The sequence below is a fragment of the Onychostruthus taczanowskii genome, unplaced genomic scaffold, assembly GCF_017590055.1.
Source record: "Onychostruthus taczanowskii isolate IOZ18803 unplaced genomic scaffold, ASM1759005v1 scaffold9, whole genome shotgun sequence".
NCBI lineage: Eukaryota > Metazoa > Chordata > Aves > Passeriformes > Passeridae > Onychostruthus > Onychostruthus taczanowskii.
The window spans coordinates 12,984,634-13,056,722 of NW_024506993.1; the positions used below are offsets into that span (position 1 = coordinate 12,984,634).

The 72,089-nt window shown below is 42.6% G+C and overlaps 1 protein-coding gene across 1 annotated transcript; it reads left to right on the forward strand.

Annotated features, from left to right (window-relative positions):
* The first annotated feature begins 33,296 nt into the window (after positions 1-33,296).
* Positions 33,297-48,409, forward strand: WNT5A (Wnt family member 5A). The gene is made up of 5 exons (XM_041425808.1): positions 33,297-34,335; positions 37,475-37,608; positions 38,754-39,019; positions 43,727-44,019; positions 45,584-48,409. Exons 1-5 carry the CDS (start codon positions 34,330-34,332, stop codon positions 46,040-46,042), a joined length of 1,158 nt encoding a protein of 385 aa, XP_041281742.1. The 5' UTR covers positions 33,297-34,329; the 3' UTR covers positions 46,043-48,409.
* Positions 48,410-72,089: the final 23,680 nt, after the last annotated feature.

The following is a 72,089-nucleotide window of genomic DNA, read 5'->3' on the forward strand; positions in this document are numbered from 1 at the left end:
ATGCATTTGCTGTGCTGTAATTGCATGTCTGGTGCACTTTCAGTTACCTGTTCATCTGCTAATCTGCTGAAGAGAACAGAAATATTGAACAAAATGAAACATTTCCAGTGAGCCATTGTATTTCAAGCACATGCTAACAAAAAGAAAACTAACCTGGGTGTACTGTGAATTTGGGTTTGTGCTCCTGACAAAGTGGATGCTGCTGGTAGGACAGGAGTAACCTCTCTCCTGGGAAGTGACTTCCAGGTATTTGTGTTTAGGATGTACAGAATGTTCAGCTTCCCTGGGCAGTGGCCTCTGTTCAGAGCTGTGAGGGACACGTTCACTGTGTTAGTGACAACAGCAGTTATGAATTATTGAAAGTTAACACACCAGCCAGGCATTTCAGGGCAGTAACCCGTGACAAGAAGAGGCACATTTCCCTAAATTAATATATTTTCATTCAGAGAGTTATTAACTTAGCCAGCATTAAATGTAGTCCTCTTTGAATCTTATGGCCACCTCCTACTTTATTCCTGTCAGTTTTCATCTCCTACAAAATCACAAATCCAGGGTTCAAAAGGATAATAGTTTGGTTAATTCACTGTGTAGTTTTCTGAAAGAAATACAAGAGGAATTTTATAGAATTAGTGCAAAATAGCTCAAGGTCAGTGGCTCTAATATTCACATAATAATTAAATACTCTCTTCTTTTTAATTTTCTTTCTTTTTAAAATTTTATTTTATTTTATTTTTCCTTTTATCATTTCCAATATTCACATAATAATTAAATATTCTCTTATTTTTAATTTTCTTTCTTTTTTAAAATTTTATTTTATTTTATTTTTCCTTTTCTCATTTCTTTGCTTTTCTTCTTTCCTTTATATTTTTTCTTCTTTTTCCTTTATTTAATTTTTTTTCTTTTTTTATCCTTTTTTTTTTTTAAGATGTTTGAAAGGTGTTTGTCTCTAATACAGCATCATCACCTCTTTTCATGCTGATTTCATTGTCAGACAAGGCAGATGACACTGCTGGCCACTGCGATTTGCTGCACACCAGCTTTGCAGAATATAATGGAGTGGGATAGCATTCTTTTTGATGTGGTTAATCTCTGTTGTACTTGTGCCTCTCCTGAAAACTGCACAGTGTCAGAGAGTCTTTTGTAGCCAATGGTGACAGGAAGATCAACAGAGAGAGGTTGCTCCATTAACCTCTGAAGTAATGAAGTTGCATTGCAGGCAGTCAACACTCACATTGGCAATTTATTATCATTTAAGAGGAAGTGAAACTACTTCAAGCCACTCTGGTGTCCACATTTTGATAAATACCCAGAGTGCTAATGTTCTAATGCTAACAATCAGCCTTGAAGGGACCTCTAATGGCATAGGTTGCTGTGGCTGTGTCTTCTTGCTCTTGCAGAATGACCTTCACAGAATCAGCACCAAGGGAACAGGCCAAGTCTATTTGCTGCCATACTGAACATGCAGGTGTGGTTTTGCTGGTAGTGCCACCTCTATCTGTCCATGGAAAGGCTGAAAGTAGATAAATTATTTGATAACAAATTTGTGTGAACCTTCAAGGGTACTGAATTCAGATCTCCAGATTTGCTTTTATTTCATTCTTGTTTCCCAGGCGATGTACATTGTTAAGGGGATTACTTTCCATCTTAGAAACGGACATAACCAAAATCTTGTGAACGTTTAAACCTTACATTTGTTAAAATCTTGCAGGATTGTCTGACCTTATAAGATTTTCATGACCTATAGTCAAATCCTGTGAGAACAGCTTTCTGAGGAAGCAATAACACTAGTCTCCCCCACCTCAGCAGTAAAACAGGCTTGTAAAAGAAAACATTGCAAAGCTGGCATGACCATACCCCCATTCTTCCCGAGTTCTGCTCCTAGGCATGGTCTTTGGCACATATTTTTTCCTGCTAAGGGCAGTGTAATTTACATGTCTGGCTTTCCATAAGTAGTGAAAACACTTTTTATATATAAAAATCCAGGTGGTTTCATAGCCATATCATACATTCCTTTTCTCCCAGGGTGACATAAGTAGTTATTTATCCATGGTATTTGAGAGACACAGAATCAAGGTGGTCAGCTAAGTGCAGTATGTTTCTGCTAGTTCCTTGCAGGATTTCTGATATATTTGTGTTTGTGCTGTGAGCTCAGTTTCGGCTACAGATGGGGCTCTGAGTGTTTGCTTCCTGGAACTACTTGATGTATCTCCACTGAAATAATTTGGAAGACTCTGGATGGATCCTTTTAGTGTCTGGGAAGATAAAGTAATCAGTAAAGCACAAGGAATGTTACCTGCATTGTGTGAAAGAACACTGTTTATGAAGAGAATACTCAGCTGTGGCCTCGTGCCCACGGTGTGTGATCACTGTTTCCTTGCCTCTCCTGTCAATAGCCTGAACTATCCTCTCTCCCTCTGACCTGCTGCAAAGCAGATCCCCTGCCTTGCTTGCTTCCTCCTGCCTCTGCCTGGGGAAGGTGGCTGCAGCTCCGTGTTGGGCTCTCCCCTGTGGAGCAATGATTCTTCCCTGCACTCCTTATCCAACGAGCTCTGCTGAGGGCCAGAGCAGTGGCTGCAGGGTTTGGAAAAGCGCCCTGTGCTCGGCTGCTTGCCAGAGCTTGGGACAGACCTGGTGCCAGGACGAGGACCACAGGCATCTCCCACATGTGCCACAAAGCTGCATCCAGCAGTGCAGCCTGCAAAGCTTCATGGGTTTTTCTCCCGCTCCCTCTCTCCCCCTGCCATGATACATTTTTCTCTGTACTGAGACAACAGGTGTCTCAAAATTGTCTCTTTTGTTTTTAGGCAGACAGGTTTGGGAAGGGCCCCCTGCCAGGTTCAAGCACAAGATCTCTTTGGAGCAGCTGACTCGACACACAATTGTTGGCTTTTTCAGCTGCTCGGGCCTGGGAGCTCTGCCCTGGCTGCCACAGGGGTGGGCCTGGAGAGGAACCCACACTGCTGCTGGGGCAGCACATCTGGGGAGCACAGCAAGGGTTGTGGACCCCAGGAGCATTGCAGGAAAAGGTTTGGGATACTGGGGGAGCAGGATGTGGAACCTCTGCCAGCTGTGCTGCCGGTACTGCTGCTAAACTCACACCCCTGTGTGCCCCGGACACCGTCTGAGGTCCTCCAGGGACACATTGCAGAGGGATGGGAGAAGCTGTCAGGAATTCCAGAGCAATGCTAAAGCCAAGGAAACATGGACAATGCTCTGGGTCAGTACTGTTACAGCACCCTCTATTCTCTCAACCCCTTCCTTCCTTGTCCTTCCCAGCACTCACAAAACACACGGAAGGCACCATGTTTGGGAGAGAGAAGAGAGACAGAGTCTGTGCTGTTAGGAATTGCAGAAAGATGCTCTTGGTACCATTATCAGATTTTTAGGTATGAAGATGTTTTCATTTAACACAGAATTTGTTTATATGTAGTATCTGTTTTCAGAAAGGTGGGATAAGATTAGGAAATTCTGAATTATAAATTGTAAATCTACAATTTGTTATTAGTTTGCATCTGAATTTTTTATCTGATTTAAATATGTAGCTCACTGTTCTTAGGTTCCCTTCTATATTTAGTCAAAGTGAACTGCTGAATAATATGAAATATATTATTTTATTGGCACTGAATCACAAATGAGTCAGTGAACTTTTTTGCACTTACAACTAAAATTGGATTCTAACTTCCAAAAATTTATGACAATTGCTCCTTCTTGTGGCTTGAATGTTGACATATAATTAATTTAGGATTTCTTCTTGAGATTTCCTGTCTAGGTTTGTACCTGTCACAAAAATACCCTTGGAAGTTTATCTAACAGCTGGAACACCACGAGAGTCGATTGAAATTTAGCAGAGATTTACTGGGGCCAACAGGAAGTGCTCAAAGCAGGATGGCATAAATATGCAGAAAGAGCTCTTTTATTTCAGCTGTTTTAAAGGGTCCCAGTGCAGGCTGATGGTGGTGTAATGCTGAAAAATGCTGACACTGTGTCAGCCAGCAGCACCAGCACAGCAAAGGATTCCACAAGCATGGCTTGGCACTTTGTTGAATTATGCACAGAATAGAGCTGTGTCTGTTGCCTTCCCTCCATCCCAGCTGCCCTGCAGGTTTCAGCTCATTCTTTTGAGAAACCAGATATATTTAATGGGAATTTCCCACAAAATGGTTTTGAAATCTATTTTGTTGTTCTGCAGGACTAAAGGAATTCTGAAAATGCAAAATCTAGGTTGCAGTGACTTGAGGGACTGGGCAGATGTAATTACCTTTAGATAAATGTAAAATGAACCATATGGAAGAAAAGCAACCCCAAACTCAAAGATTGCATAGTAATTATCAGGATATAATATTAGCAATTACTCTTCAGGATGGAGAAGTTGGAATTCTTGTGCACAGTCTTCTAAAAGCTTACCTTTATTTGCAGCAGTCATAAAAAAGGAAAACAATGTAATAAATAGTTGGGGGGAAAATAAGTTATTTAAAAGCCATTTTTAACCCCTGTTCCTGTTCAAGGCTTGTCCACGTCTTTGCTATTTTACCCATTTCTGATAAGCTACTGAGAAAGAACAGAGAACACAACAAAGGCTAAAAAACAAAAGCAAAAATCAAAAAAAACAACCAACCAAAAAAACCCCTCCAAAAACAACAAAAAAAGGAGATTTAAAATCGTTTCTATGTAAAGAGAAGCTATTGAAATATAAATACTCAATTTGGGAAAGAAATAGAAATACGATAAATCTGTAACATCATTAGTAATCCAAATGGTGTGAAGATGAATGGAGTGGTAAATTTTCCTGCAGTATGGACACTCAGTGCAGTGGGCTGGCATTGGTTCTGGATAGAGCACAAGCAATGCTGACTCGGGTATCATGGAACTGTTGGCCAGGCTTGACATGCCAGCTGCAGAGACCACGAGGAGAAATGAAACTGGAACTGTGCTGAGTGGTTTGTGGATGGTATTGGCCTCCTGAGGATCATTAAATGCCCTGTTCTGGGTTTAGCAGGAGCCCTGAGCTCCCAGGGCCACGTGCCTTGCAGGGAGCCTGGAGGGTTCATTCCCTTTCCTTCTGCACAGGGACACTGGAAGGTGTCAACTGTTCTGACCCACACTTTGAAATGTGGAAAACAGATGAATTAGAAAGTATTGCTGGAACAAACTGCATTTTCTACAATGAGCCAACAAAATATTTTCTGATCATTACTGTGGTAATGCCTGATGATGGAAGGTGCATACTTTGGGGAATTAAAATTAAGATTTCTTTTAATGAAATTAAAGATCCCCAAATATTCTATTGGAAAAAAAAAAAAAAAAAACCAAAAAAACCTGCAGAGGAGACAGGTGACCCTCTTCTTCCTCTGCTCCTTTTTCACATTCCCTGTTTGTGAACTTGTGACTTGAATGAGAAATTACTGGGGTTTTTTGGTTTGGGGTTTTTTTTTTTTTGATTTTTGCATGATTAACCATTGAGCTCCACTGAAAAGGTACTCCTGGCTTAAACAATAACTTTTAATGATGAAAGAATTGATAAATTACAGTTGGTGTATATTCTAAAAAAATTTTTTTAAAAATAATAAAAGGCTTGTTCAAAAGAATGAGTAGGTTAGATCAATTAATACAAAGTTAGCTTGAGTTGATCTCTGGAAATGTTTGTAAAAACAAGATTTCTTCATTAAAAAATGCGGTGAAACTGCATTCTTTGACTTAATCCTCACATTTTTTAATACAACATGCTGCATTCAGATATGAAATAATGATCCAGTTGTGGTTTTTTGCTGAATTTCCCACATCTTTTTTTGTCCAAATCCAATGTTCTTTATACAGCACAGGCCACTGTGTCACATTTACAGACTGCAAAAATATGAATGTAGAGATGTACCTGAAAGTGGTAACCTATATATTATATCTTTAAGTTCATGTAGAAAATGAGGCAAGATATGCAAGTGTGAGAAAAGAAAAATCCATAAAATTAGAATTAAATTGGTTAGATAATTTTGTTTGCATTTATAGTGTTTAATGAGAAATTAGGATATGTTGTCAAATATGGTTTTACCTTCTTGAATTAGAGAGTTGGTAAAAACAAAGTTTCTGGAAAGTAGCCCTCAAACTATCTTGTCTTTCATGTAGTTGTTTCAGTGGGAAATATTTTTTTTTTGTAAGTACCTGTTTAGTTGTTGCTGTCCCTGAAATTATTGCAGAAAGGAACAATTTTTGTACTGCCATCACTATTCTTATTTTCCAAGTTGTTTCCATTAATTAAGTTCCACTCTGGGCTTTACGTTTTCCTTGGTTGACATAATTGTGCATGCACATCAAGAGATCTTCTGGGTTTGTTTTGCTGTTTCTAATTAGCAAATTACTGTCCTCAAAACTGCTTTTTGTGAACTACTCTTGTCATGTTTTATCTTGTCCTGCAAGAACTGCAGGGAATTAGAGGGTGGTGGTGTCACACCAATTCCAGCTGTTGTCCAGTACCACCTCTCAGCAGGGAGTTGGGCAGAGGTTGGTGACAGGGCAGAAGGAGTTCTGCTGCAGAGAATGGAATTCAAAAAGTGGGGAGAAATCAAGTTTAAGCAAGCAGAAAAATAGAGAAATCAGACAAAGTCTGGAATGGGAGATTGAGAGGAGAAAGAAAATGGGCACAGAGAAATTGGTGTTCTCTAGAAAAAAATACTACTCAGTGTAAATTGTAGTTAGCAGTGAATTGTAGTGATTATTCTTGCTCATTAATTTCCTTGTCTTGTTTTGCTAAACAGTTTAATTGCAATGTATCAATTTTTTTTAATAATAGTATCAAGTAGAAAATCTCAGCATTGAAATTTTATATGATTTCATAATGAAGTTCATGTTTTTAGTTGTACGTGTTTACCTGTCATTTGACACTTGCAAGGATGGTTTGAGTATCTTTGGAAATCTTGCAGTCTAAGCCTCTGACCTCTCCAACTCTTACACACATATATGTTTTTGAGTGTACAGTGATTATAAAGGTGGTGTTTGAAGATTGGGTGGGAGCAAATTTTTGCTTACTGCTATTTTATCATTTCCCTTTATGTGATACTCATTATCATTGGAATGCTGATAAATGTGGGTCCTCAGTCTGCATGGAATTATATATGTATGCCTTTAGTTGAATGAAAGCCACTAAGGTCCCCTTCAGGATGGACTCTTAAGCCTTCTCTTAATATTAAGTGCATTTTAAGTCTCACATAGAGTATAATTTAAAAATTAAAGCATATGTTTGTATGTTTAACAGAGCTGGCCCCTATGTCTTCCCTATCATGCACTGAGAAATGCGTGGGCAGAGCCATAATTGTGTAGAAGCTCATAATATTGGGGCCTAAATTATAAAAATTATTGCATAATTAGACCACACAAGTTAGATTTCAAAATGCTGCGTGTTACTTGGATGGGTATTTAAAAAATAAGTAGCTGTGGAGCATGTATGGTCCTGTTCCCAGTGCCACACACAGTCATTGTAATGCTTTAGCAGTTTGAAGGAGTTTAAATGGTTCCAGCATTGGTCTTCAAACAGACCAAACCTACTAACACTTGCCTTAGTTGTATCTCTTTCTTCTTAACATTAAAAGATGCAACTGTAACATCAGGCACCGTTTTTATAAGCAGTTTCGTATAATGAGCTATGTAAAATTAAAAAAATATATTTAGGATCATTTGGAGGGGAAGAAGGTGAGAGTATATCTCATGTACTGTAAAACAGACTTTTTGTGTATAATAGTGTTATACTTTGTGTTATACTTTGACATAATGATTTCTTTTATGTTGTTATTATTAATACAATAAGCATACCTCATAATGCCTTCTACAGCACAATCAGTATTTGGATATACCTGATAAGACAACTTCAGTGAGTACTGGGTTATTAACTAGCAGAACAAACTAAGGAAATGGTATGGTAATGGTTTATCTAAATTATGAAGTATAGGTGGGACATACAGCTGTTGGTACAAATATTCAGATCCATAGAGCAATACCCTGAAGCTCTTTATTTTCAGCTTTAGAAGATGAGAAATATGAGGTGATTGGGAAAGCAGGCACAAGCCATGCATCTTTATTTAATTTCTTGTTATTGCTTGGTTAAAGGAAAAAATAACCCCAGCAAACTTCCAATAACCTACTGGAGTCGTGTGCCTGAAGGACGCCATGCTTATGTCCAGCATTTCTAAGAAGACTTTTCAGGCCTGGCCAAGGATCCACCTTTTTCCTGAAGGCAGAAATAGGCACACACGTAAAACACCTCAAAACTGCACTCAGCCCTCACCACTTCTCTCCTGCCCAACTCCATCCAGCCTTTGGGTGCATCAAAAGCAGTTGTACAGCCCTTGCGTTCCTCCTCACTGGCTGAGATGCTTTTGGATTAAACTTCCTCACCACAACCACCAAATTTATTAATATTTACTCTGGTACAACATCTAGTAACCAATATGCTTCTAACAACAGTGTGGTAGCAGCCACAGTAACTAGAGTTATCCAAGCACAACAGCCAGCCAATTTTAGCTACTAAATATTGACTGACTCTGGTAGGATGCATGAGGTAAAACCCAAATCATACTCTCTACAACCAGACAAATATGTATGAGATTTTAAGAATTTCCTTCTCGTCACAAATTATCAGCAAATCTCAAAAGATGGCAGAAAAAAACCCCACCACCTACAAATTCTAGAAATTTTCCTTATCCAAAGAAAAGCCACAGCTCTGACCTTGCTTGGCTCAGGCAAACTCTTAAGAACAGAAAAGAAGTGCTCCTTCATTGCTGGTGGCCAAAGAAAGAATGTGCTTTGCCCCTGACATAATTTTCATCCCTCCAAAAGGAGTGGCAGTCATTTCTGCGGGTCAGCAGAGGCTGGAGCTCAGCTGTGCTGCCAGAGCAGGGAGCTGGGGGCACCCAAAGGGCGACCACGCCTGAGCAAAACCCCTGGAGAAAACAGGGGACAGCACCAGGGAAATGCCTGTGCTGCAGACACAAAGAACAAGATTGCCAAACCCTCCCTCCTTCAGCTGTGACCTGCTTTTATCCCTCTCTGCACATTTCACCTCTTACATAAACTTTGTCTCATCTGGGGAGGAGGGCAGGGGCAGCACTAACAGGCTCCAGGGAGAGACAAATGTTTCAGATGCACGAGTGTTCAGCCAACTCATCCTTTGCTCCCTATCTACAGACTGGTAGCTCTTGGCAGAGATGAATCTGCAGGGACTCATAAAACCTGGGACCACAACACAGTTTGGAGAGGCAAACAGAGCCCTCAGAGCTGAGGGACCACAAGCATCCTCATCAATGTGCAACAGAAACCTTGCAGTGTTCCCTGAAAGTGTGGTCCACAAGGAGATGGGAAGGGGGATTTTGCATATTAGGGATTAGAACTTAAATCTACCACTCATTATGTCTTTGCATTAATTTAATTAATCTTTCTTGTCCATTGCACAACCCAATTTTTAAAATCTGAATTAAATGTATATTTTATCTTCAAGAAATGGAATAAATAACAACAGTGGGGAGTCGTTATTTAAATAAGTGGATGCTCATAAGTGAAACTTATCCAAGCTGAGATTTTATTGGGTTTGTTTTTTTTCTGGTTTCATTTTGCAGTGAATTTCTAGCAACAAAGATTTCTCTCTCCAGTGAAAATTTTCTCTTTTAAGAGAAAACAGTATCTTGAGTTTTCCTGTCTTTTTTTTTTTCCCCTTGATTAAACAAAACATGCAGCAAGTTGCAATTAAATTTCAGTTAACAAAGTGCAAAAATACACCCACCCTCCATCTGCCAAAAATAAATAGTCTGAAAAGTAATTTCACATCCCTGACAATGACGACTGCGTTTATGACATATTTCTGGTGCCATATTCCACTCTCCTATCGCTGCCAGCTTGCATCCAGTATTTAGAAATAAACCAGAAACACATTGAACTTGCTGAACTAGATGTTGCCACACTGCAGCTCTAATGGGCTTAGTGACCACAACCTACAGGGGCCAGAATGTGTCAACAGCAAAAGGGCCAACCTCAATCACTGTCTGTGCTTTTACAAAGTTGTTACATGTTTAATTCTTTGCAGCTTAGTTCTCCTGCTGTTTTGGCTGCTCCAAACCAAGGCTCATATATTGCAGCAGCCCTCTCTACCTCGTATAATGCCACAAAGGTCCCAGCAGGAGACCTTTCAGTGGAGCAGACAAGCCACAGGCGAGGGCAAACAGGGCATCACAACTTCCTAATAAGATGACTTATTAGACTGGGGGCTTGACACAGCGTTTATTTAACCACTTCTTTTCCCAGGCGCCAGGCACGGGCGCTGTGTGCGCGCTCGGGGCTCCGCCAGCGCTGCGCGGGTTGGCCGCGGAGCGCGCTCCGAGCGCGTCCCCGGGCAGGGCGCGGGGCCGGGGACAGCTCTGTCCCCCGCCGGTGCAGAAATTGGCTCTCGTTTGCCACCGCAGGGTCGCTGCTCGGTCGCAGGGCCGGCTCCGGGCCGGCAGAGCGCGGGTTAAGCGCGGCCGTGCCGGCGTTTCCTGCCCGCACTTGCCGTGGCCCGAGGCGGTGCCGCCGCCGGAGCCGGGCGAGCCGCGCCGGGCCAGGTGGCGGGCAGGCACACCGTGTTATTAGGCAGCACCGAGCGCGAAACCTTGATCTTCAAAAAAACCCAAAAAAAAGGGCCCCTAATTAATCCCGCGCAGGAGAATAAATGGCATTCCACATCAGCCAGGATGGAAAAGGCACCTTCCAATTTCGTCGAGTGATCCCTGCTATCGATCGCTTTCAGGATCACGATGGGAGCGTCGCTGTTTGAGGCACTTAAACCCAAGAATTCTTCTTTTCTTGTCGCTTCAATTCGATTTAAATAACAATAACAACAAAAAGTAACAATGATCTCAATGTGCTCTATCTTTAGGAAGTCATAAATGTCTTGACAAAGAGCCCGGTGCCCAGCGCTGCTGAATCCCGGCCGCCTCCCTGTGCGGCTGCGGGGTCTCGTGGAATCGATGGAAGCTCTTCCATCATCTTCACTCCAGCTCAGCCCATTAAGATTGTTAAGATCCTTAACAATCCCTCTTTTTAATTCAGTGTCCAAGTGACAGATTGAATGATATTGAGTTTTCTCATATTTCTGAAGAGCTTTGATTTGGAATGGACTTGTTTTATGAAAAGAAAAGGGTTCTAAGAAGAAATAGCTGTCTTTTAACTCATATAGCACTTGTCTAATATTGATTTATAAACATTCCCAGTAGAGAAGGCATCCTTGTCCAAATAGTCTCAAGGTTCATAAACTTCATCTAATTTTATGATATAATTGTACAGTAGTTTTCAAGGACTCTTACTGTCTAGAGGGCTTGAATCCATTTGATTTTATTCATCCCAATGGTATCTGCTTTTATCCCTAACTAAGATTAACAATTCTGGCATTATAGCAATATGGAAAGTTCATCACATTCGTGCAGTGATTCTACCACCAGCTGCAGATCCTTCTGAAGTTTACTGTGTAATGAATTTAAAACATAAATAGCAACAAATGGGATAAATAATTTCTTTGCCAGAATTGAAGCAAAGTTAATTCTGTCTTTATAAATAACTTTTTATGCTGGTGGTTTTTTGTGAACCTTTCAATATTCAATTAAATCACACAGTTTCTGGATCTTTCTTTTGAATATGTTTTACTCATGTATTTATCATTTTTAAAGTTTTTTGTAAGTAGCTGTAAATCACTGAAAAACTAAAGAGAAAAATGGTTTTAGTTTTACAATGTAGCTAAGAAGATATTTTCTAACATCTCACAAACAGACCTCAGGGCTGCTTATTCAATATCAAGAGTTATCATTGCTAGGGATATTTCACATTATTATAAAAGAGGGCTTTGGTATTGGGATGTTGTGAACTAGGTCTGAGCTCTTTATTTTCTGAAAGGAGTAGAGCAGGACACCTTTGGCTGAGGTGAACCTGAATGTTGTCAGACAGCTGCAGATCTCCCAGGTAACATTTCCTCAAGTGGAATTTTTAAGAATGACTAAAATTTGTTCTCCTCCAAGCAGGGTGTTTACTTTCTGCGCCCAATGTTCTCCAGATAATGTGCAGTGCTGCACTTACCTTTAGAAAAGAAACTTCCTTGAGCATTACTTCAGCCCGTGGGCTTTATTGATTTGAGATGCAAAAAAATTGTATGGCAAAACTTTGGTTATTATAACTAGATCTAAACAAGAAAGACTAACATCAGTTTTGACAACAAACAAAACCAGTTTTTGTTCTATCGGTTATGTTTAAGAGATTCCAATTTCAAACCAAACACAACTTGTGGTTATTCTGTCAGATATTTATATAGCCACTGGGGCGCCATAGTTATGCACCGCATACATCATTGTATTTTTAAAATGTACTTAATGAACATTTTTTCTTTTCTGGTAACTACTTCATTGCCTTAAATGAATGCATTCCAATAGAATTTGTAACAAATGAGCACTTTGTGTTTGCATTAATGCCAAACACGTTTAACAAATTTTTAACAAGGAACACTGGCAAAAAGCCAAACTCCTAGAGGGACACTGAAGGAATGCTATAAATTTAAACTAGATTTTACCTTTTCACTCTGCTCAACAAGTGTCTTAGGTGTCTTTGGCATCTCAGGATTGAAAATTCTCTGTGTAGGTTGGGTACAAATTTATGCCTTAATTATTTTTCTTCTTGGCCCTCCTCACTAGAGATGTCCATGTCGATATAACAGGCTTTAACAGGTTTCTGTATTCTTTAGAAAGTGAGAGGTGGGTTTTCTTTCTTTCTTTCCTCAAGAGTTAGGCCAGGAGGAAGTAGCAAAAGCAGCATTTATTGTTGGGCTGTAATGACAGGGAGGTTCAAACAGCACATATCGTGTCATTGTCACATCCTGTGTTAAGGGACCTCTGCAGTGGCAAGCACTGCAGCAGAACTGTGCTACCCAATTTTGTTGCTTGTGCTGAGTTGCAAATATCTGGGCTGTGATCGTGTTTGCAACTGCACTTCAGGGGCAGGGGGAAGCAGCCCACAGGGCTCCCGCTGGCCCCAGCTCTGAGCTCACACAGAAGCCACGAACAGATTTTTGGCTGAATCAAACTTCTGGGGGGTTTTTCAGTTGTTAAGTTATGCCCACATGGTACATGTCAGTACAGACCTTGGGAATCACCTACTCTGTAATACATGTTCGTATTAAAAGTGTTACAAGTAGCTCCACAAACCACATGCTTGCTCTTTACTTGTAACTTAATATATTAATTTAATTTTTACTGTGTTATTTCAGTTTTAATCAAATGCAGGAACTGAAAAATAATAATACTTAGCACTCATCCAAGACTTTTAAGGCACATTACAAACATTAAGCCTTGCAAATTCCTGTGAGGAGCCTGATGTTATGCCTGCTGTAGCAAAGAGCAAGTTAAGTGCAGAAAAATGATATGACTTTTTCCATAGTCCCACAACAGACTGGTGTCAGGCATAGAATTTAGCGTGAATTTAGTTTAGAATTTAGTTAATAGAGCCATTCTTTTCATGGTTTTGCACAAAGGTAAAAACTGAGAATGCTTTTTTTTACTCCCTCCTATAATTTACATGATGTTGTTGCAAGAGGCATAGGCAAATTCCAGGACATCACTAGAGAAAGACTTTATGAGTTATAGCCTTATTCCAGTCTAGTTACTTGTTTCCAGAAAATGAAATAATTTCCCATCATTTGTTGGTACTCTGATTGCAGTAATGATGAATGAGTCTGGAGAAGGAAACTGAGGAATTCATCCTGACAGCTTTTTCAAGGATGTCACATTATAGTGCAGAGGCCTTGTCGTAGATCAGGGAACAGAAATAGCCCTCACAGGTTTTCATTAATGATATCCTTCGCTACTAACATTTGGTCAGATACCAGTTCCCTGCAATAAAGTGTCTATTCCCTTTCTTACTCACTAATTACCATATCAGTTGTTGGCCTTTTATGTAGGTACCATGTGTAACAGGTTAGGAGAGGGCAATTTAAGCCTATGTGAATGGGTATCTGTTTTTGTATCTGGGTGCTTGTTGCAAACATTTGGAAAGCATATGGAGCATAATGGACATTAACCCAGATGTCAAAAATAGCCTGCATTTTACTACTGTTATTAAACAGTTTCCCCTTTAACCCCTTTGTGTTTACCCACCCTCTCCAGCTTGTTTCTGCAAATCACTGCTGAGAGGAAAGGATTGGAGGTAAAAAGTACTAATCAGGCAGGTGTCTTTATCCAAAGGAAAAACAATCTGAACAAATATTTGTGGGCTACTACACTTTTATATCTTCACATCCTTCTGCTGTTTTCATTGACTGGTATCTAATGGACTGACAGAGGTGCCAAACTCATAAGACATTAATTTCAGCTGGAGCACTGCTGAATTCAGGCCCAATGCATGTTACCAAACTTTATTTCTGTTTTAGAGGTTCAGTGACTTTTACCAAGTGCTGCATTGAAGAAACAAATATAAATTTAATTTACTCAACCTCAGTTGGTATTTGACAGCAATATCCTTTTATAAATTTATTTGACTTACTTGAGAAATACTTTGCATTTCCTACCTGTGGCGAACAAGTTTTTGTTACACTTCCAATACATATATGGTTTCCTGATGAATGGGTGGGTTGATTAAGTGGGTGAGTTTATTTGGGGGCTTTCATTCTGTAGTAAAACCCCAATGAAAATCTGAGGACTGGGCTGGAGAGGGAGTGCATTTTGTGCTTTGCTGCTGTTCCTCAGATTGGACATTTTATTCTGGGTTCTTATTTTTTCTGAGCATAAAAGTGTTAATTGCAAAGGAACTTCAGCTTGCAAAATAGGAACTACATTGAAGATTTGCTGTGATTACATTTTAGTTTAAAAACCCTAGGCGTTATTGTGCTGCAGTTTCTGGAATGTGCTCTCCTCATTAATTTATAGGTGTGCTTCCTCTGCCCCAGTATCTCTTTGAATGATGATTAAGAAACTCTCAGCACACAAAAGAATGGGAGCTATGCACAGTTCACCAACGTAATGCATGCGCTGACTTACAGTTTTCATAAGAAGTTTGCAACGATTTTATGTGCCAGAACTAGTAACATGATCTACTTTAGGAACTCCCTGGCTTTCCAGCTCTGCAGAAGTCATTTTTAGACTGTTCAGGGGCCAGATCCAAAACTTGTTAAAATCGGTGGGAACCTTTCCATATTTCAGTGGGCTTTGGATTAGTCCCTGAGTGTTCTGACCAGAAGAATTGTACCAACTGCTCACTGCAAAAGTAAAATTCATCTACATTTGTATGATATAAACTGTTATGTGTGCTTTCCAGCAAGATGTGAAATTGAAAATAGGTATTTAAAATACTATGATAATTTATTCTGTAAACAGTGTTTCACTTTACTCACAGAATAATTTATCTGATAAATATTAGGTTCTGAAATTTTAAAGGGGAATTTTAGTCAAGTAGTTCTATTAAAAAAAAAAACAAACACTTTCCAGCTGTATACAAAACCCTAAGCATCGTATGGCAAATTCTTTTTAATAAAATTGGATGTTTTGGAAACTTTTAAGGTTACATAAATGGAAGGGCAATAATGGAGAATCCCATACATACTGCATTTCAAATTTTCTAGGAACAAAGTCAGTGGATAAATGAACAACTTCCCTCTAAAGGAATCATTTGATTCCTCCCACTCATCTGATATACAGATAATGTGAATGAGAGCAATTCACTGCTCTCTGTTCAATCACACCATGCTGTATGCTTGCAGCACAGCTAAAGCAACAACAGAAATCACTGAGGCCTCTCTCTGTAGTCCCAGTCAGACAGAGACTCATCCAAAGTTGGTGGAAGGCAGGAAGATTCTTCCCACTGGCTGAGCTGTGCTGACACCAGCTCCCTCTTGCAGTCCCCTGGGTTTCAGCAGTGCCAGCCAAGCCAGGCAGAGCACCTGTGATTGGTGAGTGTGTGGCTGAAAACCTCCCTAAGACATTGCTAACTTCTGCAAATCTGAGCTTCTTGTGTCCATAAAACCTTTCTCCACTGTTCTGCAAATTAAAGTAGACTTAAAGTGCTTAAAATATGACAGGAAAACCGTGCTTCAGTTTTGGAAGGCTGGTAGAGGTACTACACATTCCCACCTGCCACAGAAATGGGTGGAAATAAACCAATGATTCCCTTGGTTCCCACAGAAAAATATTTAATTTTATTAATAGCATTTCCCTTTCAAAATTACTGTGCTTATGGACAAAATCATAAAGCTCACTGTTTACAGAATCACAAGCACAACAGAATTTGACAACTTTTAAATTTAGGAATGTAAAATATTTCCCATGTAGGGGGAAACATGTCATACAAATTAGCAATAAAACTAATTGCCACCCTATGAACATAAGTGTGTTCAAATTGAATTGAAATGCCTTACTTAATCCTCAGGCCCTAGAAAAGCATTATCTCCACCCATATGTATGAGAATCTTGATTAGATGAGAACTAAAATGATCTGGATGCTTCAGTCATGTTGTTAATTGGAATATTTTTTTCCCTTGTTACAGTTGTCAGAGGAACTAGTGAAAAAGGAAGAAAAAACTGTAGCACTGGAAGGTAACAATGATAATCTATTGCATTGGATCTCCAAACATGACCATGATATCCTGGAGAAGATCACAGATGCAGAAAATGAATGCTAAGGTTGATATCTAATGAAATGCTGCATTAATGAGCATTTTCTCCATTATTTCTTGTAGTCTATTGTGAAATTAGATACTTTGGAAAGTAATGAAGGAGACTCAAGCAGAAATTATAAGAGCTTCATTTCTGTCTTTAATGGGTCTTGTGAGTTACTCTGTTTTTACAAAGAAACCATCTGTTCAGAATACAGTTGTTTCATGAAGTTCAGTTAAACAGGTTACTTAGCAAATTTTTGGTAAATTAATATTGATTTTAATAGGTAATTCAGATTCCCTAGATGTGGCATCTGCATTTGCTGATTTGACCTAGTCTATTCTAAAGTATCACTTCTATTGCACTAGATTATCAAAGAGGTATTAGTAAAATGCTATATAAGGGTGTTGGCATTAACTTTACCCCCAGTTAGATACAGGCTTTTCCAAAAAATAAAAACAAGCCTTTACCCTCCTCTGTTTTCTCTACTGATAAAATAATATAAATTAAAAACAAACCAAAACCAAATATTGATACTATAACCGGTATTAAGCTCTGGGCCAGGTTGGAAATGAAATCAATTTTTGGTACTAATAACTGATGACAAAGCTGTTTTATGAAAATATGGTGTGTGTCTCTGACAATGCATAGGACATCTAATTTGAACATAAATATATGATTATATACAAGATGTATCTATTCATGGATGGTAAAAGCTTGAGGTGTATATAAATACATATGTGTGTGTATATATATGAACATGTACACAAGGATGTATCAACCTTTTACCATCCAAATGCATACATTGTTTTCAACAATAAAAGCTGGGACTCTTAAAGAAACAAACAAAAACAAAAATAAAGATAAGATTGCTGTGAATACAGTATATGCACTAGGTCTCCTGTAAACGTGGAACTGTTTGTTATTGTTCTCTGCATTGAAAAACAGTCTCCAACACAGACCCCAATGAATCTTAGATGTTAAAGAAAATACCAATGAACAAACAGCACTTGAAGGCTGTTTGTGTCAACAAAATGTGTCTAGTAAAATAAATTTAAAGCACATGCAAGGAAAAATAAAAATGTGAAGTCGTTCCATTCAGCGAGAGACTCTTAACTGACAGTCAGATCTCTACCACTTCTCAAGGAGAGGTTCCTTCTGACTCCACAAACATTTTCAGTCAGTCTGGAAAACATGTGCAAATGTTTGGCTGTTTTGTTGAGGCATCTTTTTGTCCATGGAAGAAATGCTTCCATGATGATGGCAGTGGAAATAGAATATCTGCATTTTTAAAGGACAAACAATAAATTTAAGCATGGGTGGCCTTAATCCTTAGTAGTTTTTCTTTGCTGCTGTTAAAAAAAAAAAAAAAAGAAAAAAAGAAAAAAAAAAGAAAAAAAAAAGAAATTTAAATGGATACTCCTAAAGTCTTGCACTGAATTTAGAAAAATTATTTTTTGAACCTGTGGTGCGATTAACCCTAAACATCCTACATGAGCCATACATAGTAATCCCCTTAAAATTATTGTCTAGAAATGATCTTTTATTTATTTGTACCATGATTCTCGGTGCAATCAAGGAGCAATTTATTTGAGCAGGAGTCCTGCTGGATGTGACTGTCTTCAGTAAATAGAATAAAATGTATAGAGTTAGCATAGCGTAGATAATCCTAATTTCATTCATGTTTAAAAAGTTTGTCCTTTAACTACCAACGGCATTTTAGATCTTTGTTTTTGAAACAGCAAAGCTTTTGGGAGTATATTTAGCACATATGACAAATGTTGCACTTGGAAACTCAGACAACAAAACAGGTTTCTCATGACAAATTTGTTGTCGCAGTAGGGGACAATCGTCTGTGTCTCTTACAATCAGGTCTTTACCTTAACTCTGCAACCGAATACTTGAAGTAGGATATAAACTAGGGGGAAATAGGGTCACAGATACAAAGCTGTATAGTTAGATATTTATATGTATGTGCCAATTTTGTCACAGATATTATTTTAGGGGCATTTTTGCTCCACTCATGTTGGTATGAGTATTGATCTAAACTTTTATCAGGGCCTAAAAGTTAGCCCTTAAAGAGGAAAATTTTGTCTAACATTGATTTTTTTTCCTTCTTGCTTTGTTTTTTTTCTTTTTTTTTTTTCCTCCTTTTCATTTCATGTGATATTCTATGATGTTTGGAGAAAATCTTTTCATATCCTAAAATCCTTCTTGCATTGTTTTTTTTCTTTTTTTTTTTCCTCCTTTTCATTTCATGTGATATTCTATGATGTTTGGAGAAAATCTTTTCATATCCTAAAATAGAATCTCGGGGTTTACAATAAACACTGTGATGTTGGGAAATATTTTATTTGAGCAATGTTTGGTAGATTTTTTTTTTCCCCCTCCTCTGAGTGTAATGAAGCAAACCAACTTTTGCTTAACATTTAAGATAATGGTTATTATTTTAATGTGAGATCAGTCTTGTACTGCACATTCTTTCTTTCATTTAAATGTACAGTATGAATTTTGTATTTAATGAATTTTGTGTATCCAGTATGCACGTACCTGCACATTGACTTTCATTTGAAAGTGGGTTTCAATTTCCTTTTTAAACAGTGTTTATGAAAAGACCTCAGATGTGTTGACACAAACTATATCCGCAATGTTTCTTTTGTGTGTGTAGGGTGACGTTTGAATGTGATGTTCTGCAGCAATGGGTCAGTATCCCCTATTTACCTTAGATCCTCATTTGATAGTGCTTCTTGTAATAATTTTTTCAAGTGAGTGGCATGTTCTGGATTGTGATATTGATATATGGTTAAGGACATTGATATGAAACTAAGGAATTCCTAGAAATTACCAGTGGGCATGTATTAGACAGTCATTGTAATTTAATGTCTCGTAGAAGTGTAAAGTACCAAGGTATTTAGAGTTCATAACATTGTTATCATGTGTATGGGAAGTATTTAGTGTTGATCAGCTTGTTTATTTTCATCAAATAAACTTTGTTTCTTTCTGAAATCAGCGTTGTGTCATTAAAAGCAGGTTTAATGACTGTAGGAAAATGTGTGAGAGATGTTTTCCACATGGTAAATCTATCACACTCCTTATTTCTCTAATTGCTACCATTCAAAGTAATTTATCTTCCTGTTGTTACTATCACATAAACTGTTTAAGAAAGCATAAAAAGGAAAATGTCTCGTAGGCCCCACTCCCAGAAATGCTTACGAGCAACTTTACTAAAGTGAGGAACCATTTTCTGGATTGGGCTCTTACAGAGCAATGTGCTTTTGAGTGGGTTTCTAAAACATAATATTCTTGTGTGACCCCATGTAATTGCATAGAAAATTACATTTTGTTTATGTGTTTTACTGACCAAAAGCCATAAGGTGTGAAATTCTCTGCACAGTCAGCTCCTTTTTCAGCTGCCTGGTAAGTGGTTCCCCGTTTCCATTATGTTCACTTTTTTTAGAAAAGGAACTTTTGTTGACCAGGAATTTCTTACCTCATAGAAGTCCCTGGACCAGCTCAGGGCACACACAGCAGGAGAATAAAAGGTAAGTAAGTATGCATTTTACTTAGCTTATTTAAACCACACAGTCTCTCAGTTTTAAGCTCTGTTTCTTTACCTATAAATTGGTTTTCTTTCGTAAGAGAGTACTAAGCACTAACATAGGATATTAAGTTTCACTTTTAACTACAGCTAAATATAAATGTATTGTGTATTCTATTTATGCCTACTTAGCTTTGAGCTGCAATGGTACAAATTGAGTAGCAGTAGCTTCAATCTTCTTTCCAGACCTGCACAATTATTTGGAGCAGCTTGCTCTGTGTTCTGCTGGTGTCTGTGTCAGGGGGCTGCCCATCCTATTGGAGACACATTTTTGATTCTATTTTCAGTATTGATCACTTTAAAGGCAGCTCTTGCTTCCCCACCTGGTGACAGGGACAGCACATGCCAATGGGTCTTACTAAGGAGCTGGAGAGGACCACGGTGGGTTTGGGGAAAAGGCCATTAAAGCCTATTTTCTGTAAGATGGTTTTCAGTAAGGATCTTTCCTCTGTAAAAAGTGGCTGCGAGGGCCCCAGGGGAGGGGTAGGACCAGCATGTTTGTGTCTGTGGGTGCTGCAGAGGTGGGGAGCTCCCCAGAGGGCAACTCGGGGTGCAGGAACATCTCCTCTAATGTTGAAGTTTGAGTTCATACAGTCAAGAGCTCCTCCAGCTCTGAGAGAGCGTGATTAAGGATCAGGCTTTTCTGAGCTTGAGGTTTCCTCCTCAGAGAGGCTGTTTGTTCACTCCAGACTTGAGCCAGAGTAGCTCCAGGTTTAAGCAAGCAGAAGTATAAGCAGTGGGGGACGCTCGGGGGATGAAGCTGTGTCAGCTTGCATTTCAAGCCAACATGTCAGTTAAGACAGATTTTGGGAGTCCCAAAAGCTCCATACCAGCACGAGTTGGATAAAGCTGAGCTCCTACTGCATCCCAGGTTGTTCACACTGTGCTCAAGGTCCAGGATTTGTTCCTGGAAAAGCTTCACTAACCAGCACACACTGGGTCTGCCCCGTGCAGAAACCTGTCAGAAAGTACTGAACAGAGTGGCAAGGAAGGGTGTGTCACCTGTTGATATTCCTTCTCCAAACCACGAAACTTTTAATAACCAAAGTATTAAATCATTCTAAATAAAGCCAAGTGAGCTCTAAATAAGCAATGCATTTCCCATTATGAAGTCAGTGGGAGCTCTGCACATCGCCAGGGCATGATTTGACCCACAGATGAAAAGTACAGCTGATGAGGGGCTGCTGTGCAGATTTTCCTCCTGTGAGATTACAGTGATGTTATTTCATGCTCATGACTTTCCAAATAAGATATCTCTTTTTCAAATGCACCTTTTCAAACAAGAGGCAACCTCTGCCTTCATCAGGAATAGCCCAGGGCACATTGTTTCAGCTTTTATATGAGGTTGGAGGAACTGGTGCACTAGAAGCCCACCCTTGACGGTTGCAGTTGCAGAATCAAGGACTAATTTTGTTTGGGTTTGCATTCCTTCCACTCCTTGCTCTTGAAAATGACTCTTTCTTCAGAATGAGACTGTTTAACCCCAAATCTCCACAGATGCAGGCGAAGAGCAGGCACAATGCCAGTGCATCCTAAAGACAATGCATAGTATCCCTTTGAAACGTGCACTCGAATTTGTGTTACAGACAGTTGTCTATTCCCATGAAGCTGCGAGTCTCAGGACAAAGAGGAGAACTTTGAACTCATCCAGTTTCAAATAGAGGCCAGTGTCCAACTTTCAAAAGGCTGTGCTTTTGGTGCTCACCCCAGCAAGGCCAGGAGACAGCAGATGTTCTGGCAGCTGCAGCTGCCGTGCACTCGGGGAGCTGGGGCTGGAGGAGAGCAGCCAAGCTCCCTCCAGATGGAGCAGCCAGGGAAGAGGCGAGTGGGAGGCTGCACAAGGAAGTCAGATAGCTCCAGATAGCAATGGACTGATGATATGTGGCTCCAGAGCACCTAACCAGCTTGGCAGAGGCTGCGCAAGAGAAATCAGCACCAATCCACAGCTAACCTGGGCTCAGTGAGAAGCCTTCTTGCCGTGGGAAAATCGATAGGGAGGAAATATCTGTGCAGAACACATGATAATGGAGCATGGTAACTACTTTTTATTTGAATGTAATTTGGACAAATGCATTACTCATAAGTGAGTTATCCAGAGCTTGCCAAATATGTGGTTAAACAGTTATTATAGCAAATTACACCATCATCTAAACACCTCTGTTTTGGCTCTTAGTTGTCTCCTTTTGCAATGAGGTTGTATTTTTTCTCTAGATTGTTGTCTAATATTGCTGTTCTTTACTGGTTTGGTTGCCATAGAAATAAATAATGACACAAACAACAACATGCATACAAGTGAATAAGAGCATTTTCTGAATTTCACAAGTAGAACACCCTTGTTAATGAAGACCTCTATGGTTGCATAGTTCTTAACATAGTTCTCATGTCTATTGATTCATGTCCTCATATGCATTTTATTATGGGCTTTATATTTCATTTTAAACTTCCAAAAATAAAGAAAAACAGCTGAAGTACATTTTTTTTTTTAAATGGTCAGATTTTGGTTAGAGGTTAACACAGGCCAAGAGAGAACACAGATCTGCCCCCAAGCTCTTGCAGTTTTGTTTTTTTTAATAAAAAATCCTTATTACAATCCACAAAGGGTCACAAAAATGCAGCCATTACAGACCAGCCCTATTCCTTGTGCAGCTCTCCTGCCCTCTGCACCTTCTCCGGCTTAGATCAGCCAAATGTGTGAAGGCAGGACTGTTGTCAGCCATGACAAGCGTGTGCATTAAGGGGCTAATCCAAACTTTACTGAAGTGAAATGAAAGTCCATTGATTAAAAGTAAATTTCTGATTGTAACCCACTTTCTTCTTTCTGAAGCAAATGTGTACATTTACAGGAGCATGGGGCCAAACTGTTTCCTCTGTATATCAAAATTCCAGCTAAATGTAAGTCAGATGAACAGACTGCCTGACTTTTTGAATGCTTTGTGATAAGAAAATAGATCTTAGGTCTCATTAACAAAGTTCATTTACAGTGTATTTTGTCTATAGTTGTCCTGTCTGTGTATCTAGGCCAGCACTCAACTCCTACCAACTCTTAACACAGTCTTTCCTAGTGGTGTCTTTACATTGTGATCACTTATCTCATTGAATTTGTTTTAATTTAATAAATATCATTCAGTCCATTGGTTACTTTGCTATTGCTAAATGTAGGTCTGCTATTGCCCAGAGGAGTAAAATGCATTTTTTTAGGAATCTGTTTTTTAAAACAAAATAAATTCTGAACAATCTTCAGGAGAAAGAAGAGGCACCCCCCCCCCCCCCCCATAATTATTAACTCCCAGGACTGTCCAGGTAGGCAGTTTCTAGAGGACTTGTTCCAATTCTGATGCCATTCACCATGTCAGAGTTGTTCTCTCTGAAGTTAAACAACCAGTCTCCGTATCTGAAAGCTGGAGGTTGTAAATCTCCCTTGTGAATGTTGCCCATGACAGGGAAGGAAAGACTTGCATAATTACCACTTGTACTTCCTCAGAGAACATGAGCTCAAGTCTAAAGCAAGGAGTTTGGTCAATAAAACATCAGAGTCTGAAAACTACAGGAAAAGACCTGTCCAGCTCACATGATAAGAATTTTTTTCTTGTTAAAAGAAAATTAATATTTCAGAGGAAGCCTCTTCCTCAGACCTGATTATTTTTCAGATATTCTTAATTTTTTCTTCAAGGTTACCATCAGTTAATGCAATTCCTAGCTAAACTAACTGAAATGTCTCACAATCTTCCTTCTCTGTGAAGCATAGCAGACTGGATACAGTTATTCTGCTAAAATACAGAGAACTATTTCCTAAGCTGACTGTAAATGTTGCTATATATTCAGTAGTGTCTGTGAAGCAGGTTACAAGTTTAAAATCAGGAAGCAGGAGAGGCACCTTGTTCCCACGCTAATGAAGTCAGAAGGAATTACCCTCAGCCCTTCTCCAGTGAGTGAGGGATATCAGTGCTTGGTATTTGGGGCTATAATTGGTCAGATAGCTTACAGAAGAATACAAGTACTCATGTGAGCAAATTTTTACAGGACTTAGAGCTTGAAATCAATTTTAAATGCATTTGGGTTAATGTGAATGCTCATGGTCAAACTGGTACCTTTTCACAGCAATCTTTTCCCACATCTGTTCTCTACATAGGTCACAGGGAAAGATTTGGGTTAAAATGTTTATGCATTGCTGCTCTTCTCCACTACTTTTTCTACTTCCTGCACTGCTTTGCACATTTTTTAGCTCTAAATTCCCTCACACAGAAGTTCCACATGCAGTCTTTGAAAACTTCTCCATGAAGGAAGCCTGTGATTTTTCAGCTGCTTTGCCATCTTCTCTGGGGGTGCACAGAGAACTTGGCATGAGGCAGGAGGCACCTAAGGTAAGACTGGTTGAAATTAAACACAAGCTTCAGACTCTGATTACCCATGTGTCCTGTGCAGTGTGAAACACCCTCCTCCCTCTGATTACTGTGGGATTTGAATATAATCAGCATCTGGCACAATAGAGACTGAAATACAAAATAAACTTTAAAACTTTATTGATGTATATTACATTGCCATCTTCAGTGTCCCAAGGAATTAGGCAAAACAGGAAATATCAAAATTGGTTGTTTAGAAATGTTTTTTTCAGAATTCACCTGTCTAGTTTGGCTCAATTATTTTTCCCTCTCAAATCTGAAATTCCAAATACAAATTGTGATGCATGTACATTTGGTAAACTCTGAGGGATTAGAGAGAAATTGCATTGGTGGGGCATTTTCTTCAACTGGTTTCTTTGGCCTTGACACCACAGCAAGTTTGGAGAAGAATTTAGATTACTTACCAACACAGATACTAAACTCCAGCCTGAAAATAAGGTAAATGTATTTGAATTGAGTAATTCATATGAAAGGAATGGTGCCTTGATGTGTGATAGCCCAGTACTTCCAGGAAGGTCAAGAGGAATGGGACAAATTTAAAAAATCAGATGTTTTTATTTTTCTAAATTTCTTCCTATTTGCATATTCATTTCAAAGTTGCTGCCTTAGACTACATTATAAACAAAATGGCAATTGAAGAGATAGTTTTGATGTGATGCACATCCTACTTGCACCGCAGGAATGAAGATGAAAAGGACACTTCTTTTGAGTGCCACATCTTAGTACAGTTTTGTAATTATGCTACACAGACAATATTAACAATTCTTATTAAATACAGGATATCATCTTGAAATGAATACCAGACTTTTAGGAAGGGCTTTGTAACAAACATTTCAAAAATCTGATTTTACTTTGAGTTAGCTTTCAAAATCCAGTCCAGATATATGTAAAGAATATAGAACATAAATATATTTTCTAAAGTACTACAGTATGTGAAATTTATAAATTGTTACATGCTTTCCTTTCCTAAAGCAGCTGGGTGAAGCTTAGTCTCAGATCAGATAGAATCTTTTAGATAAATCATTTATGACTAGATGACTTCTTATCCAAAAGTCAAATATGTGATCATTTACAGAGGTCACTGGCTGTATTCTGCTCTGTGTTCCATAATCAGCTGAAATAAACCCCAAAAGTCCCTCCTGAATGTATGCTCACAGGGTCACAGTATAATAAAATACTGCTCAAATTGTGTTTCAGACAAGGAATGCTTTCCCCAAAAGTGCTCTGCTCACAGGGACAGGACTGTCAATATGCATTGCAGCGCAAATGGCAAGTATAAAGTCCAGCATTTGGAAGGGGAGTGCCCTGCCCATTTAGTGGCAAAAAGCCCTGCTGTGACCCACATTTAACTATTTAAGTGACTTTTACAATGTATATCCTATACTCTTTTACAGAGTCTAGCTGGGACTTACAACTAAGGCACCTTTTTGACACAGAGGAAAAGTACAAAGAAAATACTGAAAATCTTGGGAATATTTTCTGAACAAACGCAAGCTGATGCTGTGGGGTAGTGAAGAAATGCAGTCAGATTCTATGGAAATATCCTCAGAATATCTTACCCATGATAATGCAACCTCCACAATAACATCGTAACCATATTGTCAAAAAAAAAAAGGTGGTAGAAACACACCTAACTGATAATGAGAATGCAGTAGATGTTCTGTATAAAACCTTACAGAAAGGAATGAGGTTTGGCTTTCCTCTGAAGTTCACTACAAGCAGCAGAGGATCAATCAGTACATCCACCTCTGCTCTGGGTAAACTCCGCTGTAAGCCTCAGATAATCTGGAAGGAAATGTTTTATGAAAATATTGGCAAAACAACTGACTAAATAAGGAAAAAATGCAAAACTGGCAACCTGTAATAAAGACTATTAGACAAACTGAAGTGCAATGACTATTATCAAGCAATTAAGTGGCTACTCCTGTAGCTGTTCCTTTGCTTGGCTGCTTTGTTGAAAGTGATATCATGGAGTCACCACTCTGCTTTGAATTACAGGTTATTACTGGCTGGGTGGAAGAAATCTGCCACCAGGACAGGTGCCAGCAAGGCAGGGCTGGGCAATTACCATCACACTGGGCAGTAATGAGTACCTGTCATGCTCTCCCAGAAGCAAAGTACAGCTACTTGATGAAAACGCTTACAGTGTTCTGTACCATTATAAAGGACAGAAGATCATCTTCCATCCCTATGGGACTGTCAGCCCCAGGAACTGCTCAGATGGAGTTTCTCTGCCTTTGGGTGAAGAAGCAGAACAAGAGGAGTCACACACACACAGGCTGTGGACTTTGAGACCAGGATCAAGAGAGGCTGGAGGGCAGTGAAGGCCTCAACTCATCACCACACTGCCAGGTCCTGCCTGGAAGGACAATGTGCTTTTCCCCACCGTGGTCCTTGTTTCTTCCAAGATTATACCATAAACATATTTTGTCAGGTTGCACCTCAAAAAGTGACACTCTGCAGGCTCTAAAGGGCAGAAGAGAGTAATAAGTGGTTTATAATAAACCAATTTCCAACTTTCCAAGTTACTGATTTTAGCAGAAGAACAAGTGCCATGTGCCCTTTTCCCCTGCTCTGTCTAGAATCTTAGTTCATATTCCTCTGCCTGGTCCCATGTTTCTGCTGTCAGTGTATCCTTGTGTACTTCACTGTGGACAAACATTCACTCTCTCAGAGCCATTTTCAAAAGTCTTCACATTTTTTATTTAAATTGAGGAAAGTAATGTAGAAGTGAAATAGTACCTTGATCTAGAAAAATAAAGACAATAATATCACCAGGGCAACAAGTCACATGGTTTGCCCCATCAAATACTTAAAATGAAGAGCTCAAAACTAATCTTAACCTTAAATATCTTTTAAAATGAGTTTTAAATAATGCCATATTCTAAATAAACTGAAAGAATCAAGGTCAATTGACAGACTACTATGGAGCTTGAAAGATAGGGTTAAATTTATCAGATGTTTTGCTCATGGTGCCTAGATTAATAGCTATCTTCAGAATGATACTGGCTTTAAGCAGTCATGGACAAATATACATTGGCTTAGCTGTTATGACATATCTTTAGTCCTAAGGAAATGATGAATTAGCTAAGTACTCTTAAAGATAAGTGTCATATAGGGGCTAACCAAGATCCCTTCTCTCACTCTTAAACTTTGCTGATGACATGTGTGTGTACATATACTAAAGAAATCCTTGGAGATATTTCAGGTGAGAGCTTCAAACAACATCCACCTACATTCCTCCTTGAGCTATGGGGAATTTGAGGATCTAATATTGCTACAATTATAAACTCCAGCCTAATCTTCTAATCTTCTCAGAGGTAAGGAGCGCTGTGCAGGAGTGGGTGTGGCCCCAGTCAATGACACACGGTTCTGACCACGTCAGGAGTGGCTATCAGACTGGTCCATGCCTATAGAAAGTCTGTGGAGCCCTTTCCTCTCTTCTCCTGCTTCCCAGTTCATGGTCTGCTCCTCTGCTGGCAGTAAAATCAATCTCCTGGGAATCCTGAGAATGAGTGCAGCACAGCGATCACACCAGCACCACCAAAACATGCCAGCAAAAAATGGGATTTAAAAGCCTCCTAAGGTAGGAGTCCTGCCTCCTAAGGTCCAAGGGGGTGTGTTCAAAGAGCAGAGATCCCAATGTGATCCCTCACCTCTACAGCTCCTGCTGGGCTGCTCCTCCAGCCCTTTGCGGCTGCACTTGGGAACTGAAGCACAGCAGAGACCTGCATGGAGAGCAGGACTGGCTCTCATCCCATGAGAGGGATGCAGATGGGCTCTGGAAAAGAGCCTTGTCCCCCTGTCTCCCATGCTGATATCTCCTCTACAGCCATGGCCTTCCGTGTGCCACCTACTGTGCAGCTCTCTGAGGAGGAACCAGGACACCTGGCTGGGCTGTAGTCAGTGTGACAAAACTCCCTGCTCGGTCATCTCTGGAAAATGAAGTCTCTGTGTGCCTTTGTGTGTGTGTACTGGGGAAAGTTATGTTCAGGGCACTCAGAAGAAACATGTAAGAGCCCTCCAGAGTTTATGGGAGGTGCTTTGGCCTCAGTGAAAGAAGGAACTGGTAGCATTAGGAGAGGGTAAGTACTCTGTTGTTAAGGAGCGCTGGTGGGATTGTTTATTTTTCCTCCCATAAACGTTTTTTTTTAAGGTCCTAATGGAAACAAAGCAAAGTATTATTCCTCTAAAAGCACTATTCTTTAAGTAAACCAGACTCACTACTTGAAACATTCCAATGACATATGGTGGCAGCAGGGGGATGGCCAAGATGTGGACGGGCAAGGTATGACTGAGATAAAGACCCACACACAGAGACAAAGGTACAAGGTGTGAGCAGGGGGACACGTGCCCCAGAGAGAGGCAGGACAGGAGAGAAAACAGCACATTCTTCTAGGGGTGTCAATTTATCCCTTTGATAGTTACCTTCAACAACCTTACTATGCCAGAGAGCAAATTAAAAAATGTCAGAACCCTCCCACGGCCTCTCTAACTCCAGAGGTCCAGACAGCTTTCCCATGTCCTGCTGGCTGCAGGGGAGTCAGACACCTTCACTGCCATCAGCTCACGGAGCTCAGTGCGCCAGAGCCAGGGCAGGGCACAAGCTGCTGCCCATGGCACCAGCCTTCCAGAACAAAAATCACTGCTGTGGGGCACCAAAACACAGCCTTCCCTGCTCTTCTGAGAGGGCATTTTCTGACCGTCTTCCACCTGGCTGAGCTCACAGCAGTGGAGCCCCATGTTGCAATAAATATTCATCCAGCTGGCATCCTGGTTCAATAGCTTTTAGTTACTTCTGCTTCTTTTTTTTTTAAATTACTTTCTCATCTCTATTTTCCTCCATGACCCAGCACACATGTCTTGTACCTGGGCTGTGGTTTCTGCAGTGGCACTGAGGTTTATTAGACCTCAAAAGAAGGAAATGGAAAGAACCCATGAAAAATGAGTCCACAGCTGTCTTTCTCCCACTGATAATGCAGACAAATTTGGGCTGTTTGCTATGCAGTTCATTACTAGTAATAATAAATTGGTATAGTTATCATCAATGTAAAGTGGTATATTTTTTCTATGGGCTTTACAGGTTTGAAGATTGGTGTATTCACCTGAATTTGTCACACTTCATTACCCTGTAAACTTTCCTCTCTTGCCTGCTGCCTCTTATTTGCATCTCACTGCATCTAAATTATGTCTTCATCTGGTAAAGATGAATGCTAATCTAGACTCTTATTTCTTCCTCTCTAGTGGTTTATTGCTGCTCCCAAATATGCTGGCGTCATGAATTTGGGATTTGAGAGATGGGAAAGGAACAGGGCGGGGGTACATCCATACATGGACACACATCCATACTTTTTTCTTTGTCTTCTAGTCTCTCAACTTGTCAAAGTCTGTTCAGAATTTAGGCAAGCTAGAAATACAGAATTATTGTCTAAAAAGAGAGTTTCCCATGCTGTTCCTTGCCTCTACTGGATGAGGATTAGGAAAATAACACTTATTGCAAGATTTGGCATAAAATTGTCATCTTTGGCATTTCTTTTGTAGTTGAGCCATCTTTTGGATGACAGGGTGGTCTGCAGAAAAAAAGCAACAGCATGTTCTTGGGAAAGAAAGCAGCCTTAGGAAAGTACATATGTGATTTCAAGGCAGTTACATCTAAATCCCTAGGAGTTTAAAGTAAAGTCATCCCTGGAGTAGATGGTCTGGTGGGCAGAGTGCAGGTTACATGTTCAAAGTGATGTGACATCTCTGCTCTGTCAAATGGGCATCAGGGCACGACCCTCACCTAAAGAAGCAGATTCACTGTAATGACACCAAAGCAGCTGCACACGGGCTGCGCCTCCACAATGGTTCAGTGTGAGATGTAATTCCTACACCATACACTCAAATTCCATCATGAGCTAAAAAGACACATAGGAAAACCCTTCCTTTCCTTGAAAGTTCTGTTTCCCAAACGGGTTCTGTTTCCCAACAGTGTTCAACGAGGAACACCCTGCCATTGGCCAGGGTGGAAAGATGTAAATCACACAGCACCACATGTTCCAATGAACACAGGCATGCAAGGTTTTGATGTGACCACTCCTTTGTTAAAATGCATTACCCTGCAGAAAAATGGCAGAAACACATCGAAAAGACCAGAAATTATTTACTTCTGCCCTACAGAGGATTGCACAACTGTAACAGACCTAAGTCTCTAAAATCCTGCAGTGCTGCTTTCTGAGGTTCTGCTGTTTATGCATTCAACGATATCATCACACTTCTTATGACATTACTCTGAGAATTTATTTTTTTTTCCTCCAGAATACTCTTGAAGCCAGACAGATCAACTGTCTGGTTACCTTTAGAGCTCCATCACTAACAAACCTGGAAAACAAAACCTTGGGCAGCATGAATGCCTCTAACATTGTCAATACTTCTCCCTCCTGCCCCCTCTAGCTTCACCCAGCTGTTTTAAATAGTGAGGAGAAATTAAAATTCTTAAAGCCTTGCAGGATGTTTGGATTTGTGCCCTTTATTTCCACTTATATGCGCCATAGCTTGAAAATTTGCCTGTGATTTATAAATTCCCTCTTCAGTTCTCTTTCTAAAGGCAGCGACTAGGAATCCCGGCACAGAAAATGATCTGGTGTCGGCTTCCCCCACTGCCAAGCTGCTGCTCACAGCCCTGCCCGTGTGGATCATCCCGGGCATGGCGTTTTCCTGTGCCCGATGACATTATGCAATTACACGATGATAAACATCGTTCGGGAATACAAACGCGAGAGGTAAACAGCTCGGGGCTTTTTATTAGTTTATTCCAGGCGATCTTTCTTGTTTTACTGCGCAGCTCCTCCCCCTTTTACAGTTTTCTGCTATTCTTTACTAATTCTAGCGATTTGAGAAATGACCTTTAACCTACGCAGTTTGCAGACTCCTAAAGGGGATAATTGAAATGCCACAGTAAACCAAAGGCAATAAAATATTATTTACTAGGCATAAAACTAAGGTTGGTCTTCTTAAAGAAACGAACAGCCCCCTTATTCCTTCCCCCTCCCCGGACCTGGTGGTACACCTAATTTATAAATTCCTCACCAGGCGTCCCGAGGAATGAACAGCAGCCCGGGCAGTGAGGATTCCTAATGGAAAGGCTCTTTGGATATCAGAGAGCACAGAAACCTGCCGGGAGCGATGCTGCGGCCCCGGGCCCCGCCGGGGCGCTCAGGTGTCGCAGAGAGCCGGGCTGATCCGCTGCCCAGCGCGGCCCGAGGGGGCTCCGCGCCGCTCCCGTTCCGCGCCCGCGCTGCGCCGCTCGGCCCCAGCGCCGCGCCCCTCTCGGCGGCCCCTGCAGCGCCGCGACCCCCGGGCGGGCTCGGGGGGGAGCGGGGCCCGCCAGAGCGACGGAGGGGCTGGCTCGGGGGGCGCAGGGCCGAGGGGCAGCCGTGGCTGTCGGGGCCCGGCGGGGGCAGCGGGCCCGTTCGGCCGCCGCCGGTGCCGCCGGAGGCTGCGCTTACCTGACGGGCAGCGCCCCGGCGGGGCGGACGAGCTCTTGGCTCGGCAGCAGGTGGGCAGCGGCAGCGGCTCGGGCCGGCCGGGATGCGACTTGTCCCCCATCGGCCTCCTGAAGGGATTTTGTTTGCACTGGAATGGCTTTGAGGGAGTGAATGCATTTATTGATAGCGGAGCTGTTCTCGCAGCCTGGTTGGATTTCCCAGGGCTGCTTTGATAATGTGCCCCCTCCCCCGCATCCCCTCGTGGACCCGCAGTTGCAGACGGATCCAGGGAAAATACTGCGGAGTTACGGCGTGGCTGGGGGAACGCTCCCATTTCCTGTGCTTGGGTGCACACGGGACGGGAGAGGTGCAATAAAAACCCGAGGGCTGCAGAGCAGGGAAAGAGCTGGGAGGTGCAAAGGGTCCGCGAAGCCTCTCTCCCCTGTAGCTCTCATTGGGTCTCACTTGATTTAATCCAAACAGTTTTGTCAACAACTTGCCAAATTTACAGCGCCAAAAACCCGCTGCAGGAACAGGAACACGAGCCGTCGAGCTCGCTCGGTCCCCGCTTTGGCAGGCGGCACACGCGGCCGCCTCCGCGCCTCGGAGCATGCGACAAGCAGGGCTTGTCACCGAGTCGCCCGGCGGGAATGCTGGGCAGGCGCTCGGCGCGGCCATGTGCGCCGCACATTGTGTGCACATGTGTGCGAGGGGGAGCGCCGCGGGGCCGGCCCGGCAGAGCCCGTGTGTGTATATGGGTGAACATGGGTGTACACGTGCGTATGTGGGTGCACACGGGTTTACATGGGTGTACACGTGCCCCCATCCCGGCCCAGGATGAGCAGCCGGCGGTGCTGGAGGGGCCGCGCACCCCCACACGCACCCCGCCGGCCGGGAAGGGCGCACGGGGCACTGCTTTGCAGGAAGAGTTTGCCCTCACGGGGCTCACCCCGAGCCTGACCAGTGAGAACGGCTCGGTGATGCGGGACCCAGCGCGGCGGCCGGGCCGGGGACACGCACTGCGGGCTCTCGCCGCCCGCCCGGGGCCGCGCGGTCCCGCTCGCTGCCGTGCAGCTTTAAAATCCAGCCCTGTCTGCAATAGGCCGGCCCTGGGCGCATGCGCTGCCGAGAAAGTTTTCCAGCTGCCGTTGGCTCTCTTAACTTTTTTTTTTTCCTTTTCCCTCTTTCGCAGTTTTAAGCAGCGGGGTGAAGAGGAGCGAGGGAGAGACGCGGGGGGAGCGGGGCCGGCTGCAGCGGGCGGGGGCAGAGCCCCACGGAGGAAGGGTCGGCTGCCGCGACGCCGCCTGCCCCGGCTTGCTCTCCCGGCTCCTCTCCCGCGTATCCCGCTCCCCGGCGCTGGGCGCCTCTGGCACCGATGGATTGAGGGAGCCGCAGCTCCTGAAGCCCGGACTGCTCCCCTCCCCCTGCCCCTGCTCGCCTTGCAGGATCAGTCGCCCCGTAAGACAGGCAAACGCGTGCACAGCCCCCCTCCCCCTTCCCGCTTGTGCAGAAACTTCTTTTTCTGTTTGGGCTTTTTCTTCTCAGTGTAAAATGGAGGGAGCCGGCCCCGGGATGGCTCTGCAGCGGCGGACCCCCGGCTCTGCACCGCCCAGCCTTTAAGCAAGTGAAGGGGGGCGGGCAGGAGGGAGCCCTGCACCCGCTCGGCTCCATCGTCCCCCTCTCGCGGGCCGGTCCGCGCCGAGCTGCGGAGGGGGCGGTCGGCGGCCCGAGCGCCGGCGGAGCCGGGTGGGAGCGCGGGGAGCCCCGCGGCGGCACCACCTGGGCTGGTGGGACGGATTGTCGCCCGCGGCGCTTTCGCTGCCGCTTGTGAAGATTTTTATTTGCTTCCGCACAATCACGCCCACGGGCGCTGTGTGCGTGTGTTGGGTTGGCTTTTTTTTTTGGCTTTTTTTTTTTTTGGTTTTTTTTTTTTTTTTGCCTCCTTCTTCTTCTGCTGGTGGAAAGCCCTAATTACTGCGATTGCTGATGGACCTTGGAAAGAAGGCTGCACTGGTGCCCCGCTCCGCAGTCGGACACGCTCGGTTTGCGCCGGACAGGGCGGCCGCTCGCCCGCCGCCCCCCGCCAGCTCCGCGGGCCCCCGCGCTCCCCCGGCCGCGACTCGGGACGATACCGCCCGGCTCCTGCGAGCCAGGATTTTACTTTCGTCTCGCCGTTTCTCCTCCTGCTCCGCTTGGATTACTTGGCTGCTCCCGCTCGGTGATCCCGCGCGATGGAGGTGAGTCCGCGCGGGGCGCGGGGGCTGCGCGCCGCAGGGGCCGCGGGCGCGCAGGGTGGGCTGCGCTCGCCGAGGTGCGGGGCCCCGGCGCGGGGCGGCCTCTCCTCCCCTCCTCGGCTAGCGCCGGGTGCTCGTACGTCTGCGCTCTCACCCACCGCGGAGAGTTCTGCTCCCCACTTGGGAAAAGCTCTTGTATTTTCTGGTTTCCCTTCTTTTCAAATTTCCCCCCGAAGAGAGGCTGCCCGCCGCAGGGACACTTGCTGGGCTCGCTCTGCCCGCCGCGTCCCGGTGCATCTTTCTGGCAGCGGCTCCTAACGCGAGTTTAAAGACATCTTTCCAAACTTCCCAAACTTTCCCGAGGAGGATCGCTATGGAGGAGCCCAACATCGGCGCTAATGGTGGCCTGTACCTTTAAGGAGAACTGGCTGGGGGCCAGCCGAGGACCCGGAGTCAGCCCCCCCCCCCCCCCCCCCCCATTCTCAGTTTCTGGAGATTATCACTCTGCATCTGCAGCGGGTCCCGCCTGGGTCAGCGCGGAGGAGCGCGGCTCCTCGGGGTCCCCTTGGCGTTGCGAGGACTCCATGTTGGAAAGGCTGTTGGCTTTTTGTTGTTTGTTTGTTTTTAATTGTCAATTGTATGGTAAATGGGCTGCGCTCGGAGGGTCACGGGGAGTTCAGCGGGGCCGAGGAGCGAGGCTGTCCCCGGGCGCCGAGGGAAGGACACGATGTGCCTTCACCCCCGGGAAAACAGCCTCTCTGCGCCTCCGGTGGGAAGAGCTGGGCCGGGACCCGAGCAGTGCCTTTCACTGCAAACGTGAGACGTGGTCTGGCTCCTCCAAATGGCTGTGAAGACGCAGCGGGGAGCAGGGGGCGGCCGGGGGGTCCCTGCGGAGCCGCTGCGCCTCCCGCGGTTTACAGCCCCCCGGAGCCGGGCTCTGGATGCCGCCTGCCCGCTGGTAGTGCTCCTAGAAAACCAGATGCCTTCGCAGGCTTTCCAGACACCCCGTGTAAAACAGGATCAGAGGCGATCCCGCGGTGCAGGATCTGTAAAAGCCTCGCTTTTCATCTCGGCAAGGAGCGCGGGCTCCGCATGGGGTGCGTTAAATACCAAAACCCAATCTCCGCGGCCCTGCAAAGCTGAACACGGTGCCTCACACTCCTGATCTCCAGTGCTCCGTGCTGCTGGGCAGTCTGCTTTTTTCTTTTTTTTTTTTTTTTTTTTTTTTTTTTTTACTGTTGGATTTTTTTGGTGTTGTTTCTGGTGGTACCTTGTCAGCTGCTGCGTGCAGAAGGGCCGGGCTCGCCGCGGCCCCGGGCGCAGGTGCCTCCTCCGCCTGGCCGCTCGGCGCAGTGCGCGCAGCGGAGGCGGCGGTGGCAGCGGGGCTGGGGCGCGGAGGTGCCGTCGGAAGGGCAGCGCCGCCGGGCGAGGCCGCCCCCTGTTGGGAGCGGAGCGCCACCGCTCCCCGGGGCGCCGCGGCCGGCCTGGGGGCTCCGGGGCAGCTCGGGGGGCACCGGGCCCTTGCAGCGGCGCAGGGGCCTTTGACCCTGCCGGCCGCGCCTTGCAGCGGGGGCAGCGCTCCGCTCCCGGCGCTGTCCCGGCCCTCCGCGGCCGTCCGGCCTGAGTGCTGGGCCGGGCAACCGCACAGCTGTCCCGTATGGGCACCGGCGTCTCCGACCTACTCTGGGCTCGGGACCTTTCGTGGCGCTCCTTTGTTACTGTCATTACTTCAAGAAGTAGCAAGATGAAAAGAGCCCGGCGCGTTGGGCGCTGTTGGTGTCGCGGCTTGCCCCGCGCACACCGCGCTTTGCCTCGTCCCTCGCTCAGCACGCCCTCGGCGTTCGCACCTTCGCCGGGACTGAGCCCCCGTGGGGCGGGCGGGCTCTTTCTCCTGCAGGAGACCGGCCCCCATTTACCCACCCCAGCATCGGGGACTTGGGCGGGCTCATGTCCCGCGGCAGGGGATGTTTGACCCGCACGGCGCGGGCAGGCTTCGCCCCCGCGCTGCAGCCCCCGAGCAGTGTCGGGGAGCGGCGCATGGGGGTCCCCACCTGCGGCAGCTCCCCCGCGTGTGCCCGGGCAGGTTCCGTGTCCGGCCCCGCTGCCAGCGCTCCGCTCCTCCCGGCCCTTTGCAAACAGAAATAAATTAGAATTAAGAACACCTTCAATTCAACGTTAAGGGCCTTTGGAGAATGAATAGGGAATAGGGAGCCCCCAAGTGTCGAAATGTCCTTTTTTTTTTTTTTTTTTTTTTTTTTTTTTTTTCCCTTCCGAGGGGAGGGGAAATCAACCCCGGGAATGGCTCTAGGGAGAGAGTGAGAGAGTCCCGTGTGAGGACCAGACGGTGATCGCGGGACCTGTCGGGGGAAGCGTTTGACTTCCAAGACGGCATCCCGGTTGTTGCAGGGTCCGGGTCGGGACGCGGAGCTGCTCCTTGTCGCTCCTGGTACCTCCCCGGGCCGGTACCGGTCCTGGGGCTGCCGTCGGGGCAGTCGCCGCGGTGCCAGCGCGGAGCTCGGGGCTGCCTCAGCGATCGCGCAGGGCGGGAGCCCCGAGGCTGTGCCGAGATGTTTTAGGGGACGACGGAGAAGGGCGAGGACCGGCCGCATCATCCCCGGGCGGGAGCCCTCGGGCCCCCCCGAGGAACCGATCCCTCGAGGCACCGGCCCCCCTCCCTGTCGGGCTCGCTTTGCAAACCTGAAGCCGCCTTTAGCCACCCGTGAGCCTTTCGTGTCCCCGGCGCGGGCAGCCATGGGGTAATGCCCGGCCCGCGGGTCGCTGTAGCCCCGGGGCAGCGGGGATGGGTGCCGTGTCCGGAGCGGCTGTTGCGCCTGGTCCGGTGCCGTGCCGTGCCGTGCAGCGGCGGGCGGGGTGCGGGAGCGGCGGGGCCGGGGCAGAGGGACGGGCGGGCGCCCCGGGAAGGCGGTGTCCGCGGGGGGTGGGGGCTGGCGGGGTGGGTTCTGCCCGGTGGAGCGGGAGCTGCGACGTGCCTGTGTCTGGCACCAGAGCCGCGGCGGGGAGAAGGGCCGGCGAGTCAGAGTCAAGTTAAAAGGGGCCCGGAGACTTCCGTTGTTTAAACTTGAATGCTCGAAAATGGTCTGAGAAGCAATAAACAATCTGATCCTTTTTCTCCCCCCTCTAGAAATCCAGTGCAGTATTAATCCACGGAGGTGCTGTGGGGACAGTTGGCAGTACAATGGCTTCTCAGTACCTCGTAGTGGCTCTGGCCGTTTTCTCCTCTTTTACCCAGGTTGTAATAGAAGCCAGCTCTTGGTGGTAAGCATCTCGTATCGACTTGGTTCTGAAAGGGGGTGTCAAGATTTGCTTGCTTCAATGTCTCTGTGCTTCTTCTGTACTTTGTTTCTGCGGGAGTGCGGCCGGAGCGAGGCAGCAGGGGAGAAGCGTGCTGGTTGGAATATGTTGTGTAGAAGGAGCGGGTCTGTCGAGTAAGAATAAATGTGCAACATCTAGTCTTGTAAAACACAGTTTTTAGAATGCTGTCTGGTAGATTCTCTAGGAGTTTTATCATCTTTAAATTACTATAATTGTTTTTTCTTTTAAAAGAGACTTTTCAACTCCCTTACATTAGATGTTTTGCATGTACAAGAGAAAATACTGATTTGCAAGGAAAAACTTAAAGTTTCAGTTTGAAGTTTTCTGTAACCAAAATGTTTACAAATATATTTCGTTACAAAGGAGTACGTTTAAATTCCTGCTTTGGCAAATTATCTGTATGGTGTACAATGTTGAGAGTTCTTGAAATAGGTGTTTCTCTTCTTTTTCCAGTGATGCCTTTTGGTTTAATAGCTACTTTTTAATTGAAATGTATCATGTGAAGAGCACTTTAAGAATTAAGAAAACAAAGTTGATTTTGTTTACAATTAATATACTTGCCTGTATGTTTCTGTGTTGTCATTTGGAAGCAGCTAGACGTAGTCTGTAGCAAGCTTCTAATTTCTGGCTTGCTAAAGGTTTCCCTATTTGTTTATAATAGATCAGATTGAAAAACCCAGACTTAAGTATAAAATATGTGTTAAGATAAATGGGGATTTGGAGAGCTTTTTTCAGTTTTGCTTTATTTATTTTCCTGGCCTTGCAATTGTTTGGAGCTTCTGGTTTTTTTACTGTGTCAATTTAAGCTGGTAAAAGACTGCCTAGATTCAAGTCTTCCAAGTCTGTGTCGTACTTCAGTCTCTAATGTATGGTGATAACCACATGGGTGGAAACTAGTAACTTCTGTCCTGTTGTTAAAACAAAAGTTTCTTATTTAAGTGTGGGGTTTTTCCTCACTTGTTAACAAAAGCAGTTGTATACTCACATATAAGATACAGTTCTGTCTGGGATTTATAGATTTTTTTTAAAAATTGCTTTATTTTATTTTGAAGTCTTCTGTTTATTAATGCAAATCTTTCTTTGTGCAGGTCCTTAGGGATGAACCCCATGAACCCCATGAACCCTGTTCAGATGTCAGAGGTGTATATTATAGGAGCCCAGCCACTATGTAGCCAGCTAGCAGGGCTTTCCCAAGGACAGAAGAAACTCTGCCAGTTGTATCAGGACCATATGCAGTTCATTGGAGAGGGTGCAAAGACGGGCATTAAGGAGTGCCAGTATCAATTCAGACATAGAAGATGGAATTGCAGCACTGTGGACAACAACTCTGTTTTTGGCAGAGTCATGCAGATAGGTAGGAAGCAACGTCTTTATGATTAAACTCTTGTCTAAGGATATGTATGGCACACACTGTTCTGCACTTGAATCTCTTGCCAGGTTCTTACTGAGTACTGTATACAATCAAGTGTTTCTAAAAGTTGGCAAAGGAGCTGGATTATTTTTAGCTGGAGGTGATTTCCCACCACTGTCCAGCCATATGTCTTGGAAAACAAAGCAGGAATATATATTTGCATATGGGAATAGGGGAGAAAGGAAAATGAGGCCCTGAAATCTCTTTTTTAGAAAACCTGAGACAAAATGAAGGCAACCTACAAGAATTAAAGCCAGCAGCGTCTTATAAAATTAAAGATGTCCATGTCTAGTTCCAAAGTTAGCAGCTGGATAATAAATCGCGCTTGGTCCAGAGGTTAACTGAAAATTGCTGCTCTGTCGATTAGTGTTTATAGGCAATTCCTCCTTGCTTATTTCCAGATACAGTATTTTTTTCTCTCTTTTTAAGGAAAACAGATTTATTTTTAAATTGCTGTAGCAGGGTAATTTTCATGAGATCAGTTCTATCATGGTAAAATGTGTGATTGTCCTTGTAACTGACTTTTGATGGAATCACGTTGCTGGTGAGAGACAGATTCTTGTTTAACATCTTATCACAGTTTGGTGGATACCCAACCCTTCCCCTATCAGATCCTCTTTGAAATGGCCTTCTCCAGTGCTCATGTGCTGCCTGCCTTTCTTGGCACTTAAGGACCTCATAGTATTTTAAAGTCCTTGGCAAAATTTTAACCAATGCTGTCGAACGGGGTCCATGTGAAACCTTCCTCTGACTTTCTCAAGGCAGATTGCTGATTTTGTGTAATCAACTGAAAAATGCCTACTTTTCTGAGTGACACTTGTGATCTTTTAAGTAGTGAACAGTACACTGGAAACACAGCACTGCCTTTTAGTTGGGGCTGTAAAGCAAAGCTTTTATGGCAGTGTTTTTCTGTCCTGCTTTAGAAAAAGAAAAAGTTTTAAAGTTGGTCTCAGTCTGGGTTTGTCTGTAAATGGGCTGAGTCCAGTTAAAGTTGAAGGAATGCATCAATTCACATTTGGTCTCAGTTTTTGTTAAAAGAAGTTTTTATTTAGATATTGTCAGACAAATCTATTGCATGTAAGTACTGAATTGGAACATTTGATTTTAGATAAACAACCTTCCCCAGGCTTTTTAAAGCACAGTATTAACCCTCCATAGTGTTTGGTTTTTTTCTTTACCTTACCCAAGCAAAAGTGTAAAAACATGAAAGCAAGCTTCTTCTGTACACCTCTCTGTTCTAGTAATCTAAAAAATGTCAGAAAATTAATCTGTTTAAAATTTAAGCCTTCATCCTTCAGCCCTTATTTATTATCCAAGCAAGTGAAAATTAGCTCAGGGGGACTGTTGGTGTGAAGGAGTGTACAGGATGGGGCCCGTGATTTGTGGTGTCTGTCTCTGGAGTTGATATTTCTGCCCTCCCCAAGTATGACAGGTCTCTTTAAAGGTGGTTCCTTCCAAGTGAAATAACTTTGCCGCACCCTTTTGCTGGATATGACTGTATTAGCTGATGTCTACACAGCAATTCATCATGTAATTAAGCCACTTACTCTAATTGCAGATGGAAGCAAGGTTAATAGCCATATTCAGGAGTTAGGGCATGAAGAGTGTATTCAGTGAGAGCAAGGAAGGAGCTGTAGCAGTTGTAGTATTTCACGCTGACCCTCAGTAATGACCAGTTGGTGTTCCTCTGTGTGGAGGGAAAAGTGGACACTTTCAGAGCCTGATTCCATTGACTTCAGCCTGCCATGCCCTGAGTGCTGGGCTGTCAGATAGCCCTTGTTCCCAGCAGTGCAGGGTGCAGGCTCTGAGTGCACATTGTTTGGCAGATTTTGCCACGTGCCCTTGGTTGCGCCCCAGAGAGTTCCCGGGCACGGCACTGCCCGCCGGCACAGCCACGGCCCCGTGTGTCAATGGACAGTCTTTCTTCCAGGATTTACCCTGCAGTTAGCTAAAGCTGTACAAATAAACCTGCCCTTGGGTTTGGAAACTTGCTCTGTGGCTTATTGAACTGTAAAATTTTAGGGCCTGTGTTCTGCACTGCTCTCCTTGGGTGCTGGTTCCCGGGTCAGGCCACGGTGCTCGCTGCCATCTCCTGGCTTTGTGGCCAGCCCTGGGCAGGCTGCACATGGGCTTTGCACACACAGCTAAGTGCTAACAGGAGACAAAATCACTGGATCCTCCCCCTACAGCTCCGTGTGGTTGGGGTCCAGCTTATTCTGCCTCCAGACTGATGTTGAATGCTTTTAAAATGCAAGACAAAGAACATTTTGTATCTTATGTTCAGGTATTAAAAAAAACCAACATTCTGTTCTTGCAGACTTATTCAGACCAAGTGTAAAGCTCAGCGCCTTGCTCTGTGGGTGGCTTCCTACAGTGTGTGTATATTGAACAGTTCCATTTCTATGTTTTATATATATGGGAGAGAGGGGACTCGAACGTGTTTGGAATGTGTGTTTGCTTGCCATGGCTACAACAGAGAGAAATCCTGGACTGTGGGAAAAGACAGATATGTTTGACAGTGAAGGAAAGCACAGTTGTGCCTAAAGACTGAAAAAAGAAGGAAAAAAAAGAAAACTCAGAGTAACTCATCCGTGTGGAGCCATCACTCTTAATGTGTTCCTGGGGTCGATGACTTGAGGCAGTGTTGGCTTGAAGTGTGCTTCAGCAGCTGATGCTATTTTATAATTTGCCTAAATGCTCAAGGAGGGAACTTGCAGGGCAACTCTCCTTCCTGTACCCAAGCCTTTCCTTTTCCTTCCCACTGAGAGTAAGTTCTTTAAAGTTTGTTCCAGGTTAATAATGAAAACTAGTCAAAAATAGTCAGCTTTACGAGTTTAAATCCCGCAGTAAGTGGCAGAGTTAACCATGTGAAAGCATGAGTTAACTAAACATGCAAAAGAAGAAAAATGGAATGGAAGAGGCGAGTCCTGTGGTCCGAAGCAGACCAAGTTTCTTTCCTCTCAGTATAGTGGAAATTTTGCTTAAGGAATTAATCCAAAAATGTGTGTTACAGAGCAAACGGGAACATTAAAATCTGTATGAGGTTCCCCCTGCTATAGTTTGCAGTAGATGCAAGGCTTAAGTCACCACATAAAGCCAATGTTTTTTTAACTGAAAATGCTACTCCTGTAACCCTTTATACCCACAATTCATGTAGATACTTCCAAGAGCAGGTGTCTGTGAGTATAGACTATTGTAAGGTGGCAAAGTGCTTCTGATCTTCCTTAAGTCTCTTCTTTCCTAACATAAGATTTCTGATTTTTCCCATTTAAACCCAGCATCTATTACTAAAATTAATCCAGGGGATGACAGCTGTTGTATTAACATAGCTGCTCTGATCTTGGTGTCATCTTGATGTTAAGTATGAACCAGACTTCAAATTATTTATGTTTCAGAAGTGCTTGAAAGCTCCTATTAGATTTGACCTGTCATGATACATCTTGTACAAAGAGATTTTGCCTAAAATGTTGCTGTCTAAATATATGTGACTTGCCCAAAACACAGCCTCTTAACATCCTAGTTTTTCAAAGGCCAATGATGTTCCCTAAGTAAAATCACGTAAAACCAAGACTAAAACCTAGCTTGATCTATTGATTAGACTAAAGGTTAGGAATAAAACTTAAATCATATAAACAGAAAAAAAAATATTTAGTCTATTCTTAGTCATTCCAAGAATCTTTCTTGGAAACGACCCATTGGGATGCTGTCTCTTAAGGAGAAAAACAAACTTCAAGTGTTGCTCTCTGGTGCAAGTTTTGTGTTTGTTTATCTGCAAGCTTTGCTAGTTGTACTCAGAACTTGTGGCACCCTTGGAAAAGTGATTGGGGAAGTCAGAAACTTAAATGAGGTGGGATCTGATACTGTCAATAGGATGGTATGTGGCCATGTCTTACATTATGGGTATTGTAAGTTTTTCTTAATGAAAGCTGGAAACTTGAGGTTTTCCATTTCCATTTAAGGGCACCAGATGCAGGAGAAAACCTTCAAGGCCACCTCGTGCCAAGGGTTTTTTCTTCCCTGTAATTTGTAAAAATGATTGTCCATGGGCTCCCTTGCCATATTCACAAGAGCTGAAGTGGTGGATAATAACCAGCACAGGTTGTTGTTAGTTTTAAATAGTCTCCTTCAGAAGTGTCTGGCTAATGTGTAGGGTGAAAAGTTGTGTGTTATTCTGCTGCGTGTTTCTTTTGATACTAGGAGACTTCATAAATTGCTTGAACTTTAAATAAATTGGAATAAGTGGGTGAAGTGCATCAATCACATTTGAGAGGTAGTAATTTAAGAACCAGACTTTTAAAAGTTGTATTTAACATCTCTTTCTTCTGAAGGACAGGGAGCCTGTTACCCTTCCCTCCCCTCACATGCAGGCATGGCTGCTTTGGCCCCGCTGGCCTCATGGCTCTTTCGCACCTCCACTCTGCACTTTCATCCAGGCGTTCACCAGCGTGAAAGAGAAGTGATTTCTGCTCTTGACAAACCATGTGTGCTCACATGGCTTGGGCTGGCTTGGTTCTTGCAGAGTGAGGATGTTTTGGGCAGCGTGGTTCAGGGTTACTCTCCCTTTTACCGTGCAAGTGAGCTTGGTGGCTCTGGAGAGCCTTTGGCTGGGAGTGGTGTCTGTCCCCTAACCCCGCTTGTGTCTCCGTGCAGGCAGCCGGGAGACGGCGTTCACCTACGCGGTGAGCGCGGCCGGCGTGGTCAACGCCATGAGCCGCGCCTGCCGGGAGGGCGAGCTGTCCTCCTGCGGCTGCAGCCGCGCCGCGCGGCCCAAGGACCTGCCCCGGGACTGGCTGTGGGGCGGCTGCGGGGACAACATCGAGTACGGATATCGCTTCGCCAAGGAGTTTGTGGACGCGCGCGAGCGCGAGCGAGTTTACCAGAGAGGCTCCTACGAGAGCGCCCGCATCATGATGAACCTGCACAACAACGAGGCCGGCAGAAGAGTGAGTGTCTGCAGCACAGGGTGTCCCTCCATGCGCCTCCTCATCCCTTCTTTTTGGGAAAAACGTGGTTCAGCAGGGCACAGAGCAGCCACCGTGGCTTGTCTTTGTTTTGACGCACAAAACGAGAAAACGGCAAACACGGGGTGTGGGTGGGTGGGGAGCGCATGAGTTGGTGTTGCTTTTGGTTGTCTGACAGTCCTGTTGCTTTTCTCATGGGGGAGGCTGGGACCAAAGCGTCTTGTGTTTCCCTCTGTATTGTTTCATGAAAAGTGCCCTGCTCACTGTTGATTCTCTGTAGAACAGAATTTTATTAGTTGGTATTTCCAACCAGGACAGTGTGGGTTGGAAGGAAGAGGGGTGTGCTGGGCTTCCCAGGCTGGAATTGTGCCATAAGATTGTTCTGAGTTTTTTTTTCTTTTCCTGGTTTAAGAGTATGTGAAAAACTTCTCTATGCTATTAGAAAACATGGTCTTCTGTGGTTGAACATGTCTTCATGGTTTCTTTAATCTCAAAAATGCTTTAAATGAATGGGTGTAAACTTTTTTTAATAGTCTGAATATGAAGAGCCAAAATCATTATTTTCCTAGAGCTTGAAGTGCCAACAATAGTCAGCTGAGACTTTGCACTTGTGTTCTAAGCTGAAGAAGGATAAAAGATAATTGAAAATTAATAGTATTTAAATGTAAGAGGAGGGTGTCTGAGAGCAATGGACAGGCCAATTACTATTAGCAAGAAGAAAAATGACACTTTCACAGTTGCTTACGGAGACTTGAGGAGTTTTTTCCTTCCTCAGCCTCATCTGTGCAGTGCCATTTGGCAGTGTTAAGACTCTGTAACTGCTGGGTGGAAGCTGTCTACAGTATCATCTAATGTGTCAGACCCCAGGATTTTTGGGGCAGTGTCAACACTGACTCTTATTTTATTTGTACAGGGCAAATGACTGAGGTTTTCCTGCCAAAGCTTTGTAAAGAGGATATTGCTGTGTAGCTCTGACTCCCACCCATAGGTGTTTGGGGGTTTCTTCTTGGATGAAGTCTCTCTTCCAGAGCACTGTTTGGGATAGGAGGAGGATGCCGAGCCAAGAGTAGACAATCAACTGCAGCTGAGCCAGGAGCAAGAAGAATCTTAGCTCTTTCCCTAATTGCAGCCTCAAGCAGAGATCAATAGGGAGAGTAACTCAGATAGAAAATAGGGAGATATTTTACATTTCTCAATGAAACAGCGAAATCCTTTGCTGGCGTGAGAGCGAATTCCTAAAATTTGAGTGCAGCCTGAGTGATGCTGCTGTCTGGGCCGTGTGTGCTGTTGTGGCTGTCTCTGTTGTGGGGAGAGGCTGGTGAGACTCTCCTCTCCTCCTCCTCCTCCTGGCTCTTTGGGGTGCTGGGGGTGCATGGGTTGTCAGCTGACTCATCCTTCCCACTGAATAGGAGGCGGGGAGAGGATGCTAAGGTGAATACTGTGGAGGGGCCAGTGGGAATATGACAGAGGGCAGTAGGTGAGGGGTATAAATGCTCTCACAGCTGTGCTAGTCTTTGATCGTGGCTCGCTCTTCTCTCCCCTGCAGACAGTGTACAACCTGGCTGATGTGGCCTGTAAGTGCCACGGCGTCTCCGGCTCCTGCAGCCTGAAGACCTGCTGGCTGCAGCTCGCCGATTTCCGCAAGGTGGGCGATGCCCTCAAGGAGAAATACGACAGCGCCGCCGCCATGAAGCTCAACAGCCGGGGGAAGCTGGTGCAGGTGAACAGCCGCTTCAACGCCCCCACCATCCACGACCTGGTGTACATCGACCCCAGCCCCGACTACTGCGTGCGCAACGAGAGCACCGGCTCCCTGGGCACCCAGGGCCGCCTGTGCAATAAGACCTCGGAGGGCATGGACGGCTGTGAACTCATGTGCTGCGGCCGGGGCTACGACCAGTTCAAGACGGTGCAGCGAGAGCGCTGCCACTGCAAGTTCCACTGGTGCTGCTACGTGAAATGCAAGTTGTGCACAGAGATCGTGGACCAGTTTGTGTGCAAATAGGGCACGGACGAGGTGGGAGGAACTGCAGCCGCCTGCCAGCAAGGGGTGCGGGCCCCTCTCCCTTTCTGCAGGACTATCTCCACTTTATTTATAGAGTCCAAGGAGTTTTCGTCTTCTTTTAAGAAAATAAAAAATTAAAAAAAAAAAAAGGAAATAAAAAAAAGGGCGGGGAAGGAAAAAAAAAAGAAAGAAAAAAGAAAAATATAAAGGTTGCAAAGAGAAGTGCCTGGAAACCCTCTCTGCGTCCATCCCAGAACTGTGTGAGGCTTATATTTTTGGCAATAATGGGGGAGAATCTGAGAATATTTATTTTACAAAGTTAAAAAAAAAAATTGACTTTTCTTACAAACAATAGAGTAGTTTGAGGGGAAAAGCTGACATATCCTAATTTAGATCCATGGAACGTAATACACGTGCAGTAGACAGAGCAACCACGTAATGTGCTTGGGATGTTAGAACCATCCTTATGGATGTGAGGAACACACATACCTGTCCATGACTTTTAGGTTCAGACACTAGAAGTTCCTAGAATAGGGTGTATAAAGCTGTTCAGTGCTTGTAGGGCTCTGTAAATAAGGGGTATGTTCATCACAAGGTGCGGTGTCGGTTGCCCGCCAAGGGTCACCGGAGGGCAAAGAGCAAAGGATCAGAAAGGCTTCAACTGCGCTATCCCTGAGTCACCAGGGCTGGTTCCAGAACCGAGCAAGACAGGAAAAAAAAACAAACAAGAAAAAACAGAAAAAAAAATCTGTCTTGGTGAATAATAAAGATGTTCTTCAAGGCAGAGCTTGGCCTCATCAGCTAATTGTGCCGTTTGGGTGTCTCATGTGCCGGAGCAGCCCAGGGCAGGCTGCCTGGAGCATTGGAGCTGGGCAATGCTTACTAACAGCTTTGCTTTCCCAGCCTGGAAAGCCCATGGAAAGGAGAGTTCCCCAAATTTGAAAATGCCTTAAAATGGTGTAATAGCTGGCTGTCTTTCAAAACACAGCTTGACAAATAACTCCTCTAATTTTATGTGAGAAAATAAATCATTAGATATCCGCTCTTGGAATGACTGATTTTTATTTTTTTCGCAGATTTTGGGAACGCTTTCACTCAAGGAGACAGTAGTTTCATATTTTAATAACATTAACTGACTATTATAGTTCAATGAAACGTTGCAGCAATACCAAATTTATCATCCTATGTCTTTAATACACATGCTTTAGATAATATACTGCAGATATACACTACAACTGTTCAGACTATACTCGAGCAGTTACATATATATGGGAGAACTGTGGTCTCTGGTGTCTGATACTTCAGAGCTTTTTGTACATATATATTTTAATGATTTAGAAAAAAATAAAACGTCTAAATTAAAGGGGCAGTTCATCCCTTATTTTTCAGATCTCTTCAGGTGTTTAGATTGGTTCTAAGCTTTTGGTGGGTTTTTACTGTTAATTATTATTTTTTAAAGAACTTTTAATATTCAGAAGTTTTGAGGATAATCACAAAGAAGTAAGCCTCTTCCCAATTTCAGGACTTCCTTGGGTGGTTGGTAGAGGCAGCACCCTGCACTTGAATTGATACCAGTCTGGAGATCACTTCTATTCCACTCTCACGTTAAGGGCATTATTGATTATTGCTGAAAGAGACACCTTCCAACTCCAAAATGTGCTGCATTCGGCCCTTGCTTTTCAGTTTTTGAACAGAGAATTGTTATTTGTCAAACAATATGTGTTCCCTCTGTGCTGTGTAGTTACACAGGATTTCATCTTTGATTCAGATGCCACTTTCCAACTCAGTCCCATCCTACAAGTTAAAGAAAATGGTTTTGCAGATACCAAGTGAGGAAAACCTTTCACTTTAGCCTAGTTGTACTAAAGCCTTGACTTTTCACAAGCCTTTAAGCTGTATCATTAAATTCATCTTGATCATTTATCAGCTTCTTAATGGCGCTTTATTGCTCTTAATTTATTGTACAAGGACATATTTACCCCTCATCTTCAGATGTTTGCAAAGAATATCTTTAAAGTAAGAGAAATAAATAAAGCACTAATTCATTGAATATGTCACTTTGGTTTTTATTGTACAAAAACCATGATCTTTTTTTTTTCATTTGCTGAATCACCTCATGTTCCTTTTTAGTGACTTCTGTCTGAGCAGAATTGAATCTCATGATCCTAGCTATTAAACCCTATTTAATGTAAAATATTTTACCTGTCATTCAGATATGTAAATCTTCTATGTCCTTTCCTCTGTTCTGTACATTTAATGTACATATTTCTGTCTTGTGTGATTTGTATATTTCACTGGTTAAAAAAAAAGAAAGGATTATGCCATAATTGAAGATAGACTATAAAAATAAAACTTTGGTTGTATATTGGGAAGTGGTTTTAATTATCTTTCAGAGGAGGGTTTGTTAAGACAATGAGCAGAGTTGATTTTTAAATTTATTACATGGTAAAACAGGGAAGTGTTTGTTGGCCAAACATACAAAGTACATTTTGAAGTTTTATTTCAATATTAAGAAGACTTACAGATAGAAGGGGAAGACTTCTTAAGTAGAAGGGGAAAAACTCAAAACCAAAAAAACACACCAAAAATCCACTCAGAAACTGTGACTCTGAGCTAGGCAGCATTTTAGAGATGGCCAGCTACTAAATTGCCAGTGGACAGGGACCTGGTTTGTTCCTTGCGTGCTTACAGCCCTGAAATCAGGGCTGCTTTCAGGGGTTTTGGGTGGCTGCCTTCAGTATTGGCAGCGAGGGCAGCAGGATCCTGGGTGAGCAAGGTTTCCGAGAGGAAAAGCCCTCGGCGCAGGTTTGTGTGCGCTGGGTGCGGGGGTGGCTCCCCCACATCGCTCTGACCGCCCTGGCGGGAGCTGCGAGGTGTGAGCTCACCAGAAACTAAGAACAAGGGAAGGGAAGAATCCTTAAAAAAACCCAGGAAGGCAAAGTGCAACGAAGGAGGAATGAAGTATTCGTATAAAGGAGGTAAAGCAGAAAACAAAAAACTAATATGAACCCCAAGCTTTCTGTTTTGCCACTGGCTTGTCTTTGAACTGATTTCTTAAATCATGACTGTTTTTTTTCTGCTATAGGTAACTTGATGAATTAGTGGCCTTTCTTTACCTCTCTTCTCCTCCTCCTTTTTTCTTTTTCTTTTTTAATTTTTTTTTTTTTTTCTCAAGGATAACCTTCTAACATATCGAAACTCTTTCTGGCTGCCAAGAATGTATTATCCCACAAACCAGTAGACCAACATCATGTGTTTAAAATAGCGATTCTGGGCAAATGCAACGTTCTGTGGTCCTATTACTGACATCTGGTTCAGTTTTCCTCCACTTGTATATTGACCAGTATTCTTTATTGCAAAAACACAGCCCCTATTTAGGAAAGTCAGCATTTTTTTTTGACTGGATTGTATTCAAGCTCTTCCCAATAAGAGAAAAGTACCAAAAAACTTCTTTATTGCCAGCAGTAAATAATCTGTATTCAAAACAGTCATTATGGGCTCAGATACAAGAGAGTTGTTTTTAATTTGCACCAAATTTATCTGTTAAATTTTGTTAAAAATGTTGTTTCAGAATTTTGGGATTTTAGTAATAACTTCAAATGTTTGTGTTTGGTTACGTCTTTGCAACACTGAGATCCACTTTGTTTTTGCAAAATACCAAATCCCTCAGGTGTTACCAGGCAGTGTTACCAGGAAATCCCTCAGTGTTACCAGTTGTTGTCTCTTATCTTGCACCAGAGATAAGGGACCTGAAGAAGAGAATGGCAGCTTCAAGTCAGGCACTGCATGCAGGATGCAAGCTAAAATCCTTCCTTTCTGAAGGATTGGTTTGATAGAATGATCTTAGAAAGATGATACAAAACTTGTAGGAATTGGTACGGAAGCTGACAGAAAGACTGCTTTCCTTTGGATAAGACCTTTTGAGGAATAATATCTAAACCATTAGGATGTTCATTGTAAAAGCGTGGTTTTGGTGAATCAGGAAAAATGTCTAGATTTTTCTTGTGGACTATATGCCAGAGGAAACCAAGAACAATGAGGAAAAATGGAGCTCTCAAAAATATAGGTAAGTGTATTAATGTAAAGCTTATGTATGTACTTGCTGACTGTGGTAGTCTTAAAACTGTTTATCTATTATTGAAGTCAGTTTGGAAGGCAGGCCAGATCTGTTCTTTTGCTTTTTAAATTGTGTTTAAAATCCTCAATGGGGGGGGGGGGGGGGGGAAAAAGAAAGAAAAATCTTTCTTCTTTACTCCAGACTCTGGTATGTCTGTTTATGTTGCAGTGGGATAAAGGATCCATGTAGGAGCGCAGTGAGAGGTTTGTACATGAAATGTTGTTTTCTTTAAAGGTGTGATTAAAAAATCCAATCTGTCTCATGCTCTGCTCTTATATGAGATTGCGTGTGTGCATTTGTATATACTCTGCTGGTATTTTCCAATTGTGTTGGCCAAATTCTGCTTTTAGTTATGGTTAGGCATCTCTCCTGACTCTGGTGGTGTCATATGAGCCTGACATTTTTCGACCAGACGTGAAGGCCCCCCTGCTCAAAGAGAATGCATATGAAATATATCAGCCTTTCTTCTGCTGGCTGGTTGTTTAAACATGGGTAACTGAATTATTGTGAAACAAATTCTGGGACTGCAGCTGCAAAAGCAGTAATACGGTATATTCGTAGTGATGTTTCTACGCCATACCTCCTAATTTCCCAGCTGATTTCCAGTGCAGACAGAAAGTCTAGAATGCATGTGGTATGTTCCTCATCATATATTTTATACATGTAAAATAATGATTTGTCAATTACAGTTTCTATTATAGAGATAAAATGAGATATTTCGGGCTCTCCTGCTTTGTTGACAGCCCCTTACCTTTGGCTGTGTGGAGCACTGCTGGCTGGAGCAGCACGAGGTGAAGCTGCTTTGGGAACAGCTCTGGGGGCCGGGCTGTGCACTGTGGATATTGGTGCACTGATTGCTTTTGTAGCCAGTGTTGGTTTACCTTGTGTTGTCTTTCCCAGCAGTCCTGCTTTCTCAAATGGTAATTGAACAGCAGCAGTCAAAATACTCTGCTGACGGAGAACCTCTGGCCACTCCATGGGCAGTTATTCAAACACTTTCTGAACCAGTTTGACCCATTGCTGATTTATTCCAGATCCATTGGAGGAATTTTAAAAATGCAAACTCTACACTAGAGTTCATAGCATGGCTCACAGTTCTTTTTTGGTTTTGTTCTGTTTTCATAAAGCACTCCATACCAACCATCCATCTTTTTTTTAAGTGGTGGGGTTTTTTTGTTTTGTTGGGTTTTTTTCTTTTTTTGGTTTGTTGGGAGTTTTTTTTCAGTAATTTTCCTGAACACCCTGAGCAAAGAATATGGTTCCCTTAATAAAAGGTAATACTTTCTGTGCCATTCTTCCAAGGACTCCCAGACCTCAGTGACAGGTTCCATGGCAAGAACCACTTCCAGAAACCACCCGTCCCTCAGGGTTTCCTCCGGCTTCTCCTGGGCAGTTGTTAGCAGAGTGCAGCAGCTGTTAGTCGTAAAAGCTTGTTAAAAGTCTTGGCTGCTGTTTTCTGCTGCTGCTTTCTGCCTCTTCTTCTGCCCGCTCAAGCAAGCCTATCTCCTGGTAGGTTTTCCTGTTGTTTTTCATACAGAAAATTGCAACTTTACATAGCTTTTGTCAAGTATGGGCTGGGATTTACTTTCCATGACTATTGATCTCAGAAGAGCTAATGCTTAGTAGGCAAATAGTGCTAGGGCTTCTCAAGTATCTCTTTGCTTTGTAAATCAGCAGCCTTGGAGGAGTGAAGGGTAATCCCTGAGCAAACTTGAACTGGCCATTACCTGGGGCAGGGAGGTTGAAGTCATCAGTGCTATAAAATACTGTTCAGATGTATTTTTGTGCTTTTCTTTGGGCAAAAGGGTTCACACCATGGAAAAGAAAGATGGTACTCAGTGAGATGTGACCTTGAAGAAATGTGAATACTTGAAGAAAATGGGGAAAAGATGTTGGCAGACTCCATTGGTGCTGATTGTCATTCATATAAAATTGAGACTATCTATGTTTCTGTATATATGTTTTCTGGATCAAAATAATCCCTTGATATTTTCGTCTTGCATAGTACATTTGTGGTTAAAGGGCTCGTAAGAAAATGAAGTTTGAGGACTTAAAGAACAAGAAGCAAAACCATCACCTAAGAAACAGCTCCAAAAAACAATATGGAGAAAACTAGCAGTGCAGGATGCAGCAAACAAATTCTTTGTTTTAAGAATTAGTGTTGCTATAGCTGTCAAACAGGCAAATGGTTGCTGGTGTCAAGGACAGTATGTCCATTTTAAGCCACAGTGCCAGTTGATTTATATATGTACAAGTGGGCAAAATCCAATGACAGGAGGCTGGGAGCAATTCCTTGGTAGTTATGTGCATTATATGGAATGCTTGTTCCTTATGACCTCTGGCAGTCCTCAGTAGGCACGATGACATGCTTGTACTTGCAATAGGTGATAAATTTTCTAAAAAGTTTCTAAAAGTGTAACAATTTACATTGAATTGTACATATAATTTTTTTTTTAGGTTTTTGAGGTTTTTTTTTGCTACAGTCTTCTAATATGTATGGGAATCTGAATAGCTGATAAAAATACGGGGCGAGGGTGCAATGTCTTGGCATCAGCAGCAGCTGTACACAGCCTAGGGAATGGGAGGTGGAAGTTTATTCTTCCTGATGTTGTCTTTTATAAAGAGCCAGTGTTGATCCTGCATAGCAGATGCTCTGGAAAATAATGACAGTAAGGACTTCATGAATGGAGGACATAATTCATTCATAGTCAGTACAAGGTCTGATGTACTTGTGTTGCCTTTGCCATGTCATTTGCATGCAATATATACTTCTATATGAGCATGTCAAAGTCTAAGATCTTTGCTCAAACTTAAGGACTTTATTACAGCAGATTAAAAGCAGAATAAGCTCTAATGAAGCCAGATGTAATAGGAATTGAATACGTCCCTTGTTCTTACATTCTAGTGGATTTTGTTGTTACCTTGTTAGAATTCAAACCTTGTCTTCAAGATTTGGCTGACTGAAATGATAGATTAGTCATTGTGGAGGATTTTATGGATAATACATCACTTTTTTATTTTCTTTTTTTTTTTTTTTTTTTTTAAGGGATGATAGATGCCTTTCCTGGAGGGCATTTTTATCATAGAATCTGCTTTAATTTGTAATATATTTTCTGATCCTTCCTGTGGTTAGAGAATATGTGGAAACATCTATGCCTTGTGTAGATTCTGTCATCTCTCACGTCTTGTTGTCCTCCTTGGTGGTGTGTATTTTGAATATTTTAAGTCACTATGCTTTTCTTTTTTAAAGTCTGACTCTTGAAAGTAGAGATCTTGCCAGACCCCTGGCTTGTGGACCTTACTGTAGGATATCTGTTGCCAACTTTAGTGGAATCACATAGGCTAAATAAGAGTGGCAAAATTTAAACATTTATGTGAGGAGCCAGCTTGACTGTACATTTTAAAAATCTAGGCAAGCAAGACTACAAAAAGATATGTTTTCTTTGTCTTATTTTCATGAAGAACTAAAGACATCCATCCTCCATGCCCAGGTCTTTTATTCCTTCCAGAAGTTCCAGGTGACCTTCTGGAAGGAATAAAAGACCAGTGTCAAATGGTAGCCAACTCTTTCCCTCTACGTCACGATCCTAATGTACTTTTATTATACTTTGAGATCCTAAGGCTATGTTGATCTGCTACATGATTATATAATGCTCCAGGACACCTGTGTAAATAGCAAACAGAGAGGCTTTTTATAGATACTAGATCTTAGATAAGTGACTCTAAGAAGTAATATAGGATCCCAGCTGTAACCCCCTGCTATACATACCATGTATTTTTGGTTGGTTGTTTATTATAAGAAGTACAGAAGCTGTTCCTTGTAACATAATTTTTGTAAGACCTGCATGTGTAAATATTAAATTTGCAAATATTAAATGGAGAAGCATTAGAAAAACCACTAAATGAATAACTTCACATTCCTCATTCCTTATTCTGATGCCGATTTCCTTAAATGTTGCTCCACTAACATTCAAATCTGTGTGCTGTTCCAGCCTCAGAGAGGAACTATGCAATGCCTCAGCCCTGGCCCTCTCGGGGTGCAGATCTCCACCAGAGATCTTTAATGGTACCAGATGTTTGCTGGAATCCTCCTCGGGGCGGTGATGTTCTGGGTCAGCAGCTTGTGGTGCTAACCAAAGCACTCTGTCCATCAGGGCAGGCTCAGGGCTGGGACTGTGTTTGCCAGGGAGCTGATTCTGCTCTAGGAGTCCACAGGGAGAAAATCGGTAGGAGCTCCCCTTTCTCAGCTCCATCCCATGGTAGGAATAGCATGATGCAATTAACCTGGCTTGTGTTAATGAGAATAGACTAGGATCCTAGAGGGTGAGTTTTATTAATTTTTCTTTTAAATAAATAAATGATCCTGGGAGAAGCAAACTTGCTCCATTGGTCCCTGCAGGTACACTTCTGGACTGCTGATGAATCACACGATTTCTGAAAAAAGTGACCCTAAAATCTACAGGAAAGAATATTGAATAGTTCCCCCTGGATAGCTGCCTGGGATGGTAAGGAACTACAGCAGTGAGCAAACTGTTGTTTACCAGCGTTTATAGAGAGAGGTTGTTTTACATTATTGCTTTTTAATTATTTACTATTAGAAATTAATCATGGTTTTCTTTCTGAAAAGAGGGCGAGAAAAATGGAGGCAAGAACACAAAAATGTGGATGTGGCAATGCTGGCACAATCCTGTTCCTATTTGCAGCGTTAGCAGAGGGCTCTGACCACATAGCTGTAATTAATATTTGGTGTGTGGCTTGCAGCCGACTGACCCATGGCTTCCCAGGGACTCCAGGGTTCCTTATCCAGCTGTTTCTTGCAATACAGTGAAAGGAAAATTAGTCACGTGGGACACTGCAATCAACAAGAAAGTGCAAGGTAAATTCAGTGGCATTGATGAAATTTCTATTATAAATAAGCTGTGTACACAATCTTTTAGATTCCAGCTGCTTTGAATTGTTGTGTGCATTTCTTAAACCATCCATAAGTAAACTAGTTATGAACTCAGTCTTACCCGGGCTGATGCTGGTGATGATATGCCTTTTATACTGTAGGGAGAAATAGGCAATAATATCAAAAAGTGCTTAGTTAGGATACAAAAACACATATGCAGCATGGCTTATAGGACTTGAAGTGCCAGACCCATCAACATATTAGAGTAAGTAACAATATGCCACAATTAATTAATTAATTCAAAAAGAATTTTTTAGTGATTGTTAATTTTTTCCCCAGTCCTCAGACTGATTTGTCATGTTGGTGTTTATTAATTTAACATTTGATCTGAAAAAAATTCCCCAAACTTCAAAGTTCAGCCTGTTCTTTAGGAGCAATCCAAAAATATGTTTCTTCAGGCCCCAGGCATTTCTGAAGTAGCTGAAGTTAAACAAAAAACATTTCTCTCAAACTCTGCAAATGTTCTAAAAGCTTTAAAGTGGCTCCTCACAGGGAGCCGGAGCAGAGAGGGAACCCCTGGGTTATTTTTGTTGCTGTGCAGTGGCACAGAGCTTCCTGGCGGAAAGCTCCAGAATTATCACTTTTCTGTGTGTTTGTGTATGTTTTTCCTTCCTCTTTTCACCTCTGTCACTGAGCTCTACCCTGTGCCTCGATCCCCTGTTGAGAAAGTCTGGAGAAGGTAAGGGTTAGATCATCCTTCCAGCAAGGATAAACTGAATTCACATCTGAATGGGAAGATGACTCACATCTCACATGGGAATTTTTCCTAAGCTCCGTGTTGGAAGGGATGAAGAATGACTTTTTCCTTGAGGAACTGCATCACCACACTGGGGCCTGATGGAAGTATTTCCTCAGTGTGTTTTAACTTCATAAACTGGGATTTTGCTTTGCAGTAAAACAGCCTTGGGAAACCAGTTTGCATTTTGCTGGTTCCTTTTGCAGGTACAACAGCATCCCTGAGGTTATGAGTGCTCTTCACTGGAGTCATTTTGGTGTGGTCTTAACTCATTTTCCCAGGCAAATACTGGTATTCACATAAGATGACAACATGGCTAATCTGCTTTAAGAGCAGGCTCTGAACATATAGAGGCATTTCTAAGGGAATTGCTTCATTACTCTGAGGAGGCCCAACCCATGCTAGTAATTCTGCATCCAGTTTGGTTAATACTGGTGTTTGCTTAAAGGTTTTCCATTTACAGTTCTCTTCTGGAAATTTCTGCCCAGTGTGTCCCGCCTTCTGAGAAGCCCTTTCAGCTCAGTTTTAAGTGAACAAGAGCAGTTTTCAGGACTTGGTTGTCATGAAATGTGTCTCGCAGTGGGGAGTCACATTAACTTCTCCCAGACAATTGCATTGTATGTTAAAGTATGTGCTGTAGCCCTTACATCATACGATAGCTAGTTGTGCCACGTCACAGGCAGGAGTTTGACATATGTTGCAAAATAAAAGTTGCCAGTCATGGACACTATTTTGGATGTTTTCATCTCCAGCAGTGCTGACATGATCTCTACCAGCAGATCGTCTCCTGCTGAGAGCATAACACAAACACCGCCAACACCCTGATTCCAGATGTGCTACGTGGCACGGAACCAGTGACAAATGATACTATTTCCATCTTGTATGGTCATGGACAGCAAAGGGGGCACCTTGAAATCCCAAAACACACTGCTAAACTCTTGTCTCAGTGGCATTAAGGGATGGGGGTTGTTTTCTGTCACTAGGCACCTGCTTTATGCCAGATGTGGCCTTGCTGGGACCCATGGTGTGACCTGTACTCAGCCTCTCATGGCTCAAAAACACCCTACACTGCCCCTGAAACGGCGTGCTCTGTGGCTTTGGTCTGTGTGAGCTGCTGTCTTGGTTCTGTAGGATGTGAAATGCCACGCCTTATCTGTAAAGCTGTCTTAAAATCAGCCATTCTGGCCAGGAAAATAACTTTGGTCCTTGGAAAGTAGTGAACAAAGTGGCATATCCTGAATGCTATTTACTAGTGCACTCTTGAGCTCTGTCTTTTTTATGTTTTTGGACATCACTCTTGAAATGGTGAACAAACTCAGTTAGTGTGGACACAGCCCTTTCCTTGAGCTCTTACTGAAATATAAGCTAATATAATGGAGGCTGTAGCAGTGACTACAGGTTGGGGAATTCAGTCTCTTTGTTCATATACTGCTATAGAAAAACTCTGGTGTGGTATTAATATCTTTGTCTTATACACCCAAGAGAAGTAAATGAGCTTTATTTGGATTTTCTATGGAAGAAACAGCAATGCTATTTTACTTTGTGGCATTTGAATTGGCTTTTCAGAGCTTATTTGACTGCCTGCTGCTTTTGAGAGGGGCAGGAGAGCCAATCAGGTTTTGTATGGTGAATATTTTGCAGTAGTAAGATATAGGTAATTAGAAGGGAAAATATTTAAAATAGCTGTATGTCTTAATGTCAGTTCAAGCTGGCATTTGTGCATGCAGTTTCTCTTTTCTTTTTCTTAGTCATTAATCATTATAAGTGGACATATGTCAGAGTTTATAGTTAGATTCAGCTCTTACTGTGTTTCTCATTTCTTGATAAGTTTAGTGTTCTGGAGCTCTATTAAAAAAATTAATCTGCTTTGTGTTTCGTTTTCATAGTGTAACAAAGTGACTTGTGACAGTAGATAATTGAATTTCCAGTCTGTGTTTCTCTGGGACATCGAAATAATACATTGGATAAGGCATTAATAATGATGCTTTATCTGCTATGGATACCAGTGTGAAAAAATGGACAAGGGTTTCACATCTGAAAATCTTTGAGAATGTGGCTATGAACCAGTCATCCAGTTATAAATTGGATCTCCTTTGGGCTCAGCAGGTGAAACTGCAAAAAGAAAAACACAATAGAACAAAATAGATTGGAACAGACCAAGAAGGATACAGGTCATGAGTAGCTTAATCAGGAAATCACATTGTGCAGGCTTTTTTCCCTTTTCCCCTTGTTGGTACCAAAGGAGTGAGCACTTTTTCCCAGGGAGAGGAATTTGCTGTCATTGGGCAAATACTTCTGAAAAAGCCCAGGGGACGTCACCTCTAAAACTTTTTTTTCTTGGTTATCTAACTTTGAAAACATTTTAATGGTGGTATAAACCTGAGGAAAGCTGGAGTGCAGCTGGGGAGGTTGGAGCCCTTAGGTTGTGCTCCCTGGGTTGCTCCCCATGTGCATCGTGTCCTAAAGCCAACCCAAGCCCTCATCACACATGAATGTTCTGGCACCAAGGGCAGAGAGATGAGTGAATCCACAAGATTGTTAAGACATGGCTTTGTAGCTAAAGTGAAATCTTGCCAGTTGTCTGGAAAAAATGTCACAGTGGGTAGCCTGTAAATGCAACTGTATTTTTACCTACTTCTCTGATTATTTTAGAAATATGATTTCAGAACAAACTATTTACTAGAACTCAAGCTGACTTCATGGCTATGTCTTCTTTTCTTTCTCTCTGCGTGGTATTCCATCCATGGTTTACGTAGTGCAATTTTGATTTTTCTCTTAATCACAAGTCTAATGGGTGAATGGTGATAAGTTTGTAGCTTTGGAGAGATTTTCTTGGCAGTTTCAGTCTATATTTCTGACAGGAAATAATTTTCTCCTTTGAGTTATGATTGCTGGGTTACATGAGTGCAGTCTAACCACCGCTCAACTGCTGTTTGTCTGCTGTCTTTCTGGTCTTAGAGAAGGCCAAACTGCCCCAATGTGAAACATAAAATTAGATGAATGCTGCAGGAAGGGAATAACAACATCGTCTTCTGTGATCTTTTGCGATTTTATTTTACCACTCCTTATCTGAAAATCATCTTCAATTCCACTTGGAGTCAAGAATTAAATTTGTTTAGAGTCAGTTCTTCCCATATATGGAAAACAAATGGAACTGGCTCCATTTGTGTGGGGTTGTTTTTTTTTTAGTGGAAGATCACTGTGTTCTGCTACAGATGTTTGCAAATGAGCAAACTAGAGTAATATGTGGACTTCATCTTAGATCTACAGAAATCTGCCTCATAACTTGGTCTGCGTCATTTGGCTAATCCTTGTGTAGTCCACATCAAATGAGTAGTCAAGGCTATAAACCTTGCATTTGCAGGAGTTTGCACAAAGAGTAGTCAAGACTGTAAACCTTGTATTTGGAGGAGTTTGCAAGGTTGGGGAGAGGAACAACGGAAGAGGGACAACTGGAGGGAATCATGAGCTAAAAGCAGTAGAAGTCTCATCTAACCAGTGCCAGACACAAAGCAGAGCTCCACTTCTATCTTTCTTCCCAATGCTGTGCAATGAGCATCTTCATGGCACTGGTGTGAGTAATGGCTGGAGAATGGGAGGGAGAGGGGCTCAGCCTGGCCCTGCTGAGGAGCAGCTCTGTCACCGCCTTCTGCGGCTCCTCAGCGCACAAAGCTACAGCTGTCAGCTCCGATGCTCTATTGAACTTGCTAACGCAATTGTAAAGATCATCTTGAAGTAATTTGAGTTTTGTCTTCATGAAGTCACGCAAGTTTTGCTGATTTGTGTACTTGCTGTGTTTATTTTTGTTGCAAGTTCAGTTCTAGTCCATTTAATTAGGAGGCCAGAGGGCCATCTCCCCCTGTCTGTGCCAAGCCATCAGCAGTTCCCCCACGAGGTGCAGTTGGCTACAGCAGCAGGCACAAGCTGAGCCCGTCCTGGGCGGGTGCTGGAGGTGATGGGTGACAACCAGAGCCCCCAGGCACCAGTGCCAGAGCCCCTGCCCAGTCCCTGTGGGCACTGCTGGCAGTGGCCAGGGCATAAATCCCCATTTCATGGTTCCTGCTGTCACCTGGGAGATGTAAGACCATGCTAATGCAAACAAATCTTGTTAATGTTCATGAAACACATGCAGTTATAGCCCTGTTAACAGCACAGCATTAATTAACTGAGCAGTGCTTGGATTAGGTACTTATTTAATTTCCCTAACTCGTGTTCATAACCCGTAGCAACACAGAACATGTTGTGCTCCAGAGAAGCTGCGAAGGAGAAGTGAAGCATGCCTTGTAGGTTTTCTTTCTTTGAGGAAAGAAATCAGACACTGGTGCAGTGGTGTCTGATCCCTGTCCCTAATCGTTCTGAAGTCTTGCCCAGTGATGCAGCCTGAGTTTTCCCTGGGAATAGAAGAGGTCAACAGGCTGAGGGAATTTAATACATGAGATCTGGAATACACCCTGAACTTGCAGCTAACATGCTTCTTAAAGGCTGCCAGCCTCAGGTTTCTGTGTGAGCAGAGAGGATGGATGGCATAAAGTGGAGCATAAGGGAAAGAAACACACAGAAGGCTGAGTCAGAGTATTAAAGGTACCCATTACTAACAGTCTTATAGCTAATTGTTTCTGGCACAAATACAAGCAATATAAGCTCTAGTCATCTTTGCTGTTCTTGAGTAAGGCTTGCCTTTGCTTGGGAACATTTTACTTAACAAAGTAGGTAAGTTGATTTTATCAAATGAAAAATGCCTCTGTAAAACACTGTTCTGATGTGGAAATAATTATTGTAAATGCTTTCATGACACTGGAATTTTCTTTAATGATAAAAATTTTCATGACAATAGGATGTTTACGTGGGTTTTACAAGAGTTCAGAATTTACAAAACTCCATAGGAGAACATCAGGCCATTAAGACTGAGCTCCTCAGACTATTAAGGGAAGTCCACAGCACTACCCAGGGAATGGGATCAGTACTCAGAATAACATGATTGTAGCAGTGAGGTGCTTCACTAAGGCTGATTAGGAGAAACTTGGAAATTAAACCGCACATAGAGAATAGGACCCCCCCTGTGCTGCCCTCCCCAAGGCTTTGGCAGCTGTGAGCTGCTGCATGTGGTTTGCTCAGGTGGCTCAGCAGCCCAAGGTGCAGAAGGTAAATCTCCCCCGGCCCTACAGACCAGGAGTCCTGGTAGCCTGAGAGATTATTATTGTTGCTGCCTCGAAACATATCCTTGTCCTCTCTGGGTCTTGGACATCGGCTACTAAGCAGGAGAGAGGCTGGAGAGAAATTGTTTCAAACTTGTATAGATGACTGGCTAAATCCCCAACAGCTGACACTAATCTAAGCATGGGTCTCCAGGACTCTGGAGTTTGTGGGCACTGTCAGCAATCCTGTTTGCGTTATGGTTTATTCTTAATAGGAAAAAAAAGACAGTACATGGCAGTGGAAAAGGTGTGCCAGGGCTGCAAGGGGGAGGATGTGGAGGAAGGACAGTGCTGTACAGTGGGCTCTGCTCCAAAAGGTTCCTGAGTCTTGAAAGCAAACCTGCTGCACCACCCTAGAGTGAGGGTGCCTGGGGGAAAGTGTGTGTCTGTGTGTCTGCAGCTCCCTTTAGACTATGTATCTGTAAGGCTGGAAAATCTCCACCAGAAGATCACAATTTTCCATGTGTTAGCACCTAAAAGCATCAGCAAAGAACCTCTCAGCTGCTCCGTGACTCCTGTGCCAATGAGTGAGCAACTGGTTTAGTGTGGTAAGTAAAGGATGAGACCAAATATGCAGAGTCCACCACATTGTCATAAATGATGCCTCTGAGAAAATGCCAGAGGTTGTAGTATAAATGCAAAGACTTTGGGGAGTGCTGCAGAAGTTTTTTCTTGTGGACAGTGACTAGCTTTGTAGAAAGCATAGTAACATATGAGCCTCTCAATTGAATCAAAATTCTTTCTTAAACTGTTGTCTACAAGAAGTTTCTGAGTTGAATCAATACCAACTTACTTTGTTACAGTGACGACCCTGTATGGAAGTTTTACTTCAGTGATTATTCATTTATTGGCGATCTGAGCACATTGAACAAACTGTAAAACCAGTACCATTAAATAAGTAATACAAATCAGAGGCAAAAAATACTTTTGGGGTGTGTTCACCACACACCTTGTTGGCATATTTCTGATTTCTTGCCACTGATACATTTGCATCCTTCAATACTACCAATACTACTTAAATACTTCAATACTTCAGTACTACTACCTTTTTTTTTTTTTTTTTTTTTTTTAATAGCTGTGGGTTGGGATTGGCTTTAGGACCTGGTAGGATGCTGTTGCAAACTCTGTCATTCCCTTGAGCCTGATCTTGCTGTTGGCAAATGCACTCGAGTTGGCAGTGTTTCACGGGAAGAGAGAGAAATCTGGTCTTTCTCAAAAGATAGTTACCTATGAATGATGTGGATGTTGTTAAATATTTCTGTGCTGCTACAGATCAGGTTTAAAAGAAAACCTTTACAAGCCTTTTTTTTATCACTGAATTTGAACAAGATACAATCTATGGGCCGAGCAGTGTGAATAGGACCCTGCCTACTTGTATATGCTTTTAAAGAGCACAAAGGCTCGTACCAACGCGGATAAGAATTATTTTATGCACAATGCCTTTTCAGTCTGACTTCTGTTATACAGAGGTATTTGAACTCACAGGGTACTAAGAGAAAACACATGGTCAGCTGAAACATGAGAGAGCCTTTTAAGCAGCGTGTCTTTCAAGTCTGCAGCCATTCCCCGTTGGCCTGGGAGCCGCCAGCTCCCAGCGAGGGCGAGGCCAGGCCTCCACCGTTTGCTGGGAAGCCACCAAAGCCCCGGCCCAGTGGGCTACTGGGAGGCACAGCCCTTCCCAGGCAGGGGCAAATGAGAGCTTGAGGAAGTGGTGGGCTTCCAAAAGTGTCATCTTTTTGTAGGGGTTGGACTGGATCACCTCAGGTATTGATGGCATTGTTGCAAGAGTAATGTCCTGGCTGAATTCCAGTTTAATGAAGGTGGAATGGGAAGAGCTGATGGCTCTGTGTGTCTCCCACCTGGTTTCTGCTTTCTTTGGTAGAAATAGCCAGTGAAGGGAACATATTTTCTTTCCCCATGTAGAAGCCTCAGTTTAGGGTGGAGGTGCTTTTCTTTGACTTCATGGGAGACTTTGATGGTGTGCCAAGCATAAAAAAAAAAGGAGACACTATTTTCCAACTACACTGTATGTCTTAGATGTGATGAGAAAAAATGATTTTCTTAAATTGCATGGGATGTTTGTGGGATTTGATCCCTGGGTAATAGCATGTGGTTTTAGGGCTCTGCATGTCTCATTAGTTTTACATAACCTCTTGCTCTTTCGTGATACCACATCCCCAAATTCTTAATCTTTCTCCCACTTACGTTCCTATGCCTTGTGCTGTCACCACCTACCCCTCTGTTTGCGAGAACATCTTCCCATTTTTGTTGTAAACAGATCCCTACTTTTCTTTATCCAGGAATTGTCTTTATAATAAATACTTCCTTTAAGACTTTTGTCTTGGATCTCTACAAACTTGATGCAAAACTTTCAAGAATATAGTGGCTATCTGTTATGTACTATTCTGTCAGCACTCTTAAAGACCTAAAAATATTTTATTAATATAGAGCTACAACACAGTTCAGTAAGAGGGTCTACCCAACAAAGACCAGAGCATGCTACAAGAATTTTGGGACACAATGTCCCAGTCACAGTACATTTCGTGGTGTGGTCAATCTATGCTTTCCTTGGGGAAGGAAATAAATCTGAGCTATGTATTGTACAGAGCTGAGCATGTTGCTTGTTCTGGATAAATTGCTAAACAATATAACTGCTTCTCCAGCACTAATGATCAGAGCCATCCCTAATTATATTAGTGCCTTGGGCAAAGAATTTGGGTAGTGCTGCTGCTCCAGCTTGAAAGACCCCATATCCCCATCCTGCTGTGGCCAGGGCTGCTGCCTGGCATAGTGATACCAGCACACCTCGTTGGAGGCTGCAGGAGGCACTGATAGGTGGAGAGGTTCCTGTTGAGGGCAGAAAGATGTATTAGCTCTAATTTTGAAGTGATTACATCTGAGCATGAGAAGTGGCTTTGTTTCCACTTCACTTAGCAAAATGCAATCAATTCCATATTTTCTGTGAAACAATACTCTAGATGACATCACAAAACCAGCCTGATGCCTGCAGTCCTGGGCAGATTTGGTTGGAGACAGATTTTCCATGTAGCCATTTTGTGCAGCCTCAGGACAGAACCAAAATTCCCAGCTCTTTTGAAGGCTCAGAATAAATAACTTTAAATTTCTCCCATTGAATTTCAACATGTTTCTTTTATTGCAGAACTTGGATTTTCATGCCCTTATTTGAATTGTACATTAAAATCTGTTACTTGCCAGCATCCCACCCACATGTAGTACTACGTCTCATGGAAGTCATCACTTAGTTGGAAATGTGTGCACCATATGCATACTCTCAACTCCAAAAGTAGCACCCAAGGGTTTTTTAAACTCAGCCCATAATCTACAGACACTGTAAGAAAAATATAAAAGATAAAAGAGAATATTTTAAGATGCTATAAAATCTTTTAGAAACTATTTTAAACCTCTCTCTGTTACAAGGAATCTGAGGAACATTTATTTTTCTCCTCAAACAGGAGAAAAGATAGGAGAGTGTCCAAAAACTTTTGCAAGTATTTTTATTGCCTTGCAGGAATAGGAAATGGGAAGCTTGGAAGGAGCAGGGGGAATGTTTGTTTTCCCAGATTGAGATATCTAAAAGTTTGGAATCCCTATGAACAATATATATACATTGACATAATTCTGGTTGGGCAATGTTAAAATACAGATGGTGTGGAAGCTCCTAGTTGCACATTGATATCATAACTAAGCCTTCTAAAAGAATACTGCACATAATGATGATACCTCTGTAGCAGCTGCAGCTGCTCTTGCTTAACAGAGAAGGGTTTCCTTGTTGCACTTAACTTTTCTGCAAATCAGACCCCTGCTTTGGGATCTGCCATAGCCTGCTGTCCTTTGACAGAGAGGAAGGGAGGCTGTCCTAGAAAAATGACTTTGCTAGTCTGACAGTGTGAGTTAGTTAGATGGGAGTCTGTTATTCTTTTTAAAATTACTTAAATATTACAAAGAAGACTAACATAGAAAGGATGTTTCTAAAATGACTTCAGGAACAAGCAGAGGCAATATGGGTATCAAATGTCAGGATTGTGGACAGTTCTGGTTGGGTAACATTTTATATCCTGTTGGCTCAGTTCTGTACGACTACACAGGGTAAAAGGCAAGGGAAAGTAGTGTTAAACAAAGTTCACTTTATTTTGATAGCTGGGTGTGCATCTTTTGTTTGAAGCAAGAGATCAAAACGTGATGCCATCACTGTGTCAACCTGTTCCAACTCTTTGTGTTTCTACTTAAAAAAATCCCAAAAAACCCCCACAATAATTTAAAGAAACAAACAAAAAAAAAAAAAAAAAAAAAAAAAAAAAAAAAAAAAAAAAAAAAAAGGAGGATAGAAGGAACTTGGGTCAATGCTAAAAAAAGTCAGCACATTTTAGTGACTAATGGCCTCAGAAGTAGCTGGTGCCAGCCACACTGGTGACGTGGGCTCAGCTTACTGCTCGCAGCTCGTGCTCTGGAGAGGTTCCTGCTCTTTACTGAAAGAGTTTTCTCTCCCCATTTTAGCTCTCACAGTCACTGTATTTGTTTATGGGTTTTTGCTGTTCCAGCCAATAGCTCATTATTTAATCAGGAAACCTTTTTTTCATTTTGTTTTTGTTTTGTTTATTTGTTTAAGGGCACACTAACATATGTCGTTCATCAGCTGAAACTGAGGAGAGGCAGTTTCCCATTTTTTTTCAAGTTACATAATTGATTTTGGTGACTCTTTCACAACCCTGCAGGTGACAGTCACCTGCACACTCAGTAACTCAGTCAGTTTTCAAGTAGTAATTTCCAGGAAATTGTTAACTAAATCCCCCAAATGATCAGACCTTGTCTGAGACTTCTTTATACAAAAACCACACCCCACGGACAGCTATTACAATTAAATTACCACATATATTAAAATATAGCCAAATGTTCTTAAAAGCTCTGAACACATGTAAGAGCAGACATTCAGATCCAAGGCTAAGGGTTCAGAAGAATTTGTTCTTTCAAGAAGATTGCTCCATAGCTGCTTGCTATAGCTCCCACACGTCTCCTGCTGCTGCTCTGGTACCCATTACCGGCAGCCACAGCGAGGGAAGGAATTGTCTCTGCAAGGGCAGGGGTTCCTGTTGTCCTGGTTTCAGCTGGGATTGAGTCAGTTTTCTTCCTAGGGCTGCTGGTACAGTGCTGTGGTTTGGATTTAGGATAAGAATAATGCTGATATCACTGTCGAGGTTTTTAGCTGTTTCAGAGCAGTGCTTGTACCAGTCAAGGACTGCTCAGTTTCTCCTGCTGTGACAATGCATAGACTGGGTGGGGACACAGCAGGGACAGCTGGTCCCAGCTGGCCAAAGGGATATTCCAGGCCATATGGCACTGTGCTCAGTGTCTCACAGAATCACTTAGGTGGGAAAAGACTTTTCATATGATCAAGTGCAACCATTAACCCAGCACTGCCCAGGCCACCAGTACACCGTGTCCCTGTGTGCCACATCTACACATCTTTTAAATCTCTCCAGGGGTGGCAGCTCCATCACTGCTGGTGGAGCCTGGGCAGCCAGTTCCAGTGCTTAACAAGCTTTTTGGGAAAGAAATTTTCCAATTAGAAATATCAAGTTAGGGAATTAAACATCCCCTGGGCCAACTTCCTCTCATCCCTGGGGAGAAGAGACAGACCCCCAGCTCGCTACAACCTCCTCTGGGGTCACTGAGCCAGAGCAGGGGAGGGAGGTGACTGGCCCAGCCACTCCTGCTGCCTCTGCTGTGTCCCTCTGCCCATGTGCAATCAGCCTTGTCTGGGCTCACTCAGGACTTGAGGGATGGGATACATCCCTCTCTCTCTGCTATTTGTCCTGCTGCAAAGATCAGTGGAGCCTGAGAGAGGTTTGCCTGCCTCTGGAGAACCCAAGGACCCCAAAACACTGGTTACAGCTTCTCCAAAGACTGAATAAGCTACCTCCTGGGTGACTTTATGACAGAGGAACATCACAAATACACTCCTAATACCGCTCAGGAGCTGATCAAACACTCTGAATTTTAAAAAAATCCACAATGGATTTTTCTTATTAGACAGAAGGATGCTTTTTATGAGCTCTATGCTGAAATGCTGATTTTTTAAATTCCTAACTATAGAAGTTACTGTTTGCACCATTGACAGCTCTTATGTTTGGTGTCAGCATGTGAGCTTTTTGTCCACTTTGTTTCTGAAATTGTAGCTGGCTTGTATCTGTAAAGCCAGACAGTAATCCATAGTTTGCTTGTCTAGTTCTGCCTTTAGTGTATTATCTAAATGGTAGTTGCAATTTTCCAACTTAAATTTAAATTAGCTCAGATTCTGAGACCTTCACATGAAGAAGAACACAGAGTGTGTGCAGCTGTGCCAGAACAAGAGCCACCAGCTCCCAGCAGGCCAGAGAGCATCCCTGCTCCATGGGTACTTCGTGGGGAGGGAGCCCTGAGCTTCGCACAGCTCTCCCAGGAGGAACAGGGAGCTGTGCTTCCTCAGCACTGCTGACATCAAGGCCTCTCCTTCTGATGATTTAAGAAACACTTAAAGGAGCAGAATGAGAAATTATAAAGGCTTATTTAAATATATAATATTAACACTGTATATTACAAAATTTAGAATGTATCTTTCTTATGTAAATAAATTCTAAAACTGTATATTCCAGTCTCCCTGTAAGTAGTTTCTTCTTATTTAGAAGGAAATATGATTTGCACTCAGTTTATATAGTTTGCTTAAGCATTTTTAAATTGAAATGTAGTTGAGCTTCTAAGCAATCCATAGAGGCTTCTTTGCCATGATGTTATTACCAGCTGTCTACATTTTATGGGCATTTTGCTCTATCTCATTAGAGGAAGTCCTGAGGGTGCACTCTGCGGAATTTTGTGTATTGACCCAAGTGTTTTGATTTTCTCTTTTATGGTGAACTTTACATTAATTTGTGGAATTGATGTGGTCTTGGACTACATAAACATTTGATATTGGCCAGAGACATTTGTGACATGAGGAGCATACTGGCCTTTCTGCTGGTTTCCATGATGTGGGCTCTACAATCACTGCAGCTCAGATACAGCTGAGCTGTGCTTGAAAGAACCCAGTGAATACACGGGTGCACAGATGGTGCAGAAATGGCAGTCTCTGCTCAAGACTGCTCTGGGGCTTGGTTTAGCTTCTCTAAACTACACCAAGTGTCTGTCCCAGTGACTCCAGGGAGTGTTTCAGCAGGTGAGAGCCCCTTTACACAAGGAGGTGGCTTTTTTTGTGGAACAAAACAAAGACGGGTCCATGAGTGTTGTAAGAGGACATCTGGTACAGCACACCCTGAGCATTGGGATACAGAGTCCTCTCAAGGCCTGATGCAGAATGAAAGCTAATTCCTGGCTCTTGAGCTCAGCACTGACCACACCCCACTTCCTGAGCAGCAGAGAATGCAAATATCTGCCTGGCCTCTGTCCAACTCCATGCCATGGCTATCGAGCCCTGGGCACCGCTTGGGCCAGTGCCCTGTTCTTTTGGACACATGGGACATCAGAGAATTTTCCGGAAGCATGCTTGGTTCTTGGTTAATGCTTTTAGAAAGTAGCACAGTTGTAGATGAGTGAAAGATCTGATGTCTGTTCAAGCTCCTGTGGAGAAACAGCTAATTACAACTGACTTAACTGGAATTTGAAGGAAATGTACGATATAAGGTATCAAATTATGTATGTCATCCATGGGGAAAATTCCTTAAGCATTTCAGTTTAGATACTTACTGCACTGCTTTATTTTAAGAAAAGAAAGGATACTTTTCCCTTGTAACACACCATGCTGGATCTGGGGCACTGTGCTCTTTTTGGCATCCCCTGATCTGTGCACTCTTTTTCTTAGCAGAGAATTAGTCTGGTTGAGAAGCAGAGTTCATGCCCTTGTGTGTTCCTCTTCCATTGAAACCGATTTATATTTTTAACACTTTATTTATTCCTACCTTATTTACATAATTGGAATTTTTCAGTAATATTTTTATTGCAGAAAGCAAGTGAGAAATTGAATGTTTTGGCCGAATCAGTCTACTTCATGTTAGTTTGGCTGACATGCTAATTTTCTCAGTTTGATCTGAAATAGCAATTACACCATGATGAAAGTCTAGCATGGGTTTTGTCTATACATTGCACGTGTTTATTAGCAAGTTTGGGGTGTGTGGGTTAAATATTACTTTCACTTGATTTATTATTTGTGGCACTGCTCTTTTTTTGACCGGGTATACATATATGTATATGCATATAAACACACATATGTTATGTTACGTTATGTTATAAAAGATGGCAGTGTGTGGTAGTAAATACATTTCTTGGCATGAACTTGGAATGTCAGCAGTAGTCATGAGTAGCAAATTTAATTCTTGCCAAGCTAACATAAGAAGATAAACAAATATTTAATATTATACATGGTTGTTTTACGGGCTCCAATCTGCACACATGTTCTCTTTATACTGCTTTTGTTAGGAGAGAGATAGCTTTTTCTTCAAATTAAAAATATGATTTAAAATTTTGTGACCCCAGGGAAAGCTTCCACCCAATGACTTGTCTTTTTCCTGAACAAATCTTTTCTGTTAGTGATGGGAACCAGCTCAGTTGAGGACAAAAAAAAAAAAAAAAAAAGTGACTGAGTTTCTTTGCTGTTTCCTTGGGTCACATCAAAGTCCAAGCCTGTAAATACTTATGTATGTATTTAACTTTGGTACTTTGAGTACTCTTAATGATTCAAATTAAATTCCTCATGGCAGAATAGTTAATCATGGGAACAAATGTTTGCAGGTTTGAGTCCCAAGGGTGTTTTTGCTCTTCAGCTGCACCATTTCAGCATTTTGGTATTCTCCTATAAGTCTCATGTGTGGGAGTGGAATGCACTCATCAGGTTATACCATATCTTACAAAGCAATAACAAAATATATCCCTGTGTTTTCTTCTGACTGTCTGTTGTTTGTCTAAATACTCCTTTACTAACTGCTTTAAAACGTTGGTTAAATTTACAGGAGAATGGTAGAAACCCTAATCAAAAATTGCAGAGTGGGGACATTCATAGGAGGAGAATGGAATACAGAATTATCATGATGAAGTGACTGGTTTGATTCTTTATTTTTAAAGCCTTATTTAACTCCACTGCACTGTTATATAAATCTTTAGGGAAAAATGTTAATGCTGATTTAATATGCATTTAGTAATCAGAATTTTGCAAGCCGTTTGTGGTGTTTGGGTTGACAGGACCCAGCTGGAGCATTTACAGGTGTGCTGAATGCAAATATTAAATCCTGGTTCATCTAAGAATGGTCTATTAAAAGCCCAAAATGAAATATGGATAAAAATGGTAACATTTCCTCCCTTAAGTGTATCAAATAATGTACTCTTAATTTAGATACTTGTATTTCAAAATAATTTTTCTAAATTTAACTAGTGCTCTAAGGGAAATGAAGTGCTTTTATTTTCTTTGCAGTGTGTTGCACTGTGAGTGGGTTTGTGTGTCGGGGTGGTAGCCCAGTGCTGGAGCAAATGGGCTGCCATTTCAAATCACCTTTTAAGTGCTTTTTAATATCACTAGGAGAAGAAGAGAAAAATAGGGGTTTTGTGATTTTCATTCTGATTTACAGGACTGTATTTACATAGAATTTATGAAATGCTTCAGTTTAATATTGAGTTTGTTTCATCAGTTATTTATTTGGAAAATTGCTGAGAAATGTTGCACATACCTTTTGGGTTATTTTAAATGGACAGATTTGCTTTAAAAGAGGTTTTAATCTTTATCACATCTGTGGTGGATTTACTACACTTCCTGTAAAACATTTTGTAAGGTAATGAATATAACATTAACAAAGCCTACCTTTTGTGTGTCAGTCACCATGGCTTGATGTTTTTCCCCTCTTATTCCATTAGATTGTTTTTGGTTTTTTTCTCCTAAAAATATTTACACTTAAATGCATTTTAAAATATAATCTAGATGAGAAATATTTTAAGTGAACCATCAAAGGTACTTGGATAATAATATAAATGATAACATTTGGTACATTTTCATTCGAGCATACAGTTATGTTTCTAGATTTTTTTTTTAAATCAAAGAAAAGAAAAATGTTTTTGCATTATTATTGTAGTTTAGAATAGCCTTGTACTTTGTATTCTGCCTATGTTGGTATCTTGGCTTTTATTTATATTTTATAAATGCAAATAAGAATGTTCCTTATGCAAATAAAATTGCATGGCATATGTTTTCTTAAATATTCCATTTATCTGGATAGTTTTTAAGGGAGAGTACAGAATTTATATTCTTTTTATGCAGTTCTTCATACTACAGTGAAATATTGTCCTTTTGCACTTGTCCAGAGCTGTGGTGACCTGAGTTTTCTGCCATTAGTTTTCCATCTGGAAATTCAATCCACCTTCCCAAGGGCTGCCTCTTCCCCCACTGAGCAGGTCTGAAAGGTGCTGGTGGGGGGAACTGGCTGTCTTCCTGTTGCTGCAGAATGGCATGCTGTGATTCAAATAATCCATCCTTGAAACTTGGACCTTTCCTTTTTGGTAATAGATTATTCCTAAATGAACTTTAATAAGAGCGCTGGCAGGTAGTTAACAGCAGCAAAGGCAATCATTCTGAGTATGTCAGAGCCATAAAACTTAGGAAAGTAAAATATAATGAGGTTTTTTGTTTTATCTGCAAGGAGAAAAGGATAGGAATAGAAATGAATGGATTTGAGGACCTAATGAAGTACTGTTTATTTCTTTGTGCCACATGCCAGTGGAGCAGTCATTTTTTCTGGACATTTAAGCAGCTTTTTCACCTGACCTGTAAGCCTGAGATCAGATTTAGCTGTTGCTGCTAAACCTGGTACCTGTCCCACTTCCAGTGCTTAACAAGTGTGACTCCAGCTCCACAATTATTTACTTTGCATGTTTACTGACCAATTTCTGCTGGGTTTTTTGCTTGTGCCAAGCATCACCTCCATCTGAAAATGCAAAATGTCATAATTAGAGACTGAATAACCCCCCTGCCTTCAGTGGGACTTGTTGTACCTGCCTGTGCTCAGGGTTAGACCCTGACG

Coding starts and splice junctions, on each gene's coding strand:
- WNT5A (XM_041425808.1), top strand. Junction 39,020..43,726: donor TGGCAGAGTCATGCAGATAG/GTAGGAAGCAAC, acceptor GTCTCCGTGCAG/GCAGCCGGGAGACGGCGTTC. Junction 44,020..45,583: donor ACAACGAGGCCGGCAGAAGA/GTGAGTGTCTGC, acceptor TCTCCCCTGCAG/ACAGTGTACAACCTGGCTGA.